This window comes from Chroicocephalus ridibundus, chromosome 9 (assembly GCF_963924245.1).
Source record: "Chroicocephalus ridibundus chromosome 9, bChrRid1.1, whole genome shotgun sequence".
Lineage (NCBI taxonomy): Eukaryota > Metazoa > Chordata > Aves > Charadriiformes > Laridae > Chroicocephalus > Chroicocephalus ridibundus.
In genome coordinates this window covers 2,861,490-2,913,155 of record NC_086292.1, presented here as the reverse complement: position 1 = coordinate 2,913,155, position 51,666 = coordinate 2,861,490, and the positions used below count along the sequence as shown (strand labels likewise).

Below are 51,666 nucleotides of genomic sequence, written 5' to 3'. Positions count from 1 at the left end.
CTAAAGAGGCAGAGAAGAGCTGCAAGGACCTCCCATTGACAGCCCGTCTGCCAAAATGTCCCCTAGCACGTGGCCTGGCCACCACCTGAGGCTGCGTTGAGACAGCAAAGGTCCCCGGCGCAGAGGAGCAGAGCTGATGCTCCCTGGCTCTCCGTCTATCTGCGACAGAGCAGCACGCTGCCTTTCCCTGCCCGTCCCCGCAGCGTGCGGACCAGATGGCCAAGCTCCATGGGGCACCCCGGGCACGCTGCCTGCTCCCTGCCTGCGCCCTCCGAGCTCAGGCGCACGCGGGGGCTGCGGGCACACTCGCCCAGGTGGCACGGGAAGTGCTGAGGCCCGAGGTGGTCGTTGGATTTGCAAGCCCAGATTTGGGCTTGCAATGGATTGGATTTGCTCCTGGCAGTTTGCGGGTTCGTGACACGCTGACTTGTTCTTGCCAGCCCTGGCAGCACAAAGAGCATCAGAGCGGCGCCAAGCAAGAGATCGAGGTGACCAGCAGCTCCAGGCAGGGTCGTGCAGCTCTCGGCTCGGACACAGTGGGCCATGGCAGAGGGGGCTGCTCACATCTCCTGGCTGAAGGCGAGTCCTCCGAATCCTCATCCCTGTGACCAGGTGGTGCCGATGCAGGCTGTGCCGGTCCTGGGAGGAGCATCAGCCTGTCTCACACCGGGTGGCAACGCTTCTGGCCCTGTTAGGGTCAGGGAAAACTTTTACTTCATTTTTTGAGATGAAAACACCTCTGGTAGCACCATCTCATGCAACAGCACAGGGACAGCACAACCCTCCAAGGAAGTCCAGGCTGAACCCGAAGCAGCCAGCTTGAGCAGCCCAGCTGCCCCGGCCACTCCAGGATGGTCCCTGGGGACACTCGCAGGTGGGGTTGGTGAGAGGGTGCAGCAGCTGGGGCTGGCGTGGGCTGCAGACCTGCCCGAGCACAGCAGGAACGTCAAAGGTGCCCTTACACCACTGCCTGCAAAAGAGACGGGCACCGGGATGGGCCACAACCTCATGCCAGACCCCAAGGTCCAGCCTAGCGAGCTCATTGAATCATAAAGTCACAGAATACCTGGTGGGAAGGGACCTCAAGCACCATCTGGTCCAACATTTCTTGGCAAAAGCACAGTCTAGACAAGATGGCCCAGCACCCTGTCCAGCTGAATTTTAGAAGTGTCCAATGTTGGGGAATCCACCACTTCCCTGGGGAGACTATTCCAGCGGCTGATTGCTCTCACTGTGAAAAATTGTCCTCTTGTGTCCAATCGGAATCTCCCCTGGAGTAACTTTACCCCTCATCTTTTCCATGTAACTACTTCTCCATCTTCTTTGTAGGTACTCTTTAAATACTGGAACCTGGTGATAAGGTCTCCCCTGAGCCTTCTCTTCTCAAGGCTGAACAAACCCAGTTCTCTCAGCCTTTCCTCATACAGCAGGCTTCCCAGTCCTTGGATCATCTTGGTGGCCCGCCTCTGGAGCCTTTCCCGCCTGTCCATATCTTTTTTGTGTAGCGGGGACCAAAACTGAACACAGTATTCCAGGTGTGGCCTGACAAGTGCTGAGTAGAGTGGGATCATAGAATCATAGAATCATAGGGTTGGAAGGGACCTCTGGAGATCATCTAGTCCAACCCCCCTGCCAGAGCAGGGTCACCTAGAGCAGGTTACACAGGAACATGTCCAGGTGGGTTTTGAATGTCTCCAGAGTTGGAGACTCCACCACCTCTCTGGGCAGCCTGTTCCAGTGCTCTGCCACCCTCAGGGTAAAGAAGTTCCTCCTCATGTTTAGGTGGAACTTCCTATGTTCAAGTTTGTGCCCATTGCCTCTTGTCCTGTCCCCGGGCACCACTGAAAAGAGCCTGGCCCCATCCTCCTGACACCCACCCTTTCAGTATTTATAAGTGTTGATAAGGTCACCCCTCAGACGTCTTTTTTCCAGACTGAAGAGACCCAAATCCCTCAGCCTTTCCTCATAAGAGAGGTGTTCCAGTCCCCTAATCATCTTTGTAGCCCTCCGCTGCACCCTTTCCAGCAGTTCCCTGTCCCTCTTGAACCGGGGAGCCCAGAACTGGACACAGCACTCCAGGTGCGGCCTCACCAAGGCAGAGTAGAGGGGGAGGATGACCTCCCTTGACCTGCTGGCCACACTCTTCTTGATGCACCCCAGGATGCCATTGGCCTTCTTGGCCACAAGGGCACATTGCTGACTCATGGTCATCCTGTTGTCCCCCAGGACTCCCAGGTCTCTTTCCACAGAGCTGCTCTCCAGCAGGTCATCACCCAACCTGTACTGGTGCATGGGGTTGTTCCTCCCCAGGTGCAGCACCCTACACTTGCCCTTGTTGAACTTCATAAGGTTTCTCTCTGCCCAGATCTCCAACCTGTATAATGACTTCTGTATCTCTGCTGGTGATGCCCTTGGTGATGCAGCCCAGCATCCCGCCGGCTGTCTGCCACAGCAGCACACTGTTCACTCACACTGAGCTTGTTGTCCACCGGGACCCCCAGCTCCCTCTCCCCAGAGCTGCTCCCCAGCCGGGTAGATCCCAGCCTGTGCTACGCTCCTGGATTACGTTTTCCCAGGTACAAGACCTTACACTTGCCCTTGTTGAAGTTCATAAAATTCTTGTTAGCCCACTCTTCCAGCCTATCCAGGTCTTCCTGCAGGGTGGCTCTCCCTTCCAAAGTGTCCACTTTCCTGCTCATTTTGCTGTCATCAGCAAGCTTCATCAGGGTACACTTGATCCCATCGTCCAGAACACTTCTGAAGACATTGAACAGTGTTGGGCCCAGAATTGATCCTGAGGGACCCTGCTGGGAGAGGTTGCCAGTTTGAAAAAGAGCTATTTACCACCCACCGCACAGGTTGCTTGTGTAGAATTAGACGGAGAGAGCAGCTGTCCCTTTTGGGATGCCCTCGTCATGCGTCTGTTCTTGTTTTCTCTTCTTGACGAGAAGCCGGGGCGGCCGCAGCAGCGCTCAGGGCTGGGGGTGCAGCACCCTGATGTGCTGGGGAACGGGGAGCTCGGCCCCGCTGCCTGCACAGTGCTCGCTGCGGTGCCTTCCTCACAAACACGGCTTAATCCAGCCCTGGAGTGCCCCGTAAAAGAAAGAAAAAAATAAATTAAAAATCAAAGCGTGACTCATCCCACTCCAAACCTCAAACCGTATCACAGATCATCCCTTGCTCTCCTGAAGTTCTCCCTCTTCCCCCACACGCCTCAGTGGAAGAGCAAAGGGGAAGCAAACGCAGTTTCTCACATCCCGGCTCCTCGCACAGCTACAAAAACAGAATCACGGAATGGCAGGGGTCGGGGAGGAGGACCTCTGGAGATCATCCAGTCCAACCCTCCCTACCAGAGCAGGGTCACCCAAGAGCAGGTGGCACAGGAACGCGTCCAGGTGGGGTTTGGAATGTCTCCAGAGACGGAGACTCCCCCACCTCTCCGGGCCAGCCTGTGCCAGGCCTCTGCCACCCTCAAAGAAGTTCCTCCCCACGTTGAGATGGAACTTCCTACAGAATCGTAGAATGGTTTGGGTGGGAAGGGACCTTAAAGCCCACCCAGTGCCACCCCCTGCCCTGGGCAGGGACATTTCCCACCAGCCCAGGTTGCTCCCAAGCCCCGTCCCAACCTGGCCTTGAACCCCTCCAGGGATGGGGCAGGGTCTCACCACCCTCAGAGCGTAGAAGAGCCGCCGGGGTCCGCACGCTCGGCCCCGGTGCGCGGTGCCGTTCCGGCCCCGCGCACCGGGGCCGAGCGTGCGGAGCGGGGCGGAGCGGGGCGGAGGCGGAGGGTTGGCGGGCGGAGGCGGGAGGCGGGGAAGGGGGGGTGGGACACATGCGCCCTGCGCGCACTGCGGAGCGGCGCGGAGAAGCGCGCAGCGGCCGCCGCCGCCGCCGCCGCAGCCCCGCACAGCCCCCGCGGGGCCGCCGCGGAGAGAGACAGACATCCCCCCCCCCCCCACTCCGCCCCGCTCCGCTCTCCTTCCTCCTTAAAGCCGGCGGAGGTGAGCCGGGGAGGGATGCGGGAATGATGCGGCACGGAGGAAGGTGGGGGGGGGTCTCCCCCCCCGCCCCGCCTCAACCCATGTGTGAGCTTGCATGGGGGTACCCCGTGGCGGGGCATGCCTTTTTATTGCGGTCCCCCATGGCTTTGCATCCCTGGGGGAGCATCCTTGCATGGGGCGGGGGGGGATCCCCCACTGCTCGGCATCCTTGAGGTGTGGGGGGGCTCCGGGCTGCTTTGCATCCTTGCGTGGGGGTGGGGGGGGTGCCTCCACCGCTCGGCATCCTTGCGTGGAAGGGCGGGGGGGGTCCGGGCTGCTTTGCATCCTCGCGTGGGGTGGGGTGGGGGGTGTCTCTAAGTGCTTTGCATCCTCTTATGGGGGGGCCGGGCCGCTTTGCATCCCCGAATTGCAGGGGTGTCCCCCATAGCTTTGCATCCGTGAATTGCGGGGGGGTGGGAGGGGGGTGGGTGCTGTCGCTTTGCATCCTTGCATTGGGAGGGGGTTGTCCGAGCTGCTTTGCACCCTTGTGGGGCGGGGGTCCCTCGTCACTCTGCACCTATTCACCGGTGGTGGTGGGGGGAATCCTTCGTCGTTTTATACCTTTGCATGGAGGGGAGGCTGTCAGGCTGCTTTGCACCTTTTCATCGCGGGGGGGGGGGCGGGGACGGACCCCAAACCACCTAGCACATTTGCACCACGGTGCTCTGGGTCTCTTTGCATCCTTGCATTGGGGGTGGGGGGGCGGCATTGCTTTGCATCTTGTATGGAGGAGTCCTGGCAGCTTTACAACCTTGCAAGGGAATGGGGGGGGGGGGGGTCAGGCCTCTTTGCACCCTTGCATGGTGGGGGGTGTGTGCTGTCACTTTACATTCCTGCATGGAAAGGGGGGGGGGGGGGGTACCTGGCTGCTTTGCTCGTGGCGGGGGGGGGGCATCACTTTACATCCTTGCATCCTGGGGAGGGAGGTTCCAGCACTGCTGTTCATTTTTACATCGTTGTGAAGGATATGCTGGGCCCGCGGTCACCTGTGCTGGGGGGGGCGGCACCTATAGCCAGCACAGGGCAGGGCTCATCACCCCCAGGATGGGGAATGTGGGGTGCTTGGGGGGGCCGGGAGGCTGCAGCCTGGTGTGAGGCTGGGGGAGCAGAGGGGACAGGGCCGAGCAGGGCAGAAGCCTAGTGGCACCTGCCATGCATGGCCCCCACCCAGCCCGGGGTCCTCCCTGGCATTTGGAGCCCCTTCGGTGTCCCCTCAGCCTGGGGCATCCCCGCAGGCAGGCTGCAGGCAGGCACACCCCCCCCTCCATGGGTGCAGAGCCTGGGCCTCCACGCTCGGTGATTCAGCTACTTGCAGGGAGCTTTAATTTTATTGCTTAAAACTCGAGTTCTTGCTGCCTCGTGGTGGTGTCAGCGCGATAAGATACCTATGGATTAAGATGCTTTTGAGTGTAGTTAGTGGCCGCTTTGTGTGAGGCTGCCCGGCACACGGCACCCAGCTGCCGGATACGCTGCCGGACACAAGCCGGAGGAGGGGAACGCAGGACCTGGACATACGGGCAGATCGGCAATGGCTGAATTAATAATTCATCTTCAAAACTTCAGCGTGCCAAGGCACACCTCTCATTTGCTGCATCGCGTTGCCTGGATTTTAGAGAGGTTGCTAGTTTCATTTTTTTGGGAAAAAAAAAAAAAAGGTATTTTGATGGCATTTCTGTATCTCAGTAGCATCCCCTGTGACAGGTTGAACAGCTCGGTGATTAGGGGAGGTTGAAGACAGCATCCATCCAGCAGAACTCCATCCGGCAGCTAGAAGGTTAACGTGCACCGTGCTTTTCCGTGGCAAACAGCACTAAGGGCTCTTACACATAATGCCTGTGATGCAACTTAGTCCGCAAATGTCCGCTCCTTTCCTGAGGAGCTGAAGCCCACAGAGAAAACTCGAGATGAAGCATATTTTGCTTTGAGCTGTCATCTCCCTTGGCCCAGTTCTGAACCAAAGATGCTCATCCTCCATTTTATGGTGGATGACAAATCAGCTGCGGATGCCAAGATCTTGACAAGTTACGAACAACAGCCCTCGAGCCAAAAGTGTTAAAATAAAAAATAAAAAAAAAAAAAAGGAAGAATGTTTTTTTGTGGAGCTGCTCATCCAAAAAGCCACCCTCTGAGCTGCGCCCCACGGGCCGGAGCCGCGCCGTTTTGCACGTCTCCGAGCGGAGGGGACGCAACTGGCCCCCGGGCAGGAGCTGGCCCCGCTCCCCGCGGGGTTTTTGCAGGGCTGCACGTACGGCACCGGCGGCGCAGCAGCGCTGGCAGCCTGGGAAGGGACCCCCCGGGCACACGGCGCAGCCCCGGCAGGGAACTGCATTGGAGCTGGCTGGGAGCGCTCTGTGGCTGGAGATGCCGGTCCCGCGGCTGTTCCCAAAGGCAGCGAGCGCCGGGTTCCCAGAAAGACCCTTGCTGCTCGCTGAGGGTTTCCTGGGTTTATCAAAGCGCCTTCTATACTGGGGAGAATAAGGCTGGTTTGTTCAGCGGCGTCCTGCTCACACAAACCGCCGGCGAGCGAGAGAGATCCTTCTGTTAATGAGCTCAGCACAAAAGGGAAAAAAAATGTCATTGAAGATTTTCCTTTGGTGATAGAGAGTCATTAAAAACAACACATGATTCCCAGGCCAGCGGGGATCTTTTCCAGCCAAAACAGAGCCGGGACCTGTGCTGCCGTTCCCACCACCGCGTCTCCTGGCTCCTCCTCTGAAGATCAAGATTGGGGCTCCCGGATGGTCCTGGCACAGGAGCCACGCACGGAGCGGGCGAAGGAGGATGGAGGAGGACCACGCGTAGTTTCATCCCCACCTTTTTTCCCCACTTCAGCATTTAGAGTATCGGGGTGTTGCGTTTGCATGGATTTAGTTTGTACCCGAAGCAGAGGTGAAGCCAGAAGGTGGTGGTGGTGCCGGGGCTGGCAGCACCTTCTGTGGCATGGGAAGGACGCACTGAAGTGGCCCTCAGCTCCCTGGCCAGCGCCGGGGGGGGGGCACTGGGGGCTCCCCACTTCTGGGAAATCAAACGACAGAACCAAACCCCGCATCAACTAAAACCCAAGGAAAACAACTGCCTGAAAACCCGCTTGCCAATTTGCCGCCTTTGCTAGTTGCACACCTGTAAAGAAACATCATTAAGATAAAAGCATTAAGGAGCCTGTTTGCTTTAAAGCAGACAGGCAGCAGGACGAGCTTTTTATGCTAACCCCGAGGTAGCAAGGCAGTTGTGTTTATGGCATCCTCCTAAGCAGGCTTTTTGGCGAAGGTTGGTGTTGCGGAGCTCAGCCTTCAGAGGCGTTTGTGATTTAGAGGCAATTTAGTCAAGTGCTGTTCCTAGAGCTGAAGCATTTTGCAGTAGAAGGGGAGGGAAAAAAAAAAATACTGTGGCATTTACTAATAAAACTCTTTAGGAATATTTTTAGCTGTGATTTGACGTTTTGTTGCACTTTGCTGTGAAGTGTTGGTTTGCTGAAGGCTCCTGGCAGTTGTTAGCCGTGGTGGAGCTGCCTTTGGCTGAGTTAGCAGAGGAGGAGAGCTGCAGATGGACCGGAGGAGAGGTGCGGGCAGCGCTCCCGGCACCGTGCCTTCCCGATGGGGCACAGGTCACCCATTCGGCCCCAACCCGGGGAGCGATGCAGCTCTGCCGCGGGGACAGCCAGGCATCCAGCTCCCTCCTCCCTTTGGCTGGAGGGCCTGACCCTTTCCCTGCAGTTGCAGCTCAGCCCCAGTCCGTTCTTGGCCGGCAGCAAATACTCCTCCGTGCCACCCAGGATCAGGGCTGAGACCTCTCAACTCATTTCGCATGTGCTGCGGCAGCAGTGAGTCCATAGCTCCGGCTTCCAGCCCCCCACCGAGCCCATCGCCTGCAGATGGGGAGCCAGAAACAGCATCCCACATCTTGTGACTTTTCAGTCCCCAAGGTATTTTGCCACCCGACGCTTTGCCGTGAGATGTTGTCCCGGTTTGAGGGACATCCAGGACAGATGCGCTGACCCTTCTCGCTCGGGATGGGGCTGGGATGCTTTCCCTCACCCCAGACCTTTTGTAAAGCTGGATGCTGAGGTCTCAAGGAGGGGACAGGCAGTGGCATTGCTTCTCCCATGCCCGTCAGCCTCAGCGCAATCCTGAGAATTTACTCTCACTGAAGCTCTGCCCTCTGGTTTATTTTAAGCAAGGGGAATGCTTGAGATCCGGCTGTTCTTCATATATTTAATTAACCTTTGGACAATAGCTCCAGAGTGATTATCAGCTTCACACAAAGCAATGACATTTGTCATGCTGGTAGCGTTCACAGTCATTTGGGCTAGCAACAAATTAAAAAGTGGTCGCAGATGCATTTCGTAAATTAGAGCAACGAGTCCTTGCGGTGCAGATCACGCTCCATTTTGTGTGAAGTAAATCAGCAGATCTGGTCCAGCTCTAGCAAACAGGTTTCTCTGCATTGCAAAGAGCCGCCTGCACGGTTTTTGCTGGTTGATTTTTTTATTTTTTTTTTTTCCCCTGACACACCAGAGCTTCAGCCCCTGTAGGCTCTGCTCTCCCACCCGAGGCTGTTTGTGGCCCACATCAGCCAAGCGTCTGCGGTTGAGAAGCAGGAGTCTAGGGCCACCTGAGCCAGAGGTTGCCCCTCAGCCATTATGTAGCTGCTGGCGGCCCTGTCTGTCCTCTGCAGGTCTGTCCTGTTGCTCCTTGGACCCTTCTGCGCCCGTTTCCCGCACGCTCTGTGGCAGAGCTCCGCGAATCAACAGCCCCCAAACCTGCTGCTTTTGCAGCTGCCACTTAATTCTGTCTCCTCCGAAACATTGCACGCCCTGGGGATCCCTCCCAGCCTCTCCTGTACCGGATCCCTCCTGCCAAACACCACAGGACAAGCTCCTTCAGGCACCTCCGAGCCCAGCTGAGCGTCACCTCCGCCTCTTCTCCTTTTCCCGACTCCTGACTCGGGTGTTTTTGGTATTTTGGTGTTTTTTTTTTCCTCTCCTTTCAATATTTCAAGACTGACTTGTGTCTCCTTCTCCCCCCTGCCCCCGCAGCCCTTCCCCACCTCACCGTTCCCAGGTTGCCAGCGCCAAAACACGGCTTGCTGTCCTGAACAGGCATTGCCAGATCTGGCACTTCTTGTTCTTTTGATATCCGTTCCTAAACCTTTTTGTCTTTTGTTCAAGGATAATAGATTTTCAATATACCACTTCGGGGTTGGTTTTTTTTTTTTTTTTGCACTACTCCAGCTCCTGGCACCCAACCAAAGCTTTTGCTCCCTTGCAAAGGCCTCCGGTTCCTGGCAGCGTCTGGTCCTCGGGGCTCAGCAGCGCCCTGGGGAGCCCAGTTCGGGTAAGAGCTTGGATTGCAGGGGCCGAGCAAACGGTCTGCCCCCAAAGCTTGGCCCAGAACTGAGCGTCGCTGCAGGGCTGAGCCCAGCTCCCAGCCTTTAGGGTTTGGCGTGGGTGTGCTCACCGCGCACTTACCCACCTTCTCCCCAGATCCAAGCTCTGGGCTTGTCTCGGCTGTCTGACACGTGAGGAATTAGGTTTCCCTTGGCCGCTTTGTACAAGCTCAGCCGCTGCTCCACACGCCATCCAGCCGGTTGGGTGCTGTGCTTCAATACCGTCACGCAAGGTATGGAGGAGGCTGAGATGGCTGATTTGTTTTTGTCTGCAACATGGACATCCTTCCCAGCCCAGCTCTGCTCATCTCCACCATGGCTCTGTTCCCAGTCCAGGTTTATCCTGCAGGGAGCACCCAGCCACGGAAAGCAAACCCAAAAATTGCCTTCTGTCCCACCTTGGCTCAGTGAAGGAGGGTGACAGCAGAAGGACTTCTCTCTGCTCTCTCATGCAATATTAAGCAGGGCACCGGGACTGAGACTGTCAGTATCAAGCGCTGACCAAAGTGTCTCATTTTCACTCAAAGTGCACCGAACATCTGTCATGGGGATTAGCCAACCCCTGAGAAACACGTTGTCACCCAGCCTGTCCCTCCTTGCAGGGTCATCCAGAGCATGCGTGATCCTTCAGGCTACTTCGGACCCAGTTGTGGCAATCCAGCTTGGCTTTGCGAGTCACAGCTCAATCCCCTGCCCAGCGGGAGATGGGGAGTGGGTTTGGGGGCGCAGCAGAAGTGAGAAGACAGTTATACATGTGAAAAGCTATTGCCAAGAATGTAAGGCAATGACTGGATACGAAACTCCGTTTTTTGGACCCTCTTACAAAACGAGAGCTGCTTTTCTGCCCCAGATGGACCTGAAGGACTTACGCTGTCAGATGTGATGGCTGCGGAGATGAAGGATGACATCTGGAAGCAGCCAGCTGTAGGGGTCACCTGTGAGCTGCCAGCCTGGTCTGCAGGGACCGGTCACGGCAGTCACCGTCTGGGGCAGCATTTGTTCTCCAGCCCTCCTGCACTCTTCTCCTGCATGGTCTGGGAAAGCAGGGACTGCTCTTCAGCAGCACCAGCAGCTCCAGGGTTTGGGATGCTGTGACCAATTTGCTGCAGAAGTCAGCTTCTTAGGGCAGAAGGTGAAGCGCATTTCTGGTCTCGGCACCTCCCCTGCCTGTGCATCTCAGCCGATCCTTGCTTGGGCAGTGGTGGGCTGGGCATGGTTCCCCTCCCAGCTCCTTTGCTTGGTTTGGAAAGCAGGGGGGAAGCTGCATCTCTGCCAGCTGATGCCAAGCTTGGGTAGGATACTGCAAGCTTCGGGGTGGATTTGTGGCCATGGGGAATGCCGAGGCTCATTGCAGGCTGGAGAAGGCTGCGAGCCGGCCTGCGGTGATCTGCCCCCCGCTAGACAGAGCAATGGTGGGGAACTGGGCTGAGCAGCCCGACGCACCTCCCAGAGCACAGGCAGCTCGGGGTAGAGGGGTCAGTGCCGCTGCCCTGGTGGGATGCCGAGGAGGTTTGACAGATGTATTACGGAAACTGCAATGTGCTACCTGGGGAAGCAGTTACGTACTGCGGAGAAGCGGGCGCTTTCCACTTACCACCAGCAGGAACGAGTCTGTCCTTGGCCCAACAGCTGGGGCTATCACCACTGCCTTTCACTGGTGACGCTTCCCAGTACAGCAAGATTTAGAATTACCGACTCTTGCAGCCATTGGGGAGAGAAGATGAGTGATGGGAGAGCCCCCCGCAGGGCCTGTACCATGGCAGCAGCTCCCAGGAAGCCCCCAGCTGGTCCCACTCCTCCTGCCTTCCCCCTCCAGGAAATTCCTGCTCAGTTTTGGCTCCTGTTTTCCTCCTCCTGCAGCCCGACACTGACATTATCCCACTGAGGGCTCCTCACTTCCACTCAGGAGACAACAAAACCACGTGGATTTTAGCCCATGTAAACAATACCAGAATCTGGCTGATGTTCCCAGACCCAGCAGAAGCGATGCTCACCCTACGCCAACACCCCGCAGATGTGCAGAGAAATGGGAAGGCTCAGGTCATCGCAAGAAGGTTTGGCTGGTTGAGGTTGTACCTTTGAGTCCTGCACCCATGGAGCAGCCAGTGCCTAAAGAAGCCTGAGAAATAAATAAGAGAAGGAAGCCCTGCTGAGGGTGGTTGGAAAAGCCCATATAACCACCCGAACCTGAGCGGGGCTTTGAAGATGAAGCATCATGGAGGCTTATGCTGATTTTCCAAAGCATCTGAAGGGTAGGATTGGAAGGACAAAGTCTGCTGGCAGCCCCAGACGCACCCAGAATCGAGTGACCAGGAGGCAGGAACCAAAGGAGACAGGGACAAAGGCTGCAACACAGGTCCAATGCCCACCATGAAGATCATGCTAAACCCAGGATTTGCCCTGGGTGCCAGCAGCCACCCAAGGGACCCACCTGGGGCAGGAGCTGCTTGCAGGGGTGAGGTCCAGTGGGGCATGGCCAGGAGCAGGGCTGGGGACCGGCAGCATCCTCCAAGGCAGGACTAGTGCTCCCAGCTGAGCTTAAATAACCTCCTGGGCCCGTGGGTGGGGGTGGGGGTCCCAGGTGAGGCTGCTCAGGGCCATCAAGGGCTAGTAGTGCCCATGGGAAGCTGGTGATTTGGCCCTGCAGCTGCCCAGGTGTGGCTTTACTGGTTGCATGGCAATGTCTGGCTCTTCTGGGGGTGCCACAGTGGTCCATGCTGTGCGTTAGCGATGGCCCATGATGCTGAGCACTGAGGTGGGATCCAGTATGGCCATACATATGGAATAAATAATGAATTGCTCGTGGCCAAACTCTGACCGTGTTTGGGCTCCTCCCCCTTGCACCAGGGAGTCACCCCTGCGCCCGGCAGAGCCCTGCTCCTGGGAGCCCTTTCCTGGAGGTCTGAGGACCTGCCACCAAAATCACCTCCTCGAAGGCTTGGAAATTACCCAAACTATCAGCACAAGCAGGAGCAGTGCTGGGCAGAACTGAGCACCCCTTCGCGGGGGCTCAGGCCAAGCTGCCAGCGCTCAGGATTTGTGTGCAGCCTCTTGGTAGGTGTGGGCAAGACACGCCGCTGAGGACAGAAATTAAGTTGGTGTGTCATGTGTAGCTCATCCCTATCCAAAGCATTTTACTCCCCTGACTCAGGACAGGCCTTGAGATTGCCCGGGGACAGGACAAGAGGCAATGGGCACAAACTGGAACATAGGAAGTTCCACCTAAACATGAGGAGGAACTTCTTTACCCTGAGGGTGGCAGAGCACTGGAACAGGCTGCCCAGAGAGGTGGTGGAGTCTCCATCTCTGGAGACATTCAAAACCCACCTGGACGTGTTCCTGTGTAACCTGCTCTAGGTGACCCTGCTCTGGCAGGGGGGTTGGACTAGATGATCTCCAGAGGTCCCTTCCAACCCTATGATTCTATGATTCTATGATTCTATGATTGTGGGTTTTAGGCCAGAAGTTGGGGTTTCAACCCAGCAGTCGGGGGGTTGGTGCCGCTGGTGGATGAGGGATACCATTACAGCAGGTTGAGATGGCAGATGTCGTGGGAGGGGATGGCAGGGGTTTCTAATCCCTGTGTTCCCATTAGCAGCCATTAATTGGGGTGGTTAAAAAGCAGCTTCTCCTGTGGCTCGGCCAAAGCTGCCTGTCCCCTAAGCACATGTGCCCAGTTCCTCCTTGGTTTCTTCTGCTGCAAGCTCTGAGTCTTGTTAGGGCTTTTTGGCAAGGAGACTAAAGGCATCTTTCTTCTCCAGGGGTGCTCTCCCATGGCACGGTCTCAAACGCTGTTATCAGACCGTATATCCACCTTCTGCCTGTCTTCAGGTCTGTCCCTGCTGGGAACTGTTTCAGACCTCGAATCCTTTTTTTCTTCATTCCCCTCTGGGGTCCCCATGGGAGATAGAGGCGCGGGTGGCCCCGATTCCTCCCGGGACCCTGCGCGGAGATAAAAAGCCCTGGGTGCTGGTGGCTGTGTCCCAGGAGGATGCTGAGAATGGCTCTTTGTTCCCTGTTTCTAATTGCTGGGCCCGAGCAGCTCGTTAAGCGCTCTGCCCCATCCCCTGCCGTCCCTGCAGCCACGGTGCTGGGGGACGTCCTGGGGCTCAGCCTCTGGGTGTGGATTTTGGGGTGACACATAAAACCAGCTCAAAGCGAGCTCGGGGTGAAGCTGCCAGCGTTGCTCATCTCTTTACGCAGCCCGGGGGGGGCTCAGGGCATGCTCGGAAAGAGGTACATGGCCAGAGCAGACGTCCATCAGCAGGTGTCCAGAGTCTTCCCTGCAAACTCTCTCACGGTTTTCTCAGCCAAAAAATAACGAGCTGGCAGAAGCCTCTTGGTGTTTTTTGGGGGAACCGGGGACAATACCAGCCCTGCCATCCATGTGCGGTGGCTCTGGGAAGCGCCGGAGGACACACGGTTTGCTCTGAGCCCGAAGCATCGCGTGACCCCAAGGAGGGTTTGGGGCTGGGTCCTTCCCCCGGCGCCCCGATTGCCCCGGGGCAGAGCGGCGCCCGCCATTCACCCCCAGTACGTACAGATCTGGGACCACAATCAGCCCTTTGGGAAGCTCGATATGAATGATTTAGAAACAATTTTGGGGCTCTTTCATGGAGGGAGCTTGCATTTGCATTTGAAAACTCCGGAGAAGCTGGCAGGGGGACGGGAGCACTGGCCGAGTGCTATCAATGGGAAACTGTTCTGTCCAGTGCTGCCGGGGCCAAAAAATGTGAACTCTGCAGATTTCTGGCTCCGTTCAGGATCAGAATTGCTGGCTTCGTTGTCGGTGCCCGGCTGCTCTGCTCCCAGCTATTAACGGCTCTGCTTGGAAGCTGATTTTCCTTTGCTGCTAAAGCAGAGCCGGATTTTGTGAAAGATGGGGTGGATGGGGGGGTGCCCGGGATGTGAAAAAGGGGGGATTTAACTTGCTGCATTCAGGAGCTGGGAAGGTTGTTAGTGCTCTCTGGTCCTTACCACCCCGGGATCGAATTTGTGGCGATTTCAATGCTAAAGCCGTCAAGTTTGCCTTTGCGTTGGGAGCGGAGTTGAGGCCCGATGCACTCGTGGCGTGTAAGACCCCCTTGTGCAAGCCTGTGGGGTCACCGCTCGCTTTGTTCCTGTCCATGTCCCAGTCCCAGGCTCCAGTACCCCAGGAGACGCCACTGTGGTTAATACATGCTCTTTTTTTTTTTTAATCCTTTTTCAGCCTGTTTTGCGCCACTCGCCTTTCGTGTCAATGGGGTCACCTGCCTCCAGCAGCCCTCACCCCATGGTGCCTCTCCTGTGTCCCTCTTCCCACGGCTGCTCTCGCTGGAGATGGGGCTGTTGGCTGCGGCCATCTCCCCACATTCCTTGAACCCCGTAGAAAATGAACCATCCCCGGTTCAGGCGGGGACGGAGGCGGAATGGGGGACACAGGGATGCTGCGGGGGGCACGCAGGGATGCTGCGGAGAGCAGGGGCGAGCCGGCTGCGGCAGCTCGCCTGGGTGTAGTGCATGCACAAATAAAACCCCGGAGAGCTTTGCACTGAGCTGGAAATAATGGCATTACAAGCGCTTGCTCGCTTCTGGCTGCTCTTTGGGTTGGATGAAGCTTTTTGGGGCCGACTCAAGGGCTGCAGCACGTGAGGGTTTGCTCCCAGTTCGAGCGCAGCTCCGGGAAGGTAAGCTCCGGGAAAGGCTCCACGGGCACAGTGGCTTGTCAGCGGAGCACAAGGGTAGGGACGTGGTCCACACCTCCATCCTGGCATCCGTGTACTCACGGGCATCCAGAGGTTTGCACCCACGGAGCATCCCCTGCGTGGAAAAGCCCTGCTGCCGCCATGCAGGCTGCATCCTCCGTATCCCGGTGCGGGAAGGACCAGTCCCCTGGGCAGAGAGCAGAGGGAACGGGGAGAAAAAATAGGCAAATGGCAAAACCTGTGTTTTTTCTTTTTTTTTTTTTCTTTGCTCAGGAGAGGCGTGAGGGCTCACCGGCAGGATGCCGCTGGTGAAGAGGAATATCGAGCCCCGGCACCTGTGCCGGGGGGCTCTTCCTGAGGGGGTGACGAGTGAGCTGGAGTGTGTCACCAACAGCACGTTGGCTGCCATCATCAAGCAGCTGGGCAGCCTCAGTAAGTCACGGCACAGTGATCCCGGCCTGGGATGGGGACGGGGCGCTGGGATGCTGGTGGGATGCTGGTGGGATGCTGGTGGGATGCTGCGGTCACTTGCTCTAGTTCCAATCACAGAGAAACGAGGGCTACGTGAGAGCCGTGCAGGCTGCAGCCACCCCTAATTCAGTGGGAATTATCCAGCGAACAAAAAAAAGGAGGATGCTCAGGGCCAAGCCCAAAGTGGGGACTTGATGACATTTTTAAGACTCATTTTCCTCCTGTAGCCCATCTGTGTAGAGTGGAACGAAAAGCCTTTGCAAGCCCCTTGCTTCTCAGCTTGGCCAGAAATAAGAAGGTCGGGTGAAGATTAAAAAAAAACAACCTATTTTTTAATCTTAGAGTTTTTTGTGAAAGAGAGGTCTGTATAAAAGGTCTAAATCCTCGTCTGTCTTCCTGCCCTGGGACTGATTTCAGCAGAAAAGGGGAGGACGAGAGCACTGCACACGCCAGTGTGAAGGTTTAATAGGGGCAACCTATTTCACTGCTGAATATCGACTTAAAATAGAGAGAGAAGCACAGGCTCTTCAGAGCTTCTCCTCTTTTTCCCCTCTCCAGAACTAAATTCTTCTCTAAAATACTCCCAGAAAAAGAAACCCTCTATTTAGGGAGCTGCTGGAAGCGCGGGAGCAGCACCCATGGGATGAGGATGCTCATCCAGGGAACGAGGCGGGTGACAGGCCGAGCAGATACCGAAAGCGCCTTGATCTCGGGAGCTGTTTGATATGTGGTTTTGGAGGAAACCCTGAGGTGCTGGGCTGGGTGCTGTAGCCTGCAGGTGTCAGCAATGCTCTGCCAGGCGCCCCGCTCAGACCTGTGGTAGTAGCAGCCCCAATAAAGAGTTATCGTAGCGATGCACCAAGCGCTGCCGGAAAATAACTACTGAAGTGAAACAAATCGCGGCTTCTCCCTGCTGCAGCACTCTCCCCGCTGCCCTGCTCTTGGTTTTCCACCTTCGGGGCTGAGTTTCTGCAGGTGATGCCTCATGTCCAGGGGGTGATGGTAGTTTTTTGGCCATAGTAGATCCAAAGGCTTTTTAGGATGAGCAGCGCCATGGTTTGGTGCCTCCCACAGGTACCGCTCTGGCTGAAAAGGATGCTCGTGCGTGGAGAAGGGTGGGTGGTTTGTGCTCTCCTCCCTCTGCGCAGCGTTTTGCCGGGTCTGGGAGAGGGTGAAGCTCAGCTCCCAAAAAAACAAGGCTGGGGAGAGAGCCCCATGGAGCCAATGCTGGGGCATGCGGTCCAGGGGACAGGCTGGGAGAGGGCTGCCCGCCTCCTGCCATTGCCGGTGACAGGCGCGCTTTGCCCTCTGCCAGGCAGGCACGCGGAGGACATCTTTGGCGAGCTGTTCAACGAAGCCAACAGTTTCTACATGCGGATGAACTCGCTGCAGGAGAGGGTGGACCTGCTGGTCATCAAGGTTACACAGCTGGACTCCACCGTGGAGGAAGGTGAGGGGCTGGGGCTATTTTTGGGGTGATGGCCAGGTACGAGCGGGTGGGAGATGCTCAGGGCCAGACCACCCGCCGTGCCCAGTTTGGGGGGCTGAGGTCACCCCTACATCCCTTGTCCTTCCCGCACCCCCAGTTTCGCTGCAGGACATCAACATGCGGAAAGCCTTCAAGAGCTCCACGGTGCAGAACCAGCAGGTTGTGTCTCGCAACTCCATCCCCAACCCAGTGATGGAGATGTACCAGCGCTGCGACAAGCCCCCGCCGCTCAACATCCTCACGCCCTACAGGTAGGGCAGCCGGTACATCGCTCCTTGGGGGGACTGAGAGGGTTCTGGGGACTCTGTCCAGGAGAGGCATCCGGGGGTGCACCCCGTTTGCTGCTTGGTGAGGGCTGCGAGGCTGTTTTCTCCGGTTGCTGTGCCACCATCCCCATGGCGTAGGGCACTTGAGACAAGTGACCCCACGCAGTGGTACTGCAGATAGTGACCACTGTATTGGACGTGTTCATGGTGGGGCAACAGCTTATGGTCATGATAGTACCAAACCCCCCTGTCCAGAGGAAGGGTGTCTTCTCCTGTGGCTGATAACCCCCTTTCCTCCCCAACCCACCAGGGACGACAAAAAGGACGGCCTCAAATTCTACACCGACCCCTCCTACTTCTTCAACTTATGGAAGGAGAAAATGTTGCAGGCAACAGAAGATAAGAGAAAGGAGAAGCGCAGGCAGAAGGTAACAGGCAGGCGGGGGACACCGGGTGCTCCCCCCTGTTGCAGTGGGTGCATCTTGCGAGCCCGGGCGATGCTCCCTGGGTACCGCTCACGGTCCAGAGGAGCCAGGCTGGAGTTGGAGCCGTGGCTTGTGTGTGCCCCCAGGAGCAGCGGCTGGTGGAGGATTCCACCCGGGAGGTGAAGAAAGTGAGGAAAGCCCGCAACCGGCGCCTGGAGTGGAACATGATGGCGTATGATAAAGAGTTCCGACCCGATAACAGGTTCTCACCATCCCCCTATCACATGGCGTCATCGGAAGGATCACTGTCCCCAGATAATAGGCAGGTTTTACCGACTACGTGTTAGCTCACCGGCTCTCCTTTGCTTTTCTCTTCTTCTCCGTCTTTGGGGGGTACACGCTGCCCACAGCAGGGTCGGGGTGAGAAGCTGGGAACCTGTGGTAGCTTCATGGACAGCTGGTGCCCCCGGGGCCACATCCTGGACCTCAGGAGCGGGCTTGGTGTTGGGATAAAGTCAGAGCACGTTCCATTTAGCAGCTAAGGGAAGAGTCTTGTTCAGCTCTGTTGGTGTCCTCCTCCCCTCCGCTATCTCTGCTTTCTTGTACAACTATTGTTTTGTAGCTATTTTTTGTTTTGTTGTCTCAACCCCAAAATACCCCCCACCCAGCTGCCCCCACTCCCAGGAGTACGACTGTTGGGTTTTCCTGTGCCGTAGATCTTATGCGTCGGATGCAGCCGACCACTCGTACCCAGCGAGCCCCAACCACCCGGCGCAGCTGCTGGCCCCGGCGTCCCACCTGGCCCCGGCAGAGCACAAGGAGGGGGTGCTGGCAGCTGCCCCCCAACAGGAGCACGTCTACCGCCCGGCGCCGGCAGCGGGCAGCCGGCAGAACAGCCTCAACCGCCTCCAGCAGCCCCACGTGCCGCAGCCCCCCGAGGCCATCCTCAACGGGCCGAGACCTCACGTAGTCAAGGATTACGGGTAGGGTTTAGCCTGCCTCTTCTCTCCCAGCGGAGGGATGCTCAGGGGAAGAGGGGCTTGGTGGGGGGCTGACCCCCCATTTCTGGGTTGATCTGGTGGGGAGAGCCCTCCTCTGCAGCTACTGTGGTCTGAAACTGCCGGTGAGACCCAAGGCCATATCAGTCTGGAGCACTTTTGGGGTAACCTCATCCCAGATAAGGGGACAAGGTGGATAGAGGTGACCATTTTACCCTGGGCTGTTGGCTGCCTTCACACCACTACATGCCCCATAGCCCATGCCACAGGCAGAGCCTCCCCACCTCTGTGGGGACAGAGCTTATACGGGGTCCAGAGCAAACCCAGTCACAGCAGAGCCAGTTGGACACCCAAGATAGGTGGTGGGTGCCCAGGACAGGTGGTGGGCACTCGGGATGGGTGATGGGTGCTCAGGATGGGTGGTGAGTCCTGTCATTCCTCATGCCGCTGACATGGCTTTGCCCTCCCGTTGCAGCCCGCAGCCAGTGCCGATGGCAGAGTACTTCGTGCCGCCCGCCCCACCGCCCCCGCCACCCGTCATCCCCTCCGCACAGACCGCCTTCGACAGCCCCATCTCGGCTCCCCCCGCGCTGGCCCCCGGCTCAGCTGCCCCCCCATCCTATGCGCCCTCACCGCCCCCCGCACCCCCCGGCCCCTACTCCGCTTCCCCGCCACAGGCCGGCCCCATGGGACCCCCGGTGGCACCCCCACCACCGCCGCCAGGGCCCCCCGCTGTCACTGCCTCACCGGCACACTCGGCATCGCCACCGGCCCCTGCCATGGAGCCACGGAAGCCACAGATCCCGCTGATGCCCATGAGCGATGCCCGGAGCGACCTGCTGGCAGCCATCCGCAGGGGTAAGCTTCAGGGGCAGTGGCAGTTGGAAGGTGGGGGACAGGTCCCCAGCGTTGCCACCACGGTGGCAAAATACCTCCTGGTGTAGAGTTGGGTGGTATTGGCTTTGTTGAGTGCAAGACGAGCCCCTGGTGGGCAGGTGATGTGTGAAGATGGTGGCACCCAGGTGGGACCTGGGGAGGGAAGGAAATGCAATGGAAGCGGTTGGAGGGAGGTGGAGAAATCCATTGCCAGAGGTGGGATGGAGCCCCACAGGGATGACCGACAGCTCTCGTGTGGATGGCCTCCTTCCAGGCTGTGGCAAATGATGTGCTCCAAGGCTTCTCCCATTTCCATTTCCTGACAATCTTCAGGTCAAATCGTAGATTTAACCTTCAAAAAGATTCAACCTCTTCAAGTCAAGTGGAAGCAGAGGAGGAACTTTGTTCTATTTTGGAGCTTTATAATCACATCTAGTGGGAGGTGTCCCTGCCCATGGTGGGGAGGTTGGAACTAGGTGATCTTTAAGGTCCCTTCCAACCCAAACCATTCTATGATTCTCTCATATAGCTTTATAATCGCGTCCATCCTCCTGCAAGGGGGCTGCAGCCATCTTGTTACAGCCAATACTTTTAGCTGGGGGGGGGGTGTTGCTGCATATGGGGTGCACCCATGGGTGCTGGGCATGTTTCCCCTAAAGCCTCCTCCACTTCCCTACCGTAGGAATCCAACTCCGGAAAGTCCAGGAGCAATGGGAACAAGAGGCCAAAAAAGAGCCTGTGGGCAACGACGTGGCGACAATCCTGTCCCGCCGGATCGCGGTGGAGTACAGCGAGTCCGACGACGACTCCGAGCTGGACGATAACGAGTGGTCAGACTGAGGGGCCCCAGGGCTGTGCTGGCACGGAGCTCCCCGGCTCCGTCCCAGGTGTGTATAGGCGCCTTCCCCAACCCTCAATGCCAACAAACGCGGGCGGCCCCGCTCATTCAGGAGCTTTGCTTTTACACCATGTTGAAAACCCTTCGGGCAGCAGCAGCACTGGTAGGATACACCTCAGAGGCAGTGAGACCAGAAATTAGCAGCACCTTCACATTTAATGACTTCAAAAATGCTCTGTAGGCAGGTTAATAGGATTACTCCAGATTTACACCTGGAGCAAGACCAGAGACTGGCCCTGAGTGTGCTTTGCTAGAGAAGGGAAATCCAGAGGCAGAAGTACTTTTTCAGCTAGATGTTAAACGTGTCAATGAGAAGCTCCTGGAGAAGAAGGCTGGTTGCACAGCTGGGGTCACCATGGGCATGCAGGGATGGCCGCGCACTGGGTTTGGGGATGCTCTGCTGCAATGGGCAGCTCCAAAGGCTCCTTCCCCATAGAGCGATGCACTGTGTTTTGCCGCGGTTGCATAGGGATGGTCACCATCATGCTGTTGCTCCTTGGAGAAGACCGAGGCGTTGGTGACCTGAGCCGGTTTCCATCCTTAGGACCTTTTCTGGGAGAAGAGCATGGAGGCAAGGCTTGTGCAGCTGGCAGGGAGACACAGCGCTTGTCCGGGCTTTGAAATGTGCAATATGTGCTGTCCTTTGGGTGAAAAGGGTTGCCAGCACGGGAACAGAGTTGTCCAGGGAGCTTCCCCAAGCCCAGCTCTCCTTGGCCTTAGTGCTACACCATTCCAGCGTTATTTGAAAAAAAAAATTAATTAAACAAAATGCAGAGTAAGGAGGTGGGAAATACTGAAAGTATCACAATCAGGAGTTAGAGCCTGCAGAGGGCTGGGAGAGGTTCCCCACCAGCAGAAAATGGGCCAGGGCCAGGACTAGCCATAGACTTGCCTGACATGGTGTACCAAGGTCCTCTCTTGTGTTCCCACATACCACAAGTCCCTGAATGGGGGGAAACCAAGTCCTCATGTTGCATCTCTTCTGGGGAAAAGATGGGCTCTGAGTCCACCTCCCCAGTCAACCCAGTAGCCACATAGGTGATGGCTACAGAAGTAGTATTTTGACTATCTAGGAGTGACCAGACCTGTAAAGGAGGTGGGAGGGTATGGCTTGGACCCAAAACACTCAAAGGCTGATACTTAAATTCACCCTGAGAAATGCTGATGTTGAATGATGGCCCTACTATCTGCTCATTTTCCCCCTGGTGAGTGAGAAACCCTTCGTGGTGAGATGAGATGAACCCCCTGCCCAGCTGCTGAGAAACATCCCCAGGAGCCCTCCCTTCTCTTGACTGACCAAAATGGTCTCTTGTCCCTTGGAAGTGACACCTCCCACACCTCCGCATCCGTGGTGCTGAGCAGGGGCCTTGAACGAGGGGCAGTGTGGATGCAGGAGAGGGCAAGGGTGGTTGGGGAAGGGTTTAGGGGACGGTGCCCTGCTGTGGGCCACATCCTTGGGTTTGGTCCCCTTTCCTCCCTTTCCTTAGGGAAAGCTCCCCTTGACTTCAGCAGGGCTGACTGTTGGAGAAGGAGCTGCAAATAAAATCCTTGGATTTAACCCCAGAATTCCCCATCCTGGCACCACTGATGCCGTTTAAGCTGCTCAGGCGCTTGTCCCGTTTCGCCTGTTGAGGGGCAGCCTCTCCCAACGCAAAGAAGACCCGGCAGTTTGGGATTAGCTCTATGGATCAATCCTGGTTCCCAGGTCATCCTCCCCAGGGGCTGGCAGGGAGGCTCCGTGCCTCCCGTTTCACGAGCTCCCACTGCAGGCAGGCAGGGCAGCGCAGGCAAGAAGCAGCAGAGCAACAGCACACGTGGAACAGCTCATCTGCAAAACCCGAGGAAACAGGACTGGCCAAAGGAGGCAGGGAGACACGGTGTCCTGCAGGTGACCAGGAAATTCCTGATGCTTGGTGCTCTCCCAACAGCTCTCGTTTCTGATGTCAACCCTCTGAGATGCAGAGAACCAGCTGCAAAAGCTTTTGGCCCAGGCAGAGAGCCCCAGTGGTGCCCACAACGGGCTTTCCTTGGCAAGGCAGCTGGGGTCTGACCTGGAGCAAGTTCAGAAGAAAGGCTTGTAGAAATTCAGGGCAACATTTAAGAGTCGCCTGGTAGTATTTGTTGCGGAGAGTTATTAATACAGATGCAATCGTGGTACTGTTTGTATGTGAAGAGAAATTGGGTTTATGTGGGTATTTTAGGAAGAGTAACAACTTTTTGCGAGAGAGAGTAGCAGAGGGCTGGCGGAGCTACTGCTACCTGTTGTGGTGGTCGAAGGGCTGCAGAGTCAGCTGTGGGGACCCAGGTGGGGCTTGGGCAGAGCCGGGGTGGGGGGTCCCACCAGCACGTGAAGGCAGGGAAGGGACTTTGGGACATGCAGGGTTGGCTCATCCCTTGGGTCTGTGAGTGTCCCAATTCTGGGAAGCTGAGCTGATCCTGGTGGGAACTGGAGAGGAGCTGAGTGCCCCTAAAAGGCTGGGTCCCTTCTTTTCATGCACTAGTTGCATTATGTGTGTCACATGAAACTGTGATAATTCTGGTGGGACTCCATTGGTGTGCCAGGATTGTCCCTGTAGCCTCCGTGCCACCTCACAGCAACTTTGCCATGGTTGGGATTGGCAGCAGGCAGTCAACTCATGCTACTATCAGGGTCAATGCCTTTGCATGGCAAAATGCTCAATAGTCACGTAACTCAACCTTGCCTGCCCTGTACATGGGCCACATCTGCAGAGCAGATGCACATCTGGGAGTCTCAGGGGTGCAGGGAGCGAGGCTTACCCCGATTTCCTCGTGCTTTTACATTCTTACACCATCCTCTTCTCCTGGGACATCTCAGCACATCCTCACTGTTTACCGTCTGCTTAAGGAAAGGCCCCGGTGACACAAGCCCATTTCACATGCTCAACTCCAAAGCAAATCAGCAGGACCATAACCTCCTGGCATTGCCCACTGCTTGAAGACATCATGACCCAGCTCTTCCAGGGATCTGAACGGCCGTGACCCCAGTGAGATGTCTACATCAGAGCTCATTGCTCAGTTCTTGCGTAGCCAGTGGAGAAGTAACCTGTATAGTCAGCGTGGGCTGTAGACACCCATTTCTGGTCTGATCATGGTGCCTCTTGCTCTTCCCAGCTCTTTCCTGGCAGCACCACAAGGCGGACAAGCGCATGGTGGCTCCGAGAGCCCCAATCTCACGATACAGCCATTCCTGCAAGGCCAGTTCTGCTGGTAGGCCAACATCCTCAGTGCCTTTGCTTGAGGGACTCAGACACGTTTGAGGATGACCATCTTTATTTTAGGTGCATTCATCTATTTTTTTTTGCCCAGGTGACCTATGAAATCTAAGACAAGTGACACCCACTCCTTGGTTGGTCTGGGCTGGGTTAGCTCTGCTGGAATTGGTTGGGCCATACTAATGAACACCAGCGGGCTGACCCATATGCTGCCTACTCAATATTTTGTACATATGTGCCTATTTCCTTATACTCTTCCAAAAGTAGGCCATGCTGCGTTACACAATCTGAAATGCTCAAATCCCCATGTGGGCTGATATAAAAGTGAATATTTAAATATTTTATCTAGCTTGTCAGCCATTAAAAATACAATTCAGGTCACAGATGATTGAATTTCTCCTCTCTCAAGTGTACCAGAAGTGGGCTGAGGAGATTCTCCTGTACATTAAGGTATCATGTTCCATGTTAAAATATAGCAGTGGCATTTCATTGCCAACAGATAATCACAGAGTGCCAAACGTTTAATGAGCCCAACCGATCTCCTGAGAGTTCCTCTTTCCATTTTATCTGCTTTCTCCTACTTGCCAGTTTATGGGCATAGATTAAAAATAATAAATAAGTCTGCCAACAGGGGGAAGTATATTCTGTGCGCACACAAATGAATCGGGCCGGAGTCAGCAGAAGAGTAAATAATCCGGTTTGGTTCTGCTTAGAGATATTAATGGAAGGGTATAGTCCTTGAGGTCTATCAGGAACCTTCTGTACACCTCCGATTTGTCCGAAAAGGGACATTATGGGGACCACTGTGCCCATGGAACACCAGTCATTGCCTGTGAGGGTTACATCAGGTGTGAAGTCTGGTCTTGCTCAAGTTTCATGAAGGTTGGTGCAAGTCTAGCAGTGTTGACATTCCAGTGTTTCACCCTCACTGTCTCCTTGATTTTGAGTGAACGCTGGAGCTAGCTGTTGACTCTGGTGGGTCTTAGAGGATCAGTGTCCTGAAGGAAGAAGGAGGGATTGGGTGGTTTCTGATTTTCCACCCTGGGCAGACACATAGGGAGGAGGAAGCATCACATCCTATGAGAGCTCCTGCTTCCGCAGATATTTTATCCTGGGAAGGTTTTATTCTGGTGACAAACATAAGGTGGAACACAGGTTCTCCAGACAGCTCCCTTCACATGAGAGCCCTCGAGTTTCTCCCAGCAGTTTTTCCATCTCTGTCGCCCTTTCAAGACACCCAACAGCCTGAACTGAAGCTTTGCAGACTCCCCTGGGAACAGAGCCTGAATTAACACCTCAGCTTTGACGATAAATGGAAGTTTCACTTAGAGGGAGGCAGGTGGAGGTGGTATTTTGGAGGGTGCTTTCCAGGTGCACCATGCCATTTCCTTGTGGATGGACCATGGGAAGCGTTCCCCATCATGGGATGCTGGCAAGGGGAGCACAGGCTGTTCCTTTTGCCATGATTCTTGTTTTCCTGTAGTAGTAGTTGTTATTTAGGGGTAAGGTTTTCTCAGCTGGTATGTCACTTTACAGATAAAAAAATAAAAGTAAGGGCAAGGACTCTGTCCTGAGGAGTTTACAGTTTACAGCAAAGACCATATAACCTGCACTGCACTTTAGAAGCCTGAAACGCTCACTCACCCATGAATTTACCCTCCACTGGGCAGCAGCACCTGGAAGGCTGTTGTCCCTTCCTTAGGTGATGCCACGACCAGCACCACAACTGCATCCCCCTGCTGGTGGCAGCAGTGGGGCTTTCCTGTCTCTCCACTATCCCCATGGAAAAGTGCCTAAGCAAAGTACTGGAGCACCAAGACGTGCTGGTTTTGTCTCTGAACAGGTCACCATGCCCTCAAGGTGGACATTTTCCAGTCCCCAGACAGCTGTGCTCCTCTGGGATGACCGTGCATGCGATAAGAAACATTAGCTGTACCACTGCAGCTACCTTCCAACACTTGGAGCTGCCCATGCAATTCATTTGATGGCCTCTAAGCTCATAGAAAGTGTCCTCCTTCAGGCGATTATACCCAAGCCTAGACTTTGAAGTATTGCTATCTTTTAGAGAGTCAAAGGGGTTGGGTTTTTTTGGTGAATCTCATCTTCCTTTACCAAACCCCAAGTTTTCTAGGGTCACTCTCTCAAGCTCTGCTTTCTCCAGGTGAGATTAGTGCCTGCGTTTTGCTGGGGGAGGCAAGGAGAAGAAAAAAAACACAGTCAAGAAGTTCAGTGAGAGGTTTGCCCCAAAGCCTTCAGTGCTGTGCCCACAGGCAGGGTGGGAGGAGGACACCATCCTGATGGTGTCACTAGGCTGAGGGAGAGCCTGAAGCGAGAGATGGGCTCTTGCTGCGGCAAATCCCCAGGCAAGACCTGGATGAGACGTGGTGTCCCCTGAAGGCAACGTTGATGTGACATCGTCAGTATTAATGTCTGTCTTACATTGGTACAGGGCCCTGAGGCCACAGACATCTCCATAGCACTACATGATGGTAGATCACTGATGCTTCACCCTCCCACAGGCATCTCTCCTAATAGATACCTTCCCACAGGTGTCACCTTCAGAGCAGCACCCGAAGGTCTCTCTGTAGTCCTTTGCTCTTAGCAGGAACAGGCTTAAATCTGCTGTTGGTCATTGTGTCTGGGGGCTTGTGAGCCCAAGTGTGCGAGAAATGAGCCTCTCCCTGCACGCCTCTCCCACGGTGGCAATACAAGGGGACTGGCTTGGCCCTGGGGGACTTTCAGCCCAACGGCAGTTCCAGCACTTAGCTGTGTAGAAAGCATTAAGAGTGCAGAGAGGAGGAAACAAAATAGAAAGAAAATAATTTTAGGTTAATTGTGTTCCCACCACTCTGTACAGGAAGAACCTCAGGTAAGTAAAACCAGCTGCAAAGCCACAAAGGGCAGTGGGGAGGATAAACCTGTTCTCCGTGTGTGTTGGACTAAAGTGCAAGGCATGGGATTGAGTAGTGGCAGAAAGGAGTTGAATTAGATCTCAGGGAAAGTTTTCTCAAGGTGAGGATGGAGAAACTCTGAAACAGGTCTCAGAGGCTCTACCATGGGAGGTCTTTGAGAAGCGCGTCGGCAAACACCAGGGAGGACCATCATATGGACCCTGCATTGGGCCAGGGGATGGTGGAGGTGCATGAAGGACATCTCTTCAAACCTGGCATGTTTGTACTTCTGCCTCATCCCCTCCTTCAGGCTTGCAGCACCTCTACTTGTAGTTCTGTCCCAGCAGGTTACCACCCCAAAGCATTGCCCATGAGCCAGAGCAGCCTGTCTGTGTGCTCCCTTAGCTCTGCTGCCCCTCTTCTGGTTTTGGTGTTGACCCTCAAATACAAAAGAGATAACGCACACTGCGGAATAGACACCCAAGAGGGAAAGATGTGAACTAACCGCAGAAAACCACAACACACAGCCATTACTGCTGTATTTCAATAGTTAGAAAACAGCAGTTCCAGCAACCCGCTCCTCCAGACCATTCATGGTCCACAGACTGCACTGTATAAACCACGCTGATACATTTAGGTCAACCATGTAAAAGTTACCCTTTGATTTGGGGGTAGCTCCGCTGAGGAATCTAAAAAGAAACAATCACCACCACCCCAAAAGAATAACAAACACACAAAGAAACAACTCACGTGATTTCCAGAAGGAAAAGCCGTTCTGTCTCCTTCCCCTGGACGTTGAAGGAAGGTCAGACCCAGCATTGCTTCCCAGCTAGCCACCAAAAAATGGAACAGCTGTCACCACAACCACTTTCAAAAGTTACTTCCTAAGAAACTTGCCGCTTGCTAAGAAAAAGCGAGCCACACATCACCCCACAGTGCAACAAAGAGAGGGGGCTCCAGCACCGTAGGAGGTGTTTTTCTTCCTGAAGGCCCCACCCCAGCTCAAGTGTTTCAAAGCCCATTGATTTTCACCTGTTACTGGTGCTTGTGTGTGCCTGATGTCTCAGCTGGGAACACTTACTCCATAGAAAGCCACTTCTTACATTGAAAAAAACAATCATAAAAACCTTGCATTAGAAACAAAGTGGACTTTGGGCCTAATGATGTTACGGTGATGCACGTTGAGGAGTTGTTGATTTCTTGCTGGCAGCTGGAGCATCTTTGGCACAGTTCTGCCAGGTCTCCACATACTGGATACTGTTAGGAGCATCAACACCCCCCCTCACCACCACCAAAGTTATTTTTATACTGACATGTTTCATGTCTACCTTTAGTTCTGGCCAGTTTTCCAGAAATGGGGCCTCTCTTTGTGGTGCCTTTCATCTCAGATCAGACAAGATTAGGAAAAACAAAGAAAAAAACCCCTTTTTTTTCTCCAAAATGCATTTTTAGGAGTGCGCCGGGGCTGATGGCTCCCCATCTTAATAGACTTCCTTCATTTTGGGGCTGCTTGACTTGTCCAGGGGAATGCAAAACAGGATATTCTGGCATGAGTTTGGGTTGATGCTGAAGCGTTGCTGGCACTTTCCTCCCCTCTGGTTTCGGCTGTGCTGTGTCACGCGTCGGGCTCGGGTTTCGTGTTCGTGTTGGGAGAGCAGCGGCGTGACAGCTCCTTGCTGACATAAGTGCCTTTTCTGGAGGTCCCCATTGCATCGATGAGGAGCACGGGGCTCCACGGGGTGGGTGTGCTCCCCCAGCTGGGATAGGGCAGAGCATTTCCAAGTATTCCTGATGCTTAGCCTGTCCTCACCTGGGTGGAAACCTGGACCCACCCAGACCCCGAGGTATGTGCTGGGATTCCTTCTTCCTTGCGCAGGTGTAGTTTTGGGAGCAGCTTTTACTCCCATCTTGGCCAACCCAAGGAAATCCTGGTCCGGCAACCACACGTGTCTGGGTGCACATGCAAACGTTGCACCTTCGGCACAGGGACAGTCCCCCAAGAGGACACAGTGGGCATGTAGGGAGGGGACAAACCCTGTCGCAACTTTGCTGTGGGACACGCACGTGCTGGTGGGTTCGCTCCAGTGTATGTGCATTGTGGGACAAGTGTGCAGGCTGGAGAGCCTTCCTCCTCCTTCTCCTCTTCTTCTTCCTCCTCCTGACCCATCTCAGTGCTGTTGGGGCAATGCCAGCTGCAGTGGCAGGACAGGAGCCATCTCGCTGCCAGGTTTCCATCACCCTCAGAGTGAGTAGAAGCACAGGCACCTCTGGGTGAGGCCAGGCGCTGCAGGAGCATTATTTTGGGGGGCACTGAAGGCAGGCGAAGATCGTCTCCTGTGCCCTGGACCCAGCAGCCCGGGGATCAAGGCTAGCCCAGGCTGGGCTGGGAGCACCTCAGACGGCCCAAACCCACCCTGCAGTACCCAAACTCAGCAGCTACGAACGAGGGAGACCTCCCGGAGCACTGGGGTAACTGATCCTCCTGAAATAGAGCATCCGTGAGCGGCCAGCTTGAGACAAGCATTTTAACAGCAGTTTTTTCCCCTTTTGGTACTGGCAATTCATATGTACAGCCTGGAGCCAGGGCTGGGGTCGGTCTTTACAGAGGTTGGCTCCAGCTCTGCAGGGGTGGCACAGTGGGGACAGGGGGGTGCCAGCCTGATGGTTGGCTTCCCAGGGTGCTCAGCATCAGTGGGGCTGCCCTGATGCTGCTGCAAAAGGCTCCTTTTTTTAATACCGGCAGAAGTATTACCTGTATTTCCTTCAACTTGCCTTTTGATAGAAGCAGCTGATGGGAGACAGGCGTCTCTCCCGAGGGAGGGTCACCCGTTACAGGCCATAACTTGATTTCCATTATTATATAGTTGACATTAAAAAAAGAAGGAGATGTTCACTGTCTAATGGGGTCTTTTAACCATGTGCACTTAGTCAATAGGTGAGTAGATGTTGCTGCTTGTGTCTATCTACCGTCCCCAGTTGCTACGTGTGAACAAGTGTATTTCTCCCCAGTGTTGTGGGTTCTGCCTGTCGTGACACGATGACGGAAAGGTAGGGACTACGTCGGTCGCAACACGAGCTTTCTTCTGTACAGGGTAGAGAGGAAACCTGGAACGATCCGAAGCACCGCTTGTAACTACATTTGTTCAAAAAAAATGTCATCTTTATCCCGAACTGTTGACACTTTATGCATGTGGTAATAATTTAAAAAAAAAAAAAAATAAAGATTTTAAGAGGTTAAAGTAGATTTGGGCTTGGCTTTTTTGTCAGCTTGCCCTCGCTGGGTCCCTTTGCTGCGAGTTATCAATCAGCCCTGTGATATCCCTTCTCTGTTAGAGGCCAGGGCACAGAAGCAGCGGCAGAAAGCTGTGGCATCTCTGTAACCCTTCGTTTGAAGAAACCAGCTCTCAAAGATCAATTCATTCCCTTGGGTATTTAATCCCTGACCGCCTGGCTAATCGGAGGGCAGAGGATGGCTTGCTGATGGAAAAGCCTCCATCCTTTTGCGTGGAGGCTCCGAGCGGCAGGAGCCGTTCCGTCCCAGCCCGTACAATTAATGGCAGTTCTGATCCTGAACCGGCTCATCGCCATCCGAGTGGAAACACAGACCCCCGGTGAGGGAAAGCAGAAACCCGTACTAGACTCGCTTCGGCTGAAATAAAAACACAGACACGCACAGTATGGCACATACCTGGGACAGGAGCCCAGATCTTCAAATGTTTTTATTTTATTCCCCGTCCCCCCTCCCGCCCCCATTTTTGGATGTCCTCTTGACAAATCACTTTAACAGTTTTATTTACAGTAATAAAAATAAATTACTCTTACAGATGAATGTATACTATTATACACAATAGAGATACAGTGCAATAACAGCATTGATTTGTTTTCACTCGTTCATAAAGTGCATCGAAGGGGCTTGATTTAATGGTAATTGAATGATAACTGTACATTTTTCTTTGAGATCAACTCTCCCAGTCGAGTTAAAAGGCTAATGAAAACACTTACATCAAATAAGTTGCTGTCCTGACTGCTGTGAAATGGCCTCGTCGCTGGGGAAGCAGGCAGGGCGGGAGGCAGGACTGGGAAGGGGGACGATCGACTCCCGCTCTGTCCGTCCGCGCTGCCGAAGGCGGCTCCGACGGACGCTGCCCGAAGCCTGGCCGGGCTGATCCGGTTTTCAGAGCCTCAGGAGGGTGACTGCAGGGCTGTGGCCGCAGAGCAGCATCCAGCCCTGGGCCACCCCAACCTGGATGAGTCTCTTGCTGAGCTTTGCCACCAGAAACTCATCCCTCCCTCTGAGCCAGAGGTTTCGCACTCTAGGGAGGATGCTCTTTGTCCTGCCTGGGGCCTGATTCTGACCTGCTCACAAGGGACATCAGAAACGAGCCCAGTCCTCATCACTCCCTACGTGGTGTAGAGGAAAGGCAAGGCAGAGGCAAGAGACCAGGCTGCGGTGGACTCGGAAGGACGCTGGCTTTGCCAGCGGTGGCCAGTACTACAGCTCATCCTTAGCCAAGTACTGCCCAGTTGGAAAAGAGCTTTTGCTGGGACAAGCCAGATGTTTTCCAGCTCCCAGATCCTGCAATAAGGTCATAAACCTGCGCTTGTGATTTCAGTGTCTATCGATACGCTGAGCTGTCAGGCATCCAGCGTCCTGCCCGCTGCAGCGTGCTCAGATTGTGAAGGAATAACCTTGGTTTAGACACAATTACACTTGACATCGAGCAGAATTTGTGAAGGCAGCTATTACCCTTGGAGCTGCAGACAATGTATTCGCATCCCTCAAAGTCAGGGACAAAAGAGCATTGGACCGTCCCTTCTGATTTGGATCTTCTCTACTGAAAATCCATTTTATCTCTATAACGCTCTGTATTGCAGAGTTTTCCAATGGGAATGGGAAAGCTCCATTCCCGGGGTCGCAGGGACAGCGGGAAGGGTGGCTCGCGGGGAATTTTGCAGTGGGCAACTGCCTTTTTAACAGAAAAAGTACAACCGGTACAAGTGAAGCTGTCAGCTGTACGGCAGCGTGACCGCCTCGCCAAGAGAAAAGGTTGCACGTGAATGAAAGGCGTTACAAGGAAATACCATGTGCATTCAACAATTATTCCTGACAATTAAAAGTGAACTGGTGATTAATTGTTAACAATTAAGTGAGTTGTCGATGCTGGTCAATACACATCAACACAAGTGGTTACCAAGATCAATGGCTTTATAGAGACCTCCCCACCCCAAATTTGATGCTTCTGCAAGAAAGAGGTACTTCATCACCTACTGAGAACTGTAATGGTTTCTTGGGTTTTTATTCAAAGTTCAATTAAAACTCTTTGTTTGAGATGAACAAATTGTGGCTGCCACATCAGGACTGAGATCCTTGAGATATTTACTGCTGGTTCCTGAAATGAAGTTGCCTAAAAAGAGATGTTTTCGCTGCTCAAAGTCCCAAACTGAACAAAATGGAAAGGAAAAAATACCTAAGCAACTTTGTTGGTAGAGTTGATACATTTTATTAGCTGGCCTTTTCACAGTATATTTGAGGAATGCTTTTCTTTCTCCTCCTCACCCTTTCCTCATCCCCTCAACTGAAACAGCTGACCAGTGACACAGAAAGCATTTCATACCTATGTTCTGCTAGCCACCAACTCGTGGTAGAAAAGCCGAAGGCAAGCAGAAACCTGTAAATAAATCAACCAAATAAGCAGCGGACTCATTTCCCTGGCTGCGCTGACCTCTGCTGTAGGTTTGGGGCTGGTTAGATACCTCGTGTAATTGCTCGGGACCAATTTTCTGCTTGTTTCTGCTACCGTAAATTTAGACCAGCTCCTGTAGGGGCCAGGCTTTGGCCCCTTCATCTTCTACCAACAGCTATTTGCAAAGCTCAGCTTTTGAAGATACAATGGCAAGATCTGGGCCGTTCACCAGGGTGAGGACACGAAGGTCTTCCCAACTAAACGCCCACCAGCCCTCTCCAAGCAGGTCCAGTTTCCAGTTGGAGCGACCACAGAGGCTCTGTGGAAATCGAAAGACACCTGCAAATTGCCACCAACCAAAGACCTTGTGCTTTGCAGAACTACCACTGTCCCCTTGTATCTCATCTGAAAGGCACAATCATTAAATTGATGCTTTTGTAAACCTCAACTTTTCTAATGACTTGTGACATAGGAATCCCAGCCAGAGGAGTCTTACCAATACATTCAATACCAGAAAATGGAGGACAATGGGCCATACTCTGGTTGCTCTGTGTCCTTCTCATGATGCCCAGGAGCTAGACAGGGGCTGCTTAGCGCGTTTCACCATGTTTCCAGACATTTTGGCTCCTCGGTGAATCCACGGAGGATTCACTGTGATGGAAAACGCTTTCTGTTTGCCAGTGCTCTTCTTATAGTTGGTGCCCCATCCACATGTGATCCCACGACATTCGGGGGAGCTGCTCCTTGTTTATGGCAACGTGACCTCATCCAAAATCAGGCCCTGTATTCTGAACATGTCCCAAAGCCAGCACTGAAGGACACCAAGGCATTCCCACCCTGCACACAGCACTAACTTGGTAAGTATTTTAAGGTTTTAAGTTAGCTCTCCTGATGTCCAACATAAGGAGGCTCCAACATCAAAAGTCCAACATTGTCACTCAAAACTTTTTCCAGTGAAAGACTTTCTTTAGGGAAAAAAAAAACAAAACACAAAAGCAAAGGTGCAGTAAAATGGTCAGAGGTTTCCACAACACAATGCCTGGCAGGTGGACTCATACTTGTTTATCTTCTTCCTCACTTTTCCTTGTTTTCCCCTCTTTCCACTGATAAAAAAGGAGGGGGAAAACAGCAAAGGCAAAAACACCTAGAAAAATGCCTTTTTTTTTTTTTAGTCAAAAGGCTGCAAAAATGCCAATTTATCTAATTGTTCTTTAGAGGAGATCTCTTGAGGCTTTTCTTGAAGCCTATCAAGTGTTTTTAACAACTTCCATGGCCACCTTTCACAGTCTCCAAGAGAGAGGCCCTACACCATCACTCGAAAAAAAAATTAGATCGGCATTTGATGCTGAATGTGAGCATACAATATACTTGCGTCACATATTGATCCTGACTGTGAGTTGGATTAGTGCAGCAGAATAAAAGTCTCCTTAGTGCAAGGACCAGAATTTAGGCAGCAGAGTTTGCCTTCGACAAAGTTGCTGTACACATTTTTGGGTGAGTACCAAGCACTTTGGTGAGGACATCTCCACCTCCTCTCTAGCTTTGTCTGGTAGGGACGATATCCTTGTCTTTAGCTCCTCACATCCCAAATCTTCCTCCCACTGCTGTGGAGGGCCACCGGGGAAAATTATTTTCCATTGGCCCTTGTATGCCTTCGTCAGAGCTGGTCAATGGATCCCTCCAACTGAGACAAGTTTCAAATATACAATTAAACTCTAAAAAGAACGTCGTTAAAATCAAAATCTTCAGCAATAGGGAATTGACTGGAAAGCCAAGAAAATGCAACTTTTTTCAATGTCGAGTTTCTCTAGAGCTGATTAGTTCATCTACACTTCATTTAAAGATACAAAATGAGCCGCCCAGAGAAACAAATCCTGTCTTCTAGATCGGGTTATATAAAAACATTTCAAAACGTTCACAAAGTTTCAGAAATGGTTTAAACTAACTCTGCCTTGAGTTTTCACGCTGAGGAACTGCAAGAACCTGGCTGCACTTACAGAAACCAGAAGAAATAAAATGAGCAAAGTGGGTTTATATATATATATATATATATATTACTCTTTCTTATATATATATTTACTTTTAGATATATGCTGATTCAACATTGTGCCTACTGCCCATTGCCCAAGGTATTCAAAAGAGGAAGGAAATGAAAAAAACAAGACAGAGACTGGCCACCTTTCAAAGGTAGGCAATAAGCCCAAGCCCCAGGCACACTTTGGAGATTCATAGCTTTCTCATGTGCACTTAGCTCTGAGGAGCGAGAAATTCATTGCACGGATCCAGAGAGAAAATACGGTTGTGCCTGTATCCAGCCATAAAGTGGCTTCGTACCCACTACAGCCTCACAAAGCAAGAATATTTCTGTCTTCCACGAAACTACGGTGTACACATGCTGCAGTTTGGTGGCGGCGGCGATGTTGGGTCGTGTTGATGGGAACCATCGTCTGTATTGCCCACGGTGCAGCAGAACCCAAGTCCTGCTTTGTAACGGGGCGTTTTGGATGCTGGAGACCGCAGCATCCTTCTCTAAGGGACAGCAACGTGTTTGGGACACCAGGCTCAGCTGGTGGGGTGGGGGGGTCTCCTGCTGCAACCACTGAGATGTTCCCACGCCGGACCCCAGAGCAGCATCCCCCACCTCTGCCCTGAGCCCCCCTGGGCGTTTCACCCCAAGCCCTGCCACCTCTCTGAAGGTTGTTTGGTTTCTTGCTCGCTTTTTAAGTGAATGCACTATTCCACTTCTCGGCCAAAAGAAAGCACAAGATAAAGGACACTTCATCATGGTCTCACAAACACCACAAAGCACATGATACAGTAGAGGAATGTGAGGGTACCGAAGCTTCTCTAATGAAGCAAGTTAAACTGGTAGCATCCGGAATAACACACCAGGACACACGTGTGATTACAGAGGCTTCCCTCTAGAGGACCCCAGCAAGCCCGGACCCGTCTTTGGATGAAAATCCCCCCTCCCCCCCCCGCCCCCCATGTAAACGAGCAGTGCGGAAGGGAGCGCAGCCGGGGGAGCGCCTCACCCCATAGCCCCAAACCGAGCAGGAGAGCCCTTCCTCGGCCTCCCCAGAGCCTTGAGGTGGACGGCACCCACCGTGAGTCCCCACCCTGCCCGCGGCCACCTTTTTTTTGTGTTTTTTTTTTTTTTGGGGGGGGGGAATGGATTCCCCGGTTACCCCCATCCCTGCGACAGCCCGAAACAGCGGCCATACCCTAAAGTGCCTTTCGCCCCGCAGGTTCTCAAAGTGCTTCGCAAACGACATAGAAACAGAGAGGCATCGTGCCCCCCCCGCCCCCAGCCCCGGGTCCCCTCCACCCCAGCACCCCCCCCCCGCCTCCCTGCGCTCCTCCGGGCCCCCCCGCCGAGCCGGAGCTGTCCGTCCCCGCGGTGCTGAACGCGCCCCCCCCCACCACCCCGATTATTGCATAGCGTTGCAAGACCTGATTTTAGGGGGACTTGGGGGGGGGTGTGTGCTCGCCCCGCACATCCACCCCACGCTTGGGGACCAGCCCCGCCGGGGGGAGGGCGGGGCGACACTCCCCCCCTTCCGCTCTTGTGGCCTTCCCGGTGGCCTCCACTCGTGGTGGGACGTGCCCCCGGGGGGGTGGAAGCCACCCGGCCAGGCAAGCCCGCTGCTCCCCTGGCTCCTTACCCCGAGAGGAGACAAATGCCATCGTACCGACATCCTTTTTTTTTTTTTTCCTTTTCTTTTCTTTTTTTTTTGGTGTTTTGTGTTTTTAAATAAAAAATAAAATGTGTAAGAAAATAACATTTCTAAAGGAAACCATTATCATTCTTCTCTCTCTCTCTTTCTTCCCCCCTTCTTTTTCCCTTTTCCTTTTTTCTCTTTTTGGCCATCTTTTCATGGAACGAGATGTGCTGGCCGGGGGTTTCCTCCCGGTAGGAAACAATAACAACAGAGGGGAAAAGGAGGAGGAGGAGAGCAGGGGAGCGCGTCTCACTCCCTGCTCAGTCCTCACACATCGCTGGATGTCCTTGGTCTGGAGGAGAACGTGGAAGGGATGCACCCGCAGCAGGCCAGCCAGAGCGACTTCTGGATGTCTGGGTTTCTGAAGGCGTAAATGATGGGGTTGATGAGGGAGTTGCAGGTGGCGGGCAGCGCCAGGGAGTAGGTGTAGACCACCGGGTAGCTGGAGTCGGCCACCAAGGAGTAGATGGCGAAGGGGATCCAGCACAGGGCGAAGGTGCCGAGGATGAGCGAGAGGGTGGAGAGCCCTTTGCGGGTGGAGGTGGCCTGCGCCGTGGCGATGAACTGGTGCTGCACGGCGATCTGCTGGGCGTGCCGGAAGGCGATCTTGCAGATCTGCAGGTAGAGCTGCATCATGAGGGCGAAGAGGAGGAGGAAGGTGACGGCCAGCACCGCCGCGTTGTCCTTGGTGACGGGCCGCAGGATGCTGCAGGCGCTCTGGTCCCGCAGACAGTTCCAGCCCAGGAGGGGCAGTAGCCCCACGCCGAGGCACAGTAGCCACATCAGCAGCACCATGGCGCAGGTGAAGCCCAGCGTGCGCTCGCTGTGGTAGGTGAGCGCGTTGTACAGCGACAGGTAGCGGTCCACGGTGATGGCCAGCAGGCTGCAGACGGAGGCGGAGAAGGCGGCCAGCAGCAGCCCCGCCGCCCCCAGCTCCGCCGCCTCGCTGGGCGGCCGCAGCAGGTACCGCACGGCGAAGTTGGCTACTAGCCCGAGCCCGGCCAGCAGGTCGGCCAGGGCCAGGCTGCCGATCAGCAGGAACATGGGGGCCCGCAGGCTCGGCGTGTAGAAGAGCACGGCCAGCACCAGCGCGTTTTCCCCCGCCACCGCCGTCCCCGTGGCGCACAGCGCGATGTCCCAGGGGCTGACGGCCCCCCCGGCTCCGGCTCCGGCTCCGGCTCCGGCCCCGCCGCCGCCCGGCGCCGCCGTCCCCGGCCCGCCCGCCGCCGAGGGCCAGGCGCTGGGCTCCGAGGCGTTGCCGAGCCCCGGGAGCCGCTGCTGCTGCTGCGGCTGCGGCTGCCACGGCTCCCCCATGGCGGCGGGGCCGTGCAGCATCGCTGGGGAGAGAGGGAGAGGGATGCGGTGAGGGACGCGGGCGCCGAGCTGCGGGGAGAGGCGGCGAGCCCCGCGCCGAGCCCGGGGAGCCCCTCGCCGCGACCCGCCCCTCGCCCCGCACCGGGTGCCGGGGACACCCCGCCCCGAGCTCCGCGATACCCCGCACCCAGCCCCGCACCGGGCCGCCCCCGCCCGCCGCAGGGCGCAGCCCCGTCCGCCTCCCCCCAGCCCGAGTGCAGCTTCTCCGGCAAGTAACACCCCCGCTCCGCCCCCCCAGTGCCCCCCGCCCCCGGCACGGGGCACAGCGTTGTCCCCCCGCCCCACACACACGCACCCCTCGCCCGGGGGGAAGCCTCGCCGCTAGCTCCTGCTCCTCCCGGCGGGCTGAGGCCGAGCACAACTCAGCGCCCCGCTGCTGGCCGCAGCCTCCATGCGCTCTGCCCCGCGCAGGATCCGCAGGCGCTGCGCACCCCGCCGCCGGGGGAAGCACGGTGCCGGCTGCCCCCTCCTCCTCCTCCTCCTCCCTTCCCCGGGGCACGGCTACCTTTTTGCTGCCTATTTATAGCGCAAAGCTCCCCCTCCCCCCTCCCTCCCCCCCGCCCCCCCCCGCAACCCTTTCTTTTTTGCGTGCAGCGAGTAAAAATAAATACTATTAATAGGCCAGCCCTCGCATGTATGCGGAGCCGCTGATGAAATGAGAAGGCAGCGGCAAGGGACAGCCTGCATTAACTTTCTCCTTTCTCCCTTCCCTTCCCCTCCTTTGGAAAAGGACTGGTGCAAGATGCTCCCCGCCAGCTGCAAACAGCTGCAAGATCCTGCCCCGCTCGGCGCGGTCCCCCTTGCAGAGTAAATCCCCCCCCACGCCGGGCCGTGCAGCCCAGGTGTGAAGGTCGGCGGGGGGGAGAGTTGTGCCCGCAGCCCCCGCCACCGGCATCCCCCCTTCCCGCATGCAGCCCAGCCCGGGGGGCAGCCGCCACCGCCGGGGGTTGTTGTTTTACCTGGCTTTAATGCTCGAGGATCGGCTTGCTTCCCCCCGTTTTTATTTTTTTCCTTCCCAGTCCTTCCAGTCCTTGGTGTTAAGCCTCATTCCTCGGTGAGCATTGCTAATAACGTTGGCAGATAGCTGGCATCGACTTGCACTTAATATTCCTGCCCCATTGGATCTGCTGATAAATCTCAACTCTGACGTCAAAGTCTTCACTTATATTCATGATCCAAGTCTGTGAATCAGAGCCGCTGTGATCAGAATAACAACAAGGCTGGCTCCCCGCTCCACAGCCACATCCACACCCGCAGGCACGAGGGGGTGCGCGCACCCGCACGCACCCATGCACGCCCCCCATGCACGCACCCGCCGTTCATTCATGAGCTCTCCCGCCACCCCGACGCACCTCCCCAAGGTCGGGGCCCTCCGCACCTGCGTTCTGCGGATGCTGCTTGGGTGCCAGCCAGGCCCCGGCGTCTCGCAAAGGCGGCCGGGCAAGGTTTATTTTTACCGCTTGTGCCGAGGGACGCGTGGATCTGAAGGGAGGGGGGGCTGATCCGGCGTGGCAGGGCTCGGCTGCCCCGCTCTTCAAGGACAATGCCCAGGGACAGCAGCGCCGGTCCCCCTGCACCCTCAGGAGCCAGCAGAGAGGGGTCCTCAGGGGACCCAGTGAAACCAGGCTGGGGCAGATGCACCCCCCCAAGGGGGAGACATCGCATCCCAGAGCCTTCAGCCCACATGGGTTTCCCTCCAGCCAGTGTAAAAGCTGGGATGAGGAGGATCAAGACCTGGGAGCTTCCCGCGGGCTGCCCAGCCCAGCACCCACCCTCCTGCACAGAGTCCTGCCCAAAGATGGTGGGTGTGGGGGTCTGTCCCCCTCCCCGCAGCACCCACCCACCCCCAAGGCTTCCTTCCCGACTATTTGGGAAAGGATCTGCTTGGAAAGGAACAAATCCCAAAGGCACAATTATTTTTCTGGCCACAAATGTCTCCGTGATTCAGAGAGGGAGCAGGATCTTCAAAGCCGGGATGCTCGGCTCCCGTGTCGGCAATATTTCAGCTACACCTTCTCCCCCCTTTTCCTACTGGTTTCATAACACTCCAGCTTTACTCCTTCAACCCCCTGTCTTTTCCAGGCAGTAGCTGTGCAGTGCAGCGAGCTCCATGCCGGCAAGGATTTCCAGCTCCTGATGTGCAAAGATATTTAGGTGAATATTGGTGGTTTTGGCTGAACCCAATCGCCCCAGTTAGGAGCATCTGGGCTCTTAATCAGGCCAAGCCCCATCCCAGGAGACTTGAATCATCATCTACCTGGGGCCGCCGGCCGCGTGACCGAGCGCCGTTGTGTGCCGAGTGACATGAGCAGCATGAAAAGGGGCGGAGGAAATCTGAGCGAAGAGCTGAATGAATTCAGCTCCCGCTCCCAGTAATTACGCACCGCCTGGGCGCGGGGAGGCGGGTGAGGAGCTCTGATTGACTCCCCTCGGCAGCTGCCTCTGCCAGCAGGTGGGTGCAGAAGCCGGGCTGGACTGAGCTGCTGCGGCAGAGGGGATGCGATGGCCGTGCCAGGTGCTCTGTGGGGACACAGCCCACCCAGGGCCCCCAGGCCGAGATGAGTGCGGGCGGCCCCAGCCCAGCCAGGCTGACGGGCCACAAGCAGCCACGGGTCTGAGCAGGGACGGCCCTGCTGTCCCCACTGGATCTGCCGGGGACTGCCGAATCCCGACCTGGCAGAGCAGAGGCTGCTGCAGCTCCGGGCCCCCTGGTGCAGCCGTCAGCGAGGCTGAGCAGGGATGGGCACATGCAGATACACTGGGCATCCCTCCAGTAAGTGCCCTCAGACACCCAGTTGCCCCAGTCTGGCCCTTGGATCCTCTCACCTGCAGCTGTCCCTTGCACAGACACGCACCCCAATGGGTCTCAGCTGACCCCAAACCCCCTGGTCTCACCAGCTTGGACCTCCCGCTCCCTCCAGCATCCAGCCAGCCCCTCCTGCAGCCTCTCTCGCAGAGACACTCTCTGGGTCTCTCAGTCAATCCCCAGGTCCCACGGTGGCCCTGGTAGTCCCAAACCACCCTCCTGCCTCCCTTCCCCACCCTCGGTTCTTCCCCTCAATGTCCCACTGGGATTTTGGCACAATCCCAGGATGCTTTTCCCACGTCCCGCAGCAAGTACCAGACCCCACAGGTATCATCCCCCTCCACTCCACGGGTGCCCCCTTTCCGTGCGCTCGTCACAATGGGCTTCTCGCCCAGCAATTGGGGCTGCTTGCCCTCCTGCGACAGCCCGGGCAGGAGCAGCCCCACGTCTCCGATGAGGTTCAGGGGGGGTTTCACCACCTGGCTGTGCCCACAACCCCCCCGCAATGTGCAAGGGGTCTCAGGGCTGTGCCAACACATCTCCAGCCTCCTCTCCCTTTGGTCCCACACCGAGGAGGACATAAACCACCCGATGTGCTGGATGCACAACAACGTACACGATTATTTCCCTGTTAGCCGGGAGTCATTTTGGGGTGCCCCCAGACCCTCCCAGTGGTGCTGGTGCCTGCGCTGGGCACTGAGCAGCAGCAGAGGGGCTGCCAGGATTCAGCGGCTGCACGGGGTCTGGCACATCTGTCTGTCTGTCCGTCTGTCTGAAAGGGGAGATGGTCTGTGTTGGGGCAGCCGGGGCTGCTGGGGCACAGAGTGTTCTGGTTTCCGTAACGCACCGGTGACAAAAATGACATTACCTGGCCATTTTCCCACCAAGGCACGCCACCTCCAGGGCTGCCCCGACTGCCAGGGGCGTTGCCTCTGTGAGGGTGTGCCACTGCCCATGGTATCCGTAAGATTTGAGCATCTGCCTTTTACAGCTGGATACAATGGCCTGAGCCTCCCGGGAATCTGCAAGAACGTTGTGACAACATATTAAGTATGCCTTATCGGTGTTCAAATTACAGACTCAGTAGCAAGGGGTGAAAATCAAAGGTAACCAAAGTCACCAGCAAAAGCCTGATGCGGTCAATTACACAGCGAGAGGCCACCAACCTCTCCTGGGAACGTCGTTCGCCAAGGAGAAGGCCTTCCCTTGTCATTTCCCATCTTAGTTTCTCATCTTCCTCCTTGGCTTTTGGCCCCTGGGAGGAAGCTCAGTGCTGAACACCACGCACGGCCCCCCCCGGCCCTGCCCCGTGGGGATGCAGGGTGCTGAGCCGGCTGCCAAAGCTCAGCAGGGCTTGACCTGGGTCTCACCCTGCCTTAGAAATTGTGCTTTTTTTTGGTTAAAAACCAAGTGGCTGGCAACGTGGCTGCCCGGCGAGCAGGAGATGAACTTGGGAACCACTGAATCTCTATCCCCATCTCTCACTTCCTTCACTGCAGCTATTTCTACAGCCAGGTCTTCATGACGATTAATTAAGTGGCCCTGAGAGGGAGCTAACGAATACCTGGGTGGGTGGTGGGGTGGCAATCACTAATGACCTGGCTGTCCAAGGCAGAGCCCACCCGTAACGAGTCTGCACAAGGGCTGATGCTTAACAGACGTAAGGGGTGGGACAGAGCTCACCGAGAGGAATAACTCCAACGCCAGTAATTGCAAAAGTGGATGGACCGGCAGCATTTTCACCCCTCTGTGTCAGTTTTGCAAACAGCAACCAAAATGCCCTGAATGCCATGGGCAACCGAGCCAGCGGGCAGCCGGGGTTGGTTCCCTCGTGTCATCGCCAATGGCTGGTAACGCCGGGGTGCGGGGAGCCCCTCTGGGCATCTCCGCCATCCATCACGGGCTGTAATAACACCACACCTGGGACACGTGATAAAATAGACGTGGCGCAACTCTCCATCATTTTTTTTTACTCTAAAAGCATTAAAATGGGCTTTATTTCTTTTCCTTGGGGAGACATCACTACCTCCCGGCATCACCGGAACCTTTCCCACCCTAGGTCCTGCTCTTCCCAGAGCATCCCGCAGCCGAGCCGGCAAACCCGTGAGCTTGCTGCCTTGAGACCCCCACCCAGGACTTGTGTGCGAAGCCGCACCGCCGGAAATTCATCCCCGTATTTATACCGGCATCTTTTCCGCAGTGAGCGGACGCAGCCTTATTTCAGCGCCCCTGTTGTTCCCTATTACTCCAACGGTGCTTGCAGAGCTATAAGAAGGAAAAGCGCAGCTATAATTAGCAGTGCTGACTAATCAGGGTGGCAAACAAGAGCGCTGCGCCCGCCAGCCTCCCCAAAACAGGGCCGTCGGGGGCCGCGCGCCGCTGGAGAGCGCGTCAAGTCCTACATTCAAAGGCTTTGCATAATCTTTGCAAATACAGGGTGGAAATTAGGCCATTTTCTTGCTGCTGCTGCTGCTGCTGCTGCCGGAGAGTGGGGACTTCTCCTGGCACTGCTTCGGCTGCTGGCCCCCAGCCTCCCATCCCAGCAGGAGGAAGGACTGGGTTTGGGGCTTGAGGTGCTGATGTCAAGCCCAGGCAGTGGAGGAGGTGGAGTCGTGCAGGAATCTGGCTTATAAAATTATCCAGGTCGGTTGAAAAAGAGTTGATTTGGCTGAAAACCCTCTCTGGAATGGACCCATTCAAGGGCCCAGCTTGCAGAAATGACCTCTGCCATCCTGCCTGCAACAGCACCCTTGCAACCTCATTTGTACCTCTTGGAGAGCTAGGGATGGATGGATGGATGGATGGATGGATGGATGGATGGATGGATGGATGGCCTTTGCAGCACCAGGGAACACGGGTCCCAGCCTGCCCCTTGCTGCTGAGATGTGAGAGACCTTCCCACTCCAAAATGAGATATTTCTGTGTTGTCCAGCGTGGGGATGGTGGGGAGACCACCTCTTGATGCACTGGTGCAATTAGACCCCCAGCTGCTGTGAATGCTCCCCCGTTTAGCGGCAGCCTCAGAGGGATGTGGGTACCAAGGGGACATGGGGCTGTTCACAGCAGGGACACTGAGGGCACTGCACCCTGGCTCGCACACAGCTTCTGCAGCGGCAGGTTTGCCCCGGGAGGCTGTTGGGGTTCCCGTCATTGACGGGTTCCCGTCAATGGGCTCCCAGGGCCACCCACCCCTGCTCCAGGACAGCCTGCAATCCCTGTACCTCTGCATCCCTGTATCTCTGCATCCCTGCATCCCTGCATCCCTGTACCTCTGCATCCCTGTATCTCAGCATCCCTGTACCTCTGCACCCCTGTACCTCTGCATCTCTGCATCTCAGCATCCCTGTACCTCTGCATCTCTGCATCTCAGCATCCCTGTACCTCTGCACCCCTGTACCTCTGCATCTCTGCATCTCAGCATCCCTGTACCTCTGCATCTCTGCATCTCAGCATCCCTGTACCTCTGCACCCCTGCATCCCTGTACCTCTGCATCCCTGTATCTCTGCATCCCTGCATCCCTACACCTCTGCATCCCTGTATCTCAGCATCCCTGCATCCCTGTACCTCTGCATCTCTGCATCCCTGCATCCTACTGGCACCTGCACAGGGACAGGACCCTATTGCCACCTGCACAGGGACAGGAGCCCACTGGTGCACGCACAGGGACAGGATCCAACCGGCACCTGCCCAGGGACAATGACGGGGACAACGCCAAGCTGTGGCAGGAGGGAAGGAGCAGCCCTGCGTGATTTGAAGGCTCGCTCTGACTTCTCCTCCCGATTCCCACCAAACACTCAGGCCAAAGCAGGGGCAGGATTTTTCCTCCTCCCTTCAGTGCTATCATTCCCGCCTGGATGATTTTGCTCCGAGTCCTGAAGCTCCAGCGCCTGCCTGAGCCAGAGGAACACGTTTTGAAGCACCTTCGCTGGCACACGCCGTGTCACCATATGTCAGCTCAGCTCCGGCCAGCAGGGCTCCTGGGGCAGGGTGGTTTTTTCTGAAATGAAGGGCTTTTGCTCCGTGTTTTCTTCCCTCTCCCAGGCTGTATTTGGTGCTCTGCCTGGCTACCTCATCAGGAGCGACTGCGCTTCCCCTACACCGTGATTCATCACGCCATGGGGAACACCAGGAGCGCGCAGGATGCGAGGCAAAATATTAGGGCAAATTATTGTGATAATTAATAATCAACAATAACCTAATTTACCTGACGTGGCACAGCAGTGAGGAAGGTTTTCTGTGGTTTTAAGAGGGGCAAAATAAGAGAGAGTCTTTAAAAAAAAAAAAAATCTGGAGTCTTTTTGCAGCTGAGCGCAGGGCAGCCTTCCCTCCCTGCTGCTCTCCTGGCTGCCGCCAGCGTGCGTTTTCCGAAGCCAGGCTTGGAGTGAGCCGCTCCGGAGGACCCGGGTTTCTGCGCCCGCACTGGGACCACCGTAACCCCCACCATGAGCCCTGGTGGGGACACAGGGCCGAGGACCAGGAAGGTCCCAGGTCCACGCAGAAAAGTCATGGGCTGCCCTGGAGCCGGTGATACATCAGCGCCGCAAGAAATCTGCAGCCGCCGCGTACCGGTGGGGATGGATTTGTGGCTCCGTTGGAAGCGCTAAACCTCCGTGCTGATGGCTCCCGATGTGCCGGCACGGGGGGGTGGTAGGCAGCCCACCCAGCGGGGAAAAGCCCCCCGCGGCAGCGCTCAAAGGACCTCCAGCCTCCCCAGTTCCTTTCCCGCTGGGCAGGAAGGACGTCGGGTTTCATAAAACCCGGGGAACAAGTTCTCAGCTTTGAAGTCGAGCAAAAAGCAGCTCCGACACCCCCTCGCCCAAGCACAGCCGGTCCTCTCTATTTATTGATTTTAACTCTGGCTTCTGACATTTAAACAGGATCCTACGTGGAGTCACAGTGCCGGGCTCCCGTCCAAGCATCTCCCGAGCACGGGCACATTCCCTGGAATTAGGCTGGGGACCACGTTGTCCAGATCCAGAGCCTGAAACACGGGGTGGGACAGGACTTCACCAGGAAAAGGTCACAGCTGCTTGCTGGTAAGTGAAATAATGAATGTAACGCAAGCGCTTGGCTTGGAAAAAATTCGGCTTGAGTTAGGGAGAGTCATAACCGGGTAAAGCCAAGCGCCGGGAGCTGACAGGAGCAGCCCCGTGGGCTCGCATGGGATGTTGCCTCCCCCGTGCCTGCATGCCCGAGCCGCAGCCCAGCAGGATGGGGCCCAAAAGGAGCTAAAAATGCCCATCCACCCCTAAAATTCTTAGTAACAAAAACAACACGGAAAAGGCAGATTTCAGCCCCCGGCGTACGACAGGTTAGGTTTCTCCCCCAGCTCAGGGCACAGGCGCGAAGTCCTCGTCTCATCAATTCTGTTACTTCTGCCCATGAATATTTCAATAGGAGCAGTGAAGGTTTCCTGACTTCCCCCGGGCGCGGGGCGGCGTTTGCAGGAGCATCGCTGCAGGCCACGGCCGCTGCGGGCACCGGGCTTGCCGGCAACCTGGGTCTCATCCCAACCTTCAGCCTGAGCCGTACGCACCCGGATTTTGGGTGTAGAGAGGTATTTTTCCCCCTCCGGGCATTGCTTTTTCTCCTTCGGCACCGCCGCCCAGGGCTGTGTCTCAGTAGGTGGGAATTTCCCCAGGGTAAAAGAGACATTTCCAGGAGCGCAAACACCCAGCCAGAGCAGAGAGCTGCTAAATATAATGGGAATCTGCCTTCTCCAGCCTCCATCAAGGGGTTTAAACCAGAAAAATCCCAAAGGATTTCCCTTTGCCCTGGGGATTTGACCCCCGCAGCAATGCTGGAGGTCGCTTGGCTGGGAAACATCGTCCCCCCGAGACTCCCACGGCCGAATTTGTGTCAGAAAATCTCTTGGCGCGGGGAGTGAGAAAGCAGAAAACCAGCAGTGGTGAAAGACCCTCCAAATACTCTAAACCTGCCAAATTCGAAGGGATCGGGGAGGTGTCGGTGCGAGTTCCTGGGAGCAGAGCAGCAGTTTCCCTGGCGTGCGCAGGAGAACGGTGCACGGCGTGGACAGAAACACGGCGTGTGGCGTGGACAGAAGCAGGGTGCACGGCACAGGTCATCCCTGGCCCCAGGGACACGTCACCCCAGGCTCAGCCCGGACGGAGCCGTTGTTCCCGCACACCGCAGGGAGCCCTGGCAGCGTCACCAGCCGCCTGCCCACCGCGGATCCAGCCCCCCACCGAGGATCCAGCCCCCCACCACCGGCAGGGAGCCGCCGGAGATTTACACTTCACAGCGCAGACCCTGTTTGCATCCGATCTGCCTTTATTTACCACCTGGGAGTCCCCAGACAGGGCGAGGACGGCAGGACAGATGGGGAGGATGAGACACGGGACTGCACCTTCCCATCCAGTTTTGAGCTATTTCCCCTATTTTTTTTAATTTTTTTTTCCCCCCAAAGGTCAGCTCTCTTGTCAGAGCTAGAAGTCAGATCGTCTTCCCTGCTATCAGTGTAATCGTGTTTGATGAGTCACTTGTTTAACGGGAAGAGGCTGCTGGTTGCTATAGGGATGGCAGCAGAGGGGAGAGGATCCCTTCATTACCCTAATCACTGCTTGTGACGGAGAAAACACGGCCCCAGCCAAGCCCAGGCCAAACCCCCCTTCCTCATAATTTTTTGACAGTTTGATGTGCCGGGCTCTTTCCCCTGCAGCGATGCCTGGGCAGGTCCCTGAGTGTGGGACTAGCTCGAGTTTGGGGACATCCCAGGGCTGGGAGGCGGCAGGGAGCAGGGAGGGATACGGATAAGCGCGGTGCTCGACGTTGGGCTTGGGTTCCGTGGGGAAACGGGGGGCTGCGGGGGCTGCAGTGGCTTTGGGGTGGTGGAAGGAGACACCCACGAGCTCCTCGCACCCGGCTCGTTGAACACCAATCCCTCCTTAAACCGTTTCTCTGTATCCCAGGAAAAACTGTGGCTCCTGGGAGTGCTGGGGCTGTTCCCTTTGCGAGGCGGCCGGTGCCCTGATTTGCAAAGTGGAGATGCTGGCAGCACTGGGCGAGCTGCGGCTGTCTGTCACCTTTGGAAATGAGGCCCCCGTGTGACGGCGTCCAGCCACCAAGGTCGCCGGGACCCATCTCCTCCCAGCCCGGTGCTTGCCAGCCTTTCTCCCCACTGGGTTTCATCACCATGGGACATCCCTGTCCTGCAGTCGGGCACCTGCTCATGTTTAGGTGGAACTTCCTATGGTCAAGTTTGTGCCCGTTACCTCTTGTCCTGTCCCCAGGCACCACTGAAAAGAGCCTGGCCCCATCCTCCTGACACCCACCCTTGAAGTATTTATAAGTGTTGATAAGATCCCCCCTCAGCCGTCTTTTTTCCAGGCTGAAGAGACCCAAATCCCTCAGCCTTTCTTCATAAGAGAGGTGTTCCAGTCCCCTCATCAGGGGGGCATCACCCGCTTGGTCCCTTCACCCTTTGCTTCACCTCCTTCTCTCCCGTGCCAGACTGGGGGATTTATTCCCCAATTCGGTCCCGGAGAAGGCTCCTGGCCACTTCTACAGGGGACATGGTGGGGGGATTTCTGCCAGGTCCACCCCTGCAGACCCCCACCGCCATCGGTAGCCCCACACCATCTCCATGATGCTCAGCAGAGGCGCTGCTCTCCCCCGGGACACCCCCTGCTTTCCCAGCTCTTCATTAGGGAACTGCTAATTACCACCGTAGTGTTCATTGATGTTGTTTCATCGCAACACTCTCATTTTGTGTAAATGGACTATATTTAGCTCCGCTGCTCCTGCCGGGGATGCCGTTTGCCCGCTCACACTTTTTCCTTCAGATCAGGAGAATTTGGTGCCTCTTGACGGTGGGGAGGAGAGAGGGGAGAAACCTCCAGCCTTCAGCCTCCAAAAAGGTTCGGACTTGTTCTCTCCTGCAAGAGCAGGGTTTGAAGAGCTCCTTAACGGGCTCCCAGCAGCGCTGGGTTTCAGAAAGGAACGTCCTTCCCCCTTCACAAATCCCACCATGAAAAAGAAAGGGTGGGAAAAATAAAAGGAGGATGGCACCAGGGGAGACCTGAGCCTCCCGGGTAACGGCCGGCCTGTCGCCTCTTTGGCGGGCAGCCCTCGAGGCATTGCAGAAGAGCACGTTTTTGGGTGCTCTGATGCCACAGTTGCATCGACAGCGCTGGGGAAGGCTCTCTCCTGCCACATCTGTGACCCCCATCAAGCCCAACCTTGTGAGCAACTGTGTCCCCAGGCGGTTTGGGAGTTATTCATGCTGGCGACATCGTGCCCTTAGAGGGGGAACTACCGAGCTGTCACCCCTCCGCTCCATCAGCCGCTCGGCACAAGCCTTGTGGGTCCCACGGCGTTCCTCTACACAGGAGACCCTCTAACACGGCTGGTCCTGGAGCAGCTCCGGGGTTGGGGACATCAGGGAGAGCGGCTGCCACGGGGGAAGATGCGATGGGGAAAAAAAACGCTTGTGGTGAAGTGACGGCCCCACGGGTACAGCGACGCGGCTCTGCGCTGCGAGCGCTCCGTCCCCATCTGCGCAACCCACCTCACCCCCAGCTGCAAACGGGGACCAGCGCAGGCACCCACATTTTGCTGCCATCCTCAGCGCGTTGGTCCGTGGTGGCGCTGGCTCCGGCTTTGGGCAGAGACCCCAAACCTTGCGCAGCGGCGGCGGGGGCTTGCTGGGCCCCCACCCGCGCCGGGCCCTGCCAAGCAGCGGCGCTCAGCATCTCTGTGTGTGTGCAAACAGGCTGCTGGGGACGGCAGCACGTCTGAGCTGCTCGGGGACCCGGGGATGCTGCCGGGGCAATACGGCTGCGAGCGCCCGGGAGCAGGGATGGGCGCTGCTCCGCTTCCTCGCGGGCTCAGTGGGAAGCTGGGCCCGGCCATCCCTGCCCGCAATGCCCAGCCCGGGCATGTCACCTATCCCACCCGCAGCAAGCGATGGGGGTACAAGGGACAAACCTGGGACATCCCCTTTGCTGGGGAGACACCCCTTCCCTCCCACACTCACTGCCTCCCACCCAGCAGAGATAACCCGGAGGTGTTAAGGAGGCTCAGCCGGCATCACGGCCCTGCAGCTGCCTGGAGCCCACGGTTTATTTATTTCCAGGCATATTTTATGCGGGTGAAAACTGCGGCAGAGGTGACAGCGGAGAGCCAGGGCTGGGGGCGAGCTGCGGAGCCGCAGGCAGCAGCACCAGGTGCCCCGCAGCACCCAGCACCCATCGCCGGTGGGGTTTGTCCTCGGGAAACCCACACCGGGCATCGCAGGTGGCCACGTGCCCGAGCAGTGACCTGCTGTCTCAACTGCCGAAACCAGTGTCAAGGTCATTTTTATGTTTTATGCACTATATATACCTTAGTGCCACACACAACCCCCCCTGCAATGTTTTCAGGTGCCTCGGGGAGGAGGATGCAGGTGAAACCCTTAACTCAGCCCGGTGCCGCCCCTGCATCCGTGCTCCTCCTTAGCAGACCCCTGCTGTAGCCAGAACCGCCCTGGAGAGCCCACAACTTTGTCCTTTGGGAAGGGATTGGCGGTTTCCCATCTGCTTCGTGGCATGTCTGTCCCCAAATCTGCCTCGTTGGGTGCCTGAGTCCCCCAGATCCTGCCCTGTTTCATTCCTGCATCCCGAATCCTGCCTCGTTGAGTCTCTGCTCCCCAAATCCCACCTTGCTGAGTCCCAACCCCCAGATCCTGCCTCAGTGAGGCCCTGACCCTCAAATCCCGTCTCACTGGGTCCCTGCGCCCCGATGTCCAGGACGCCAGAGGGGACAGTCATGCCCCAATCCCCCGCTGTCCTATGGGGATGCTATACAGCCATCCAACTAAACGACCATCATTATAGCCCAGAGCGTAATTAAATCTGATCCAAAATCCCCGAGCTTGGGATCATCTGTGGCTGGGTGGCTATTTCAGGAAAGAAAAAAAAATCCCCCCCGCTTTCCCCATCGGGTGTTTCTTGAGACACACAAGAGGCAAAACAGCTGCTTTACCCAGCCGAGCACGGGAGGCAGCTGGCAGAGGGAAGCGGGAGGCAGCCGGGCTCCCGCTGCGGCTCCGAAGGTCGGCCCCGCTCACAGCCTGCGCCGGCTCCACGCCGGGGCACCGCGGGCCAGCGAGCAGAGGGCTATTTTTAGCCGCTTGGCTTTTTAAGAAAACAAAACCCCATCCAGGAAAAACACCACTGGTAACATCGGGAAAAATAAACCCAGCTCCAATCCTGGTCCTTGGGAGCATCCTGTGCCCTCCGGGGAGCATCCCCGCACCCTCCCGCGCTCGCAGGGGCTGCGCTGGGGTTGGGGACCGGACCCCCAGCCCTGTCTCTCTACAGATTTAGAGAAATACAGGGGATTTCACCCCAAGGCACAGCCTGTTTGGATTGCCTGTCTCTGTTTAACTTAAATTCCCCCACATTACAGTGTTTTCATCCTTGAAACCTTCCAAGGTGCCCACAGCAGCACGTGGAGTGTGACGCAGTCCCGGTGCCAAGTCCTCACCTTCCCCGTGTCCTGCAGCGGGATGGGTGCTGGCCCCTGGCCCTGCTGCTCAGCCATGGGGGACAGGAGGGAGCAGATAAGGAGAAATGTCCCCAAAACAGGCTGTTTCGGCTACCCCAGATGCCCCAGCAAGGGACAAACTCCTGGCGGGGGAGCAGGGCTGTGTCTGGGCAGTGCAACCCATTCAGCAGGATAATTAGAAGAGAGTTAATAATAAGCAACGAGAGCTGGCTGGACATCCCCCAGCCAGACCAGCTGCCTCATCCCTCCATCTACCGCTCCGGACTTATCGGCAGCTCCGTGGCGGCCGCCAACAGCTTTTGAGAGAGCCCCAAGTAACGCTGCAGCGAGGCCAGCAGCAGAAAAAGAAAGTGCCCGGCTTCTCTGGGCACCGAGGAAGAGGCGACGCCGCCGGAGCGGCGCAGGGGAAGGCAGCGGCTGAGCGTGCCGACGCCGGGAGCGTTGGCTGCCGAGGGGGCGAGCGGCAGTTTGACTCCATCAAAGACGCACAAGTTGAAGGAAGACCTCCTGAAACGCTTCCCAGCAGGCCTGGAGGAAAATCAGGGTGGAAACAGATGGGATGAAACCCAACGCGAGACGGTGTTAATCATCCCTACAGGAGAGAGATGGAGAAGGGGTGAGCGGGCCAGGAGAGCGGCTGATTTTGGGGCATCCCAGCCGTTTGCATGAGCGCTCCGAGAAGAACCAGCTCCTTCCCTGCAAGATTCACCAGCCCAGCGTGTCGTTTCTCTCAGTGCTGAGATATAATTAGTGACAGCTCTTCAGGAGCTGTCACTCACCATCGCACAACGTTTGCTTTTCTTAGGAATATGACTAACCGGCAAATGATTAAACACGTTCGGGGAAGGAGGAGGGGGAAGTGAAAATTTTTTTTCCTCCCTGGGAAGAAGAAGAAAAAAAAAAAAAAACGAAAAAAA

General features: G+C 56.0%; 2 protein-coding genes across 6 annotated transcripts; one reads left to right on the top strand and one right to left on the bottom strand.

The window, feature by feature from the left end:
* The first annotated feature begins 3,823 nt into the window (after positions 1-3,823).
* LOC134520424 (actin-binding protein WASF3-like) lies at positions 3,824-29,885 on the top strand. Of its 4 annotated transcripts, none has more exons than XM_063345731.1 (9): positions 3,824-4,001; positions 15,383-15,541; positions 16,896-17,030; positions 17,167-17,320; positions 17,646-17,763; positions 17,907-18,022; positions 18,477-18,743; positions 19,234-19,616; positions 20,317-29,885. In XM_063345731.1, the coding sequence occupies exons 2-9, from the start codon at positions 15,409-15,411 to the stop codon at positions 20,472-20,474; spliced, it is 1,464 nt and encodes a 487-aa protein (XP_063201801.1). In that variant the 5' UTR covers positions 3,824-4,001; positions 15,383-15,408; the 3' UTR covers positions 20,475-29,885. The 4 variants fall into 4 exon arrangements, with proteins under 4 accessions (XP_063201801.1, XP_063201798.1, XP_063201800.1 ...); XM_063345728.1 differs by having other exon boundaries at positions 3,830-4,001; positions 17,907-18,082; XM_063345730.1 differs by lacking the exon at positions 3,824-4,001 and adding an exon at positions 4,068-4,085 and having other exon boundaries at positions 17,907-18,082.
* Positions 29,886-35,709: 5,824 nt separating this feature from the next.
* On the bottom strand, positions 35,710-38,804 carry LOC134520996 (G-protein coupled receptor 12-like). Of its 2 annotated transcripts, none has more exons than XM_063346985.1 (2): positions 37,732-37,870; positions 35,710-37,399 (listed from the first exon to the last, which is right to left on the bottom strand). In XM_063346985.1, the coding sequence occupies exon 2, from the start codon at positions 37,395-37,397 to the stop codon at positions 36,330-36,332; it is 1,068 nt and encodes a 355-aa protein (XP_063203055.1). In that variant the 5' UTR covers positions 37,398-37,399; positions 37,732-37,870; the 3' UTR covers positions 35,710-36,329. The 2 variants fall into 2 exon arrangements, with proteins under 2 accessions (XP_063203055.1, XP_063203054.1); XM_063346984.1 differs by lacking the exon at positions 37,732-37,870 and adding an exon at positions 38,396-38,804 and having other exon boundaries at positions 35,712-37,399.
* Between the last annotated feature and the right edge of the window lie 12,862 nt (positions 38,805-51,666).

Coding starts and splice junctions, on each gene's coding strand:
- LOC134520424 (XM_063345728.1), top strand. CDS start 15,409: ATGCCGCTGGTGAAGAGGAATATCGAGCCCCGGCACCTGTGCCGGGGG. Junction 17,764..17,906: donor AGGAGAAGCGCAGGCAGAAG/GTAACAGGCAGG, acceptor GTGTGCCCCCAG/GAGCAGCGGCTGGTGGAGGA. Junction 18,083..18,476: donor TCACTGTCCCCAGATAATAG/GCAGGTTTTACC, acceptor CCTGTGCCGTAG/ATCTTATGCGTCGGATGCAG.
- LOC134520996 (XM_063346984.1), bottom strand. CDS start 37,397: ATGCTGCACGGCCCCGCCGCCATGGGGGAGCCGTGGCAGCCGCAGCCG.